Here is a 70,787-nt window from a genome sequence, read left to right on the forward strand (position 1 = left end):
CGTCAATTGGTATCGCGTTTTTAGGTCGAAAGGGGTCTTATAGGCGAAGAGGCGGCGCAGGAGGGGCACCAGGGCGCCCTCCCCATAGGCCGGCGCGGCCAGGGGCCTGCCCGCGCGGCCCTATGGTTTGGGGCCACTGGGCCTCCTCTCCGGGTCTCCTTCGGTGTCCTGGTTCATCTCGGTGAATTATGATGTTTGGTCTTCGTTTCGTCGAATTCCGAGAATATTGCCCGAACAGCTTTTCTGGAACCAAAAACAACAGAAAACAGCAACTGGCCCTTCGGCATCTCGTTAATAGGTTAGTTCCGGAAAATGCATAAAAACATTATAAAGTGCAAGCAAAACATGTAAGTATTGTCATAAAACAAGCATGGAACATCAGAAATTATAGGTACGTTGGAGACGTATCACAGCATCAGTAAGCAAATCATCAATTTAGCCAAAAATCCATCAGCAACCAAGCCACTGACATTTAATTGATCAAATGGATCAATTAAATCAAGTCAAGTAACACAGAGAGTCTAGCCACCAGGATTTACTTATCCAATAGATCATTGGATCTCACAGAAGGCACGGAAGTATTTCATAGGAGTCACAAGTGTCAAGGACACAACACTACATGACTGTAAGCATCATCAACAAGCATAGGCATAGTTGTACACCTAGACAAGCAAGCATAGGGTGCCAGTAAGCATAAGAAGCACCATAATCATGTATAGCATGGCATAGCGAGGCATGGCATGACAAATTGCAGTGAGAGAGCAACACTGGACATGAACAGCAAGCAACACACACCTGGCTAGTAACCAGAGCTTGGTGAATTGGCCAGGGCTTGCAGAGAGGAAGCATAGGAGGCATAAGTAGCAGCAGCAAAGCCCTGTATGATCATTGGATCATCAGGTAGCGTGAGCAGCATAGAAGGAAGAAGCACAGTAGCATGGGAGGCGCACAGACATGGCGTTGAGAAGGAGGAGGAGCAGGAGAACCTTACCAGCGCCTGGAAGCAGAAGCCACGGCATGGCGAGGCAGTGCTCGCGCGGCCGTAGCAGCTGCAAGTCCAGGGAAGACGCCGGTGTTACGCCGACGAGCACCAGCACAACACATCACCCAGGGGAGTGACGGCACAGGCGCTGCGAGCACAGCACCCGCGCCAGGTCAGTCCCAGGCACGCGCTCGCGTCGGCGACAAGGACACCAGCTTGCCGGAGATCGCCAATCGCCGGAGGCGATTCTCCACGAGATCCAGAAGGGTGGCGATCTGCCAGAGGAGGAAGAGATCGACGGAACCACACGGACAGATCGATAGATCGTCGCGCGGCGTTTCAGGTGGTATCGACGGCGAGGTCAGGGAAGCTCGGAGATGGTCGGAGCACGGCGGCAGCCATGGCGGCGACACGGTCGCCACGCGAGTCGCCAGAGAGTTAGGGTTAGGTCACGAGAGAGAGAGGTGAGTGTGCGAGTGAGAGAGGTGGGCCATAACGGTTCCACCGAACCGTTTTGGACGAGCCTTAGTGGGTTGTCCAAACGGGCCAGATTAGTAGGCTGGCCCAATTGGGCCAGGGGTGGTATTTTAGTCCTTTTCTATTATGAAAATAGCCTAGAATTTCACCAAATTTTAGTTAATAAAATATACCTCTAAAAATCCATGAACAATTGGATTAGTAAATGAAAAATTATTCTTAACAAGAATAAAATAAGAAATGAAATTTAAATAACAAATTCAAATTTTGAAATTTGGTAAACTAAATTCAAACTTGGAAATTTTATTTATAATTTTTCCTTGTAATTAAAAAATCAAAGAAAAATCTCAAATGAGTTCAAATATTTGTTTCAAAATGAAATTCTATTATTCCAAGTCATTTCTATTAAAGAAAGATATTTTCCAAAGGAAAATACTCTATTACTCTTATTCCCAAAAATATAGAAAAAACTCTATTATTTCAAAATAATTTTGAAATAAATATTTCCAAAAAGGAAAATTGTATTACTTTTAAAGAAATTTCTTTATGAAGATAAGTGCTTTCATAATTAAAAAAATAATTGCAAATTACTGCCAAAGGCACAAGTCTTAATTCAACCCTAAATTTTAATAAAATACGAGGGTAAGGGATTCAACATAAAATAATACATCCATACATGCATTATTTGGATTTTATAACATTGTCCTTACTGGACAATGATGCTTCTTTACAGAACCCGAGGTCCAGGTTCCATTCAACGCATCGAACTGCATTATCTCGCAGTCCACAGGCAAGTTCACTCTTGCTCATACCAACTTGAGTATTTTCTATCAATTTACTGCAAAGCTATATACTTACCATTCCTGCATTGCAAATAAAATGTTACTTTTCCAATTATGAATATGACTATGTGGCTGGCAATGGGACCATGGTTGTGTTGATATGGTGGAGGTTCCATTGCATGGGTTTTATTTACCTAGGAGTAATTACCAATGCCGTCCAGTGATGCTAGCGCCGTACATTTCGCGTTGACCATAAGATCTATAATGGCTCTGGGAAAGCCAACTTTATCTTTTTCCTCTCGCATGCCAACGGACTAGTGATAAGGGTTGCCTGGATCGGTCTATCTTTGGTAAAGGTGGAGACATGTGGTCCATCACGGTCTACCATTAGATATAGGGGAGGGCAGACTTATTATTGGTCTATGAAGGATTGTAAGGTTGTCCGAATCGGTCTATCTATGGTTTATAGGACAGGGCACATAAGTTGTTCAGATCGGTCTACCTTAATGGTATAGGGGAGAACAAGTGCCTGTGTTGGTCTACCCATAGATATAGGGGAGAACAGATTTACAAAAGGGTGGGTCTGTGAGATTACGAAGAAGATGGTTTGGGCTTGGATCTTCATACCTGGCCTCACACCAAAGGAAGTGTGAACGGGGGCAAGTCCCTGCGGATGGCAAAAAGGGTGGGATCTCTTATGGGAAAAGTAACGCACCTCTGCAGAGTATATTAAATTGTGGCTGTCACTCCTTGTTCGGGAAGGAAGCTGCGAACGCGGCGAGAAAGGAACTCCACGAAGTTCTGGTCAACCTGTGAAGACTGACGAGCATAGTTTTCATAATAAAAGCAACCTTTTGAAGAAATGTTTTCGAAACATGCATAGACCTGAGATTTCCTGATCAATGGTCGTAGCTAGTGCATCAAACACCTTTTACTCTTTTGAACTTGCTGAGTACCCATGTACTCACTTTCTTTCGACACCCTTGCTAGACTGTGATTCGGAAGTGGAGGCCATCGCTAATGGAGCATCGGAAGGAGGCTACGAGCTGGTCTACGAGGAACCTGATCTGACCGGCGGAGTTGAAGGAGTAGACTATGGGATAGTCTACGGACCCGACGAGAATGAGACGGAAGTGTAGTGATATACCCTAGTATCATAGAGCCGAACAACGTAGAACTTACCTAAATAAGTTGTTGAGCTCTCTTCTATATATAGATGTGAGTTGTAATCGTACTTAAGTAGTATCTTAGGGTGTTCTCATCAGACCTGTGAGAATACCAACTTGTTAAGACAATGTTTGTAATAATATTTGGAGTGTTATGACCTGCAATATTTCTGTTGCACCACTCTGAGGGATATGGCAATTGTGAAGAAGTCCCTTCACAAGGATCATATCAACAACTTGTATACTACAACATGCAGTGGTATGCTGGGTCACCGCATTTGGTAGGTTCATTTAGTACTTATTTTCCCTCTAAGTAACTAGTTTTCTTACATTTGAATCACAACATACTTGCAGCTATACCTGTGGTAGTTGGGTTTTTTCAACATCAAAGTTGCCTCTTACTCAACTTAGAATCTCTTAATTCAATCATATTTTTTTCTCTCAGATACGTAAAAAACAAGGTAGTTGCTTTTCTGTAAGAACTTGTTGACTACATTCCATCATAGTTGTTTTTTTTCTGAAGGAACTTGTTGCCTACATTCCATCAATAGTCGATTCAATATTTTTGTATCACTGACGCTTGACACATCTCCAATTATACATATGTTCTACCTTGATTTCCTGGAAGTTGAAGAGCTTATCAGTGACTACGCTTGGAACAGTTCTCTGATTAGCAAGGTGAAGAAGAAGGATAGAATTAGTCCTGGAGTTTTCGGAAAATTGCAAGTAGGCATGCTCCCATTGCCTATTTCATTTATTAACATAATTCCTTCATTTCTCTTTGTAGTAAATGAACTTATTTTATTATTTTTAACACATGATTTTTTGAATTTCAATCTATAAAATTCCAGAAACAACTTAAGGAGAAATAGAGGGATAATCAGCAGGGGCACTTTTTGGAGGGTTGCTAATGGCTGAATAGGTCATTGCCTCTAATATGCACCCAGACTATGACCAATGCGGCAACGCATGAGGACCAAAACATTGTTGTGCGGAATATTTTGTTCCTATTATTTTATAATTATGTTATCTGTTCTTCAAGCTGGAGCATAGTAAAATTATAGATGAACTGCAAGAAAGAACTAACATTATAGAGGCTCAACTTGGTAAAATTGCTGAAAGCCAAACACTAATTGTCGCCCAATTTGCGAGAGAACGAGAGTCTAACCCTGTTGCAGATCTAAAGATAGTAAGAAGCAGTGCAGATGGAAATGAACTCGGAGAGCTGGACTATGGTAACGCCCCCTCACCTGATTACACCATGGAATACCTCATAAAGATGATCACTATGAAAAAAGATGGCAATTAAGGAGCTAAGCTAATGGTGCAATGTACCAAAGTTTTATTAATCAAGTTGTTGAGAAGGTACGTGAGCTCGAATATGAATAGAAAAAACTATCTGAGAAGTTACCTGCTAAGTTGGATGACATATTCGAAGTAACTATTAAAATAAGCCTATGAACTAATTAAATTGTTGTACTACGTGATTTAGGCTTAGTGTTTTTATAATTCCTAAAACACTAGTATTTTATATGCTTAATCTTGGTTCATTTATGACAATGAAACTTAAGTTTCACTTAGCTTGTTCTATCTACAAACAAGCCATGGGAATGAAATAAAGCATATTTTTGTGGAGATTAAAGATTGTCATGCGCTCTTTGATCTCGTAATAGTAGATATGCCAGAAGACAATGTGACAGCCTATCATTCTTGGTAGTTGGTAGGCCATTTTTAAGAACCGTTAAAGCTTTGATAATTCTTCATGAAGGGAATGTAAGGTTTGAATTACCTTCTCGTGTACCATTCATTGTTCATTTCCCTACAAAGACGAACAAGGCTAACAACGACAAAATTATCACCCTTAAAGCAAACTACTTCGCGGTAGGAGTACCCCTTGCAAAGATGATTTAGTCTTCATTTAGGACAAGCTGAATGATCTAAAACAAAGCGCTTCTTGGAATGCAACCCATGATAAATAGTATGGAAGAGCAAGTTTTATTTTATGTTTCTTTATTTTTGTTGTTAATAGTTCAAAGTTTAAACAACATAGAGAAGAAGAATAAGGTAATCATATGCCTAGCAATATACATTGCAAATCATTATTGTATGAGTGTTGCAGATGTTGTCATTTTTCTGTACCCAAACTAACAAAAACAGGTTCACAAAAGAAATTCTTAAGAAAATAACTCACCATATGGTCACAAACGTTTTAATGATCAATGGTACGGTCAGAGCGGACCGTACCAAAATGTTGGGTGGACGCAACATTTTTTTTCCGCGGAACCAGAAGTTTTAACGAGCCCTGACCGTACCACACATTTGTACCACATCGATTGAAAATCATAAAAAGTGTACTAGGTAGATAACGAGCACCCGTAAAGGCATCCCCGCCTATACCAGGTGCGCAGCCACTCTATTTGCTTGGGAAGAGGTGACCCTAAGCAATAAACACTCCATTTTATTTATTCTTCCTCCAAACTCTCCAAAACAACCTTGAGTATCTCTGTACGGATGTGTGGCGAAGATGCTATGGCTGTTGGTGGCCACCGCCACGAAGCACCGACGTGTTACAAAAGAGAAACATCACAACTATAATAAAAATAACTGCAAATGGGGTCGAGCCAGGTCGATATTTGTCGATCGTAACCACCAATGTTTTCTTAAATGCGGTTTTCACACATATACACAAAGATGTAGAAAAAGAAAATAACAAGGAAGTCACCACTCTTCGGATACGAACGTCGACGTACCCATTTTTCTGCTTGTCACTGCTTCTCGCTAGATGCGTGATGCCCGGAAATATTCCACATTCACCGATTTTTTTCGACCCCCGGGTCGACCCCTACACAACAACGTAATTTTATTTTCCGCGTCAGCAGTACGCGGGGCCGAGACCCCCCGACGATGTACCATTGACGTTTATTTTTGCCTGTCAGCGATACAGACCACCACCGGTGGATCTTCAGTTTTGGGTCAGGGATGCATATGCGACTATAAGCCTTTTTCCCAGTAGGGAAAATTTAGTAATCAACCATTGGAAGAAAACAAATACAAAATGAAAATATACCAGAGCCTCATGCTTAGTGCACACATAAATCAAAAAGGTCCTGCAATACCATGTAGCATGCACTAGGAATATGTTCATTTTTGCACGACACTATACATTACATGATCATTCCTCGAACACATGGTGCTAACATTGGACACACAAACTGCAAGGATGGTACTATCGAACCAAGAAGAATGCACAAATTTTGTGTTTGTACAAACCACATGGTTCGACAACACCATCCCCCGAACACATTGTCCAAGGTCAATCACCGGCCAAATCAAGTAACCTAGATTAGTAACAATTTGGGCCCCATAGTAGCATAGCACACACTAGTCACTGAGATAATCCGCCACTCGAAAGTACCATGGACTACCAATGTGGTTGTACACAACACATGCTAAATCGGGATTATCCCAGTGTTACTTATACATTGCCAACTTTTAATCATCGTCCGAAGAATGTATATACAAAGCCTCATATGAACAACCAATGTGGGCCTCATAGAAGAATATCACACAATAATCACCGAGATATTCCATCATTTAGCAAGTACCATGGACAACCAATGTTATACAAAAACACATGCTAAATGACTATCATCCAAGTGTTATTTACATGGAGCCAACTTGTAGTCATCGACCTAATAATGTACACAACAATCATCATATGACCAAAAAATGTGCCAACTTGTAATCATGCTCGATCAAGATCAACCACTAGTCATCGAAAGATGCATGTGCCTCACCGAAAATAGATTAAACACATCAAATAACCGTCTACAGTAACTACAACAGATCAAACATCGCCAATCGATCAGCAGCACATGCAAGTCCTAACAAGTAAATTGAACTAACTCAATAAATGAAATCCCCCAAATAATATAACTTATATGTCAAGAATCTCAACACAGTCCTACTAATCTACAGATAAAACCCTAACAGATCTACAATTCATGTCAGACCCTAACACTAGGTATGCATGTGCAGATATACGAAGCGAAAACATCGGAAACATTAGGAGTAAGGCTTACCGCCATTGATGACGACCAGTCGTGGTGGAGGTCGAGGAAGCCCTTGCTCACGTATGGTCGCGTTTGATGTCGATGAAGCGCTCATGATGTCATCGGATCATCCTCATCGTGGCATCGCAATGAATGTGTCGTCAACAATGGAACCGCAACTACCAACATGTTGGATACTGATGGCGGTGAAAGTAAGAAAGGAGAAAGTGAGGGGAGAAACTAAGCGATGAGAAGATCGATAGGGTGTGTTACCGGAGGAACGCAACCTCCACCACTCTTTTCCACGCGGGCAGCAGCTGTTCCAACGTTTGAGCTGAAGGTGCTTTAAAAATGTGCTAGAGGTCACTCTAGGCGTTCCAGAAATCCCGAAATTTCGGGACGGGAAATTCGGGGAAAAAATATTTCTGGTTCCACAGAACGACGCCTGAAAATATATCATAATATTCGATTCCCGATAATTCAGGTACCAACAATTCAGGTTCTGGATCAGGAATTCCTGAATAGCCCAAAATTACGTACTGACCAAAATAAAAATTGGAAGCTATGTTGGAGCCTTGGTGGAGGTGCAGTCCTTCAATCGATGTGCTCGATGTGTAACTTTCCATCGTGGAGCGAGGAGGATGGAAGGCGTAGGCGTCCTGTCGAGCATCAAGGACGACGAGGAGGCGTTGAAGAGAAGAGGATGATGGGGAGGTGTCAACGAGGAGGCGGCGGCAGATGACAGTGGCGAGCACCGGCGGTCAGCAGGTGAGATTGTTTTGAGCGGCAGGCGGTTGAGGTTGTTTCGAGCAGCGACGGTTGGCAGGTGAGGTTGTGGCAATTAACGGCCGCCGGCAGGTGCGGTTGGGGCGAGTGGCGGCGGGTGAGTGGGGGGTGTGGGCAAATTGGAGGAGATGTTGTACGCTCATGGTACTGGTAGTTTAGGGTTACACCTCTTTGCACTTGGGCTGGGTTCAAGGTGTCTCCACTTCTGGGTTTTCTAAATCCTAATGTTGATGGGCTTCTCGGATATTCGGATGCCAGGCCTACAAACCTGAAATTCCTGAAATAAATTCAAATGTGCCAAACACATTTTTCGAATAGGTGCTCAGGTTTTCAGGTTTAGATATACGGATGGAAAACGACTCACTTCTTCCGGAGGCTGCGTTGATCGCAACCTCCGGCTCACGACAGTGTAGGCGGGCCCGGTCCACTTTCTTATCTTCTCTCCTTTTCCCTTGATTAGTCAAACGGCTCGCGGATGGGATCGGCTGCGGGAAAAATAACTGCGCCGCCATGCTGCATGCAGTGATGCCGCCGCCCGACCTCCTCTTCCACCTTGTTGGGAGCGCCGACCTTCGCCTCCGCCTCCACCTCGACGCCCACCGCCTCGCGCCCCGGGGAACCCTCTAGTGCTGGCAACCTTCCTGCGTGTGCGCCCCCATCTTGGTGTCCTATGGTATTCCCCCACCATGCTCCACCCTAGCCATGCTCTCCCATCGCGGAGCCCTCTCCCCGCCGGCGGCTATGCTCTGGCATGCTCCACCTTTGCTGGAGCCGTGCGTCCCATCGGGAGCGAGGAAGATAACATCGGTGTTGCAAGGTGTGGAGTTGTATACCATGGGTTGCGGTGCTGTGATTCGGCGAACACAACACTATGAAAGGAGGATGGTGGTGCTAGTGTGCTACATCGGTCGATAGTGTTGCTACCATCTTGTGGTGGAGGTGCTAGAAAGGACAACCGGTGATATCTTAAACGGTTAGTGGCGGTGTTTCAGACAATCAACGGTGGTGCTGCAAGAAGAAGCAAGACGGTGCTACCAACTGGAGTTGAGATGCTGCCGCGCTGTCGGCGGTGCTCGACGGGGGAGTAGTTGATGATGCTACAATAGTATAACTCTTCTGCTACAATTGTTCTGAGGTTTACTACTTTAGTGTAAATTTTATGCTATAAGGTTTTCGGCGAGATCTCCGGCGAGGTTGGTTTAGCTACAATACCACAAAGTTTTTACTACAAGGTCTCCAGCGAGATCTCCGGTGAAGTATAGTGCTCCGGCAAAAAAAAAAAAAATTGAGTTGAACCGTTTTTTAGCCTAATGAAGCAAAAGTGAATTTTTTTTGCTGCGACATACACATGTCGTGCTCAGAAGCCGGAGGTTCAATTGATTTTGTGTCTCCTGAGGATTACTAGCGCCTCCCTAGGATCGAAAATTTCAGGTTCGGAATTCGGAATTTGTGCCCGCAGTGAGCTAGAGGGGCGTAGGACTACCGAACAAGCCTTAAGCGGCGATGACGCCTGTCCGATACTCCGCCGCTCTACGAACAGCATCGGCGGCTCGGCTCGCTGCCCGCGCGAGGCGTGAGTGCGTGACCCACGCGAGGCAATTGTTTAGCTTATCCGGGCAGGAAGAAATGACACGTTTCCCGTTGGTGATGACGAGGCTGCGCCTCGCGGTCGCTCTCGCCGTGGTTCCCGGTTCCACTGCCACAGTTCATTCCCCGCGCTATTTCTCCCGCTGCCGCGGCCTCAATCGCGGCGCAATGCCGCTCGTCGCCCCTGCCTGCGCGTCCTCCCGTCCTCCCAGCGCCGCCGCTTCCCCGCGGCAGATGACGACGACTCGACTCGAGGGCCGGTCCCTGCTGGTCGGCGGGCGCGAGCTCCTCGCCCAATCCCCGCCCGAGGTCACCCTACGCGCGGGAGTCGCCGACGCGGCCCCAGCCGCCGCGTTCCTCGGCGCCACGGCGGCGGCGCCGTCCAGCCGCCACGTGTTCTCCCTCGGCACCATCTCCAAGTAGGTCACGCCACATATGGCCGGTGCTTCTGCTGTGCTGTACTGAAGGTTCGTGACTGACTGACTGGCTAATGGGTGCCGTGCAGAGGGTGGAGGTGGCTGTCCCTGTTCCGGTTCAAGATCTGGTGGATGGCCCCCAAGATGGGCCCCGACGCCGCGGGCGTGCCGGCGGAGACGCAGATGCTGCTTCTGGAGACGAGGGACGGGCCGGAGGGTGCGGTGTACGCGCTGGTGCTGCCAGTGCTCGACGGGGATTTCCGGGCCAGCCTCCAGGGAGCCCCCGAAGACGAGCTCCAGTTCTGCTTCGAGAGTGGTAGGCTTCATCTTGACTTGCTGAATTTCATGGAGACTGGATCAGAATGCGCAGTAATAAGGGCGGCTTAAAACTCTTGGTTACAGTATCTCACATCGTAGAATGGTGGACTGTTTGGTAGGTGATCCTGATGTGCAGACGATGGAAGCCGTTGACGCCGTGTTCGTCAACTCAGGGGATAATCCTTTCAAGCTTATCAAGGAATCTATCAAGTAATGCCATGCTCTAGCAGTACAACCAAAACCTCAACGATTTTGTTTTCTTCTCTGTGAAGTGCCTCACTTGCATCTTCTTTAGGTTACTGTCCAAGATCAAAGGAACTTTCAGGCACATAGAGAGCAAGGAGGTAATATGAAACTAGCAGTTTATTAGTAATACTTTTTTCACCAACGTTGTTGATCTTGGGACTGATTATTTTCTACTTCGTCTTTTGTATCAGATCCCTGCTTACTTGGATTGGTTTGGATGGTGTACATGGGACGCATTTTATAGAGCTGTTAACCCAGCGGGGATTGAGGAGGGCCTTCAAAGGTATACATACAAGAATTAAGTTTGCTTGCGATGTACACATGCTTGGTTATGTACTTTCTCACCTCCTTTAGCTGGTAGTTATCACTGACGATGCATTCCCTGTAAATTAGTTTGCGTGAAGGAGGTGCCCCACCAAAGTTTCTGATTATAGATGATGGTTGGCAAGAAATTGTGAACGAATTCAAAGGAGTGGATGAAGCTCCGATTGAACAGACTATGTATGTATTTCAGCCTTTGCTAATACTGTAATCAATATTTCAAAAAAAAAAACATTGTAATAAATATACAATGTGCACTGCATCTCATTTCGTTGTAATATTTCCAGGTTTGCAGAGAGGCTGGTTCATCTGAAGGAGAATGATAAGTTCAGGGGAGAAGCCTGCAAGAATCTTGGGGACCTTGTGAAGAAAATCAAAGAGAAGCACGGAGTCAAGTATTTGATTCTTATTGAACTGTTTGTGCTTTTTCTACAAGTAAATAATGTGTTCGTAGTTTTTTGCTGATCAGAATGCTGCCTATGAAACTTCAGGTACGTCTACGCTTGGCATGCTTTACTGGGATATTGGGGCGGCGTCCATGCAACATCCGACGCGATGAAGAAGTACAATCCAAAACTAGTTTACCCTGTCCAGTCTCCTGGCAATGTTGCAAATTTGAGGGATGTAGCCATCGACAGCTTGCAAAAATTTGGAGTGGGAATCATTGATCCGGTGAAGATATATGAATTCTACAATGATCAACACGGTTACCTTTCTAGTGTGGGTGTGAATGGTGTGAAGGTAGATGTGCAAAATGTGATGGAAACTATCGGGCAGGGCTTCGGTGGCCGTGTTGCATTAACTCGCAAGTATCAACAGGCTCTTGAGGATTCTATAGCTCGGAACTTCAAAGGAAATGACATAATAAGCTGCATGTGTCACAACTCAGACAACATATATAGGTAACAAATCTATAGCTGTGAACAATATGAGCTATGTACATAGGATCTCACATAATTCTGGCTGTTTGTAGTGCCATGAAGAGTGCAGTTGCTAGAGCATCAGAAGATTTCATGCCTCGAGAACCAACACTGCAAACTTTACACATCGCTAATGTAGCTTTCAATAGTCTTTTACTGGGAGAAATTTTCATCCCAGATTGGGATATGTTCCATGTGAGATTATTGCGCCCCCCTTATTTTGATTAACCGCATTTCTATACTTCAGTGCCAGCTAATTTTATCACTTTTTGATGTAAAGAGCAAGCATGAATCAGCAGAATTTCATGGGGCAGCTAGGGCTCTAAGTGGAGGTGGTGTTTATGTCAGGTGTTCTTTTGTAGCACATTTTCTTCAGGTGTGGTGTTTATTTTAAGCAAACCGCAATTGTGATATAAATTTCTTTCTTTTTGATATGCAGTGACAAACCTGGAGTGCACAATTTCAGTGTTCTGAAAAAGCTTGTTCTACCAGATGGCTCGATCCTAAGAGCAAGGCACGCGGGTCGTCCTACTTGTGATTCCCTGTTTGATGACCCAGTCATGGATGGCAAAAGGTATGTGTATGCACACCAGTTCAGGTCATCCAGTTTCTTCACTGTTAATTTATTTCACGAGAATATGCATGAACTCTTGTGCAGTCTGCTGAAAATATGGAATGTGAACAATTTGTCTGCTGTCATCGGAGTATTCAATTGTCAGGGAGCTGGAAACTGGACTTGGCCAGTGAATGATATTCCACATGTTCCGACCACCGTTAATATAACTGGTCGTTTCTCGCCATCAGATGCGGAGTCCCTTGAGGAGATTGCTGGTGATGATTGGAATGGAGAGACTGCAGTATATGCTTTCCATTCATGTAATTTTCTGTAGCTGCTTATTCCTGCTTCGCACGTCCATTTCACCGATAGTCCCTTCAATGTCTTAGTCTTTTGTTTGGCATTTCAGGTAATCTTTCAAGGCTTCAGAAAAACCAAAGTTTGGAGGTTTCATTGTGTACCATGGCATGTGAGATCTATACCATATCACCAATCAAGGTCAAATTCCTCTCCATCCCCTGCTTTCTAGCTTAGCTTATTCTCATTTCTTAAATAAATGTACTCGTTTTTTGCACCAGGTCTTCGGCGAAGCTGTTCGGGTTGCACCTCTTGGACTGCTCAACATGTTCAATTCTGGTGGCGCGCTCGACAGTATTGCAAGTAGTGTTGATTCTTCATACACCGTGATTCAGATCAAATGCCGAGGGCCAGGGCGATTCGGGGTGTATTCATCGGCCAGGCCGGCAATTTGTAGAGTTGATGCACATGAAGTTGAGTTCAGCTATTCAGATGATGGCCTGCTAGCCTTTGATCTCCCCGACGGGCCTTCGCTCAGCCACCTCAGAAACATTGAGATTCTGTACAGGCCCTCCTGAACCTGCTTGTATGTGACCCTGACGCCCTTTTCTTGCAATATCTGATGCGGGCTATATTTCATCAACTATTACACTGCGCAGCAGCACAGACACTGCTGCTTGATCGGCGCAGTTTGTCTACTTTGTCTGACAAATAAATTTATGTTCGTTCTTACCATGTGGTGTCTTGTTTTAGTGTGTACTTTGTCTGACATGACGGCTGTTCTAATCTGCTGGGCACGAGTCAGTTAGCAATTTACTAACTAGATTAATTTTGTGAGATTATTTTCTCGAATCGTAAGACGGATTTCACAAGCTTGGGCCCTCCAGGCTCGAGTGGCCGAACGTTCAGTTATCTGAACTTTGAAGGATGCTACTCTGATTCGAGAGCAGTGTCTCTCATATCCCTGTGCCTTCGCAGCTACTACAACGTACGGTGCCATGTACAATTCTCTCGGGGTTACTGGCTACTGGTGGTGATCAAAGCGAGCGAATCTTGGTGCTCTGGAGCTTGAGGGGCAGCTGCGAGAGCAGCATTTCCCTGGCGGCGACGCTCCTGGTGCTGGTCACCAGCTTGAACCACTGGTTCTCCGGGTCGCAGCTGCTGTCCGCGCTCAGGCACCGGCACGGGTTGGTGACCACGCTCCGGCCGTCCGCGCCGACGTCCAGGCAGAGCATGCTGGTTCCGGAGCCGGACGAAGAGGACACGTTGGCGGCGATGTGCAGCTTGGAGTCCGACACGAGGTGCCAGTGGGACCGGTCATCGGTGCACGGCAGGCCGAGTCGCACGGACCGGCCGGCGCCCTCGGCGTGGAGGCACAGCATCGGGCTGTCCCGCAGCGTCAGCCGCCCGTCCTGCTGCGCGTACGTCCAAGCTTCCGTGTCGCCGCACGGCCCCAGCTCCAGCGGCCGCGTCAGCGACGGCCGCACCACGCACAACCCCGTCGCCGGGTGGAACAGCACCTCGTACGGCGCCGCTTCCGCGTAGCCAGGCCCTCTGAGCGGGCGCTGCAGGGCCTGGACCCTGTGGAGCGCGGTGGCGTTGCGGGGCCCGGACCAGGCCCGGTCGAGCACGCCGTAGACCTCGTCGAGGTCCAGCACGCCCTCCCGGAGGTAGTAGCTCCCCTGCAGCGTCCAGAGCGCCCAGTCCAGGTCGAGGTCGGCGGCGACGGCGGCGGCGCAGCCGTAGTAGCGGTTGTCGTTGACGTTCCCGCCGCGGTTGTCGACGCCGAACTCGCTGAGGATGACCGGCCAGCCCTGGTCGAGCAGGTAGAGCGCGCGGCGGGACACGCTGGCGCCGATGCGGGCGCACACCTCGTTGGGGTTCCCCGCCGCCCACTCCTGGCCGTTGGAGAAGCTGTACCAGTGCACCTCGAACGCCGCCTTCCGCGCGAAGCTGAGGGTCACCTGCCGCGAGGCCAGGAAGGCCAGGTCGTTGTCGAAGCTCAGGCCGGAGAGGATGACCAGCACCCGCGGGTTCGCCGCGTGCACCGCCTCAGCGCCGCGCTGCATGTACCTGCATGCGTTGTCAATGTCAACTCAGCTGCATGCCAAGACAGCCTGACAGTGCTGGTGGCACGTAGAGCTGCCATGTCTGTTTTGCTCGAGGCTTTGAAAGCTCATGTGTCCCAGAGCAGACGAAGGACTAGAGGTGCTGTGGTGGTACACGGAAAGACTGATGCTGTCTAGTGGGCGGCTATCACTGGCAGTGAAGGCCATTACTGTCCCTCACATGCTGTGCAGGTATCAACAGCAGGTTCAGAAATGTAAAGCCTTCAGCGGCCAACTACTACGACTAGGTTTTTCAGGCTCATTTACTGATCCAGGACATGGCAGATGAACAAAATATCAATGCCGTTGGTACCTCAACGCGCATCGCCATAAACTTAACATGGATCATTGATACGAGTATTGTCTGACACATAAAGACCAATTAGGATTTGAGGACAATTCAGTTACTTACTTATACCAGTCGTTGGAGTTCTGCCTGGGGCCTCTGAGCTCGTTCCTGAGGCTCATGCCGACGACGTTGGGGACGCCGGCGAACGTGGTGGCCATCCTGCTGAGGCCGTCCACCCACACGTCCGGCTTGAAGTTGCCGTCGCCGAAGAACCCGTTGCCGTCGCTCGGCGAGCAGCACCACCCCGGCTTGCTCACGTGGTTGTCCAGTATCACCATCAAGTTGTTGTCGCCAAGGCTGCTCACCACGGACTGCATGACATGCCATGCCATGCACACACCACATTAACACCAAGTCCGCACCAAGAAAGATTCATATCAAGAGCTAGCTAAAAGGTTACCTTGAACGCGTCGATGAGCTTCATGTCGACGACGTCGGGGTTGTTCGCCCTGACGCCGGCGAGCGAGTCGGTGAGGTTGAGCCGCTGGAAGGACTGCTCGACGGTGAGGGATGAGTAGGAGGCGTTGGTCACCATGAAGGTCGGCCAGGTGAGCCTGACGCAGTTGAACCCCATGGCGGCGACGTCGGCGGCGATGGCACCGACGGGGCGCTTGTTCAGCCCCTCCGCCAGCATCGGCTCCAGGTGCGACGGCCAGTTCACGCACGTCAGCTTCACCCGGTTCCCGCCCTCGTCCACGATCCACCGCGACGCTGTCGACAGCGTCACGGCCGCCGCCGCCGCGGGCACATGGTGCAGCGCGCAATGGCAGACCAAGCCGAAAGCCAGCCACGCCGTGAGGAGAGAAGAACGACTCATCATCCTCACCCAGCTCACGGCGACGTTGGTTCGCCTGCGCGCGGTGGTTGAGGCGGGGAAGACGAAGGGCGAGAGAATATATGGAGGGGTCGGTAGTCCGCTACCTACGTACGTGGCTACGTGCAAGATTGCTTTGTCATGGGGAAGGTCGAAGCTTCAAGGGATGGCGCGCGCAGCTGACATGTGTGAATGAAGGTGACCAGGTAGCCTTTGCTGATGTTTCAAGAAGAACGCAACAACTATTTTATACGCAAGGTAGGACAGGCTAGGCGCATTGCAACGAGATCGGTGCTGTACTGCTCCTAATTCAGAGCTCCGGTGTATAGAAAGAAGAGGGAAAAAAAAGTGTAGGTCGGTAGAGAGTTGGACGGAAATGGCACCTAACTTCTTGAGTTAAATTTTGTTTTTTCCGTTGGCTGTGTTTCTGCAGTTTACCTGTATCGAATAAATAACGTACTCTAATGCTATTAGGAGTACAAGTAGACCAGACCATCAGTGGGTTCAGCTTCATAATTCACGGTTGTTGGAGACACGGGTTTTTCCTGTATTAGCTTGATGAATTGATTAATAGCATTACCTATTAGTAGTACTCCACATTGAAAAAGAATCAAAATAACTACTACACATTGATTCGGTTCTGTATCAACTTGATGCATCAATAAAATGGCCCATTCTCGCAAAAAATCGAGCAAGTTGGAACTAAACATTGATTTGGTTTTCATTATTTGATTTCCTGAACTATTTGCTAGTATAACTTATGACTCTGCTTAGAATGTAGATTAAGTTGGCGGAATTGCTATTTCTCCGTAGATTGAGAACTAGACCCCTGCAATGTAGGATTTGCATCGCGATTCGTGCATCTGAGTTGCAAGTAATACTCTTTCATCTGGATGAGTAGAGTGCAACTTTTTTTTTTGTTATTTTTGTTTTACTTCAGAAACATGCTATTTGCACAATTCTTAAAGCAACTTGTGTTTTTCTATTTGCCAAAAAATTATACTATTAAATATGTTTTGATAATGTACTTTCTGTTTGATTTTTTTGTTTCTCCGTATCACTTTCACACTATTTGCAACTTTTTAAATGTAAACTAGTGTGTTTGTAACGTGCAAGACAATTATGGTACTGTTAAATATGTTGTGATAATTTATTTTGGAATTAATAATTATATTTGGCTAGTTGCACTTTAAATACAGAGTAGATTTATGTTTTCAAAATGTGCTACTTGTGTGTTTGTAACGTGGAAATGATTTTGTTTTTTACTGAATACATTTACATTTTTTATTTTTTTTATTTTTGGCCCACTGAAACATTGATTCTCTTACTAGGTTAATATTTTTTTTGTCAAATTTGTAGACTCACTTGCGTAAAAGAAATCCACACGGCTGGTTTGCAGACAAATTCGAATGGACTTGCTTTTGTGTTTTGGCCTCTGGGTTGTAAACATACCTTTAATAAATTAGCAATGTTCAAAAATATTACTAATTATTCCTCTTTTTACTAATTACTATAAATTAATTTGGTTTTCATATTTAATCTTGTGACCAATTTGCTAGAACAATTTTGATAAACTAGCCAATGCAACCAAAAGTCCAACACATTTTCTCTTTGCATGTTGTCTACAAATTAATGATAATGTTTCTAGTTTTACATGAAATTCTATGATAATCATTATATGCGGGCTAAAAAATGTGCAAAGTTACACATTTTTCATGTATCAATAATATTTAACTGAAGTTATGTAGGCATATAAATTCTAGCACAAATTGTAATTTAAATGTCAATGTCAAGAAAAATGGTGTTTCACATTTCACTTATGGTTGCACAATTAGTACTCTATATACCAATGTAAATGGACGATTTATGATTTTATTAGAAAAATTTAACCGTGCGTAATGTTTTATGGTCTTTGATCTCCATATCCAAAGGTTGAGATTTTAGTTTTAACCTTACCTAGCAATCTCTCCTCTAATAATGGTTTAATTATTTGATGGTTCTCAATTAAATCTCATAAACAACCCATCTTACCAGTGCTCCTTAGGTTTACAGCTCTTGATTTAGTGTATGTAAATGCTTATCTTGTCTTCCTTTCAGTCATAAGCATCAGAAGAAAATCATTTCAATAGCGAGCACACTGTCCTCTGCCCGTCTCAAGCACCGTTTTCTCGCCTGGCTAGAACAATTTTGATAAACTAGCCTGGCTCGCCCTACGACGTTTTCACGCCTGGCTCGCCCTACGACGGCGCTGCTGCGGCGGATCGCAGGATTAGTCGAGACCTTCCTTCACATGTTCTCTGCCCGCTGTGTGGATTGGCGCCCGAGACGCTGGACCATCTATCCTTGCATTGCTCCTATGCGCAGCAGCTTTGGGCCGGTTTGGTCGCCCGCCTTGGCATGCCAAACATCGTCCCGGCGCGCAATGTTGGCATCAACGATTGGTGGCTGCTCGCCTCCACCCGCGTAGCAAAGCCGCAAAGCAAGCAACTCAACTCCCTTGTCATGCTCGCGCTAGGTGCTTCATGGTTGGAGCCCAACGACCGAGTTTTTTAGGGCAATAGCTTGCAGGTGTCGGCCACGATCAGCAAGGTGCTCGACGAATGGGGCTCCTGGATGTCTTGTAGAGGTGGATCTTTAGGAGGAATAGACTAGAATGTGCTGGTGGGTACAAGGCGAGATGGGTGCATAACCTATTGTTCTTGCCTTGTTTGTATTTGGACATCTTTGGTCCGTTCCTGATGCTTAATATAATGACGCGCAGATCTCCTGCGGATTCTCGAAAAAAATAGCGAGCACACTTACATCAAAGATATGAATTTCCACATATGCTAATACATTTGGACACAATATACATTGCTTACAAAAGGTAGTTTGTTAGTATCCATATGATCTTTTTTTTTTGCAGGGAGGTATCCAGATAATCTTAAATATAGAATCAGATCCGATGACTCGCGAAATAAGTTGGATCCATGCAATTTTAACTAATAATATTACATATTTTATAGTTATTTTGAGAGATCTGTTCTCGGTTAAAAGATATTTAATTAATCATCAGTTCTATGTCACCCGCTTCACACCTTAATTAGTAATGTAGCTCCGTGCAAGTATAACACGCGAATGACGACGCCCTTGGCCTTGAGTGAATATCTGAACAATACATATTTGGCGTAATATACATTTTTTGCAAAACGTGCATTGTACGTGTTGAATTGCTCAGTAAGCCAACATCAGTTCTGAGCAAAACCGTAATGTACCTCGCTTGTAATTAGCGCTAACCGTGCTTTGTACTAGCAAGAATTTAGGATGAAGCAAACAAGAACTGTACCTGGTTGTATTTCGTTGGTCTTTATGACGATCGAGCTCGTCCAAAACGTTCGAGGACATGGCATTTTGGGTTTGCTTTTAATTTAAGAACGTTGCCATTCCACTAGTTGATGAGTACAATACCAGTTAAGAAATTGCCGACCCGAACCTGCGCAGCTTATTAAACGGGGATTGCGTCCTTCAGCTGAAGAAATGCAAAATGGGGCAACCCGGTAGTGTGTAAAACAGAGGAACACCGAACACGGAATGTCTCGTGTAACGAATGGAAAGTTCGGTGGCTTTACGCTTTGCACCTTGCGCGAATTGAGAGAGCAAATTATTCCGACCAATCGTCCTAGACTTTGCTTCTCTTTGCCCTTTTACAATTCTTATTATGCATGGAAACATTTGAAGCAGAAAACTCCGTAGAAGATTTTTTTTCCTAACACGCACACGCCAAAATATGTGTCAATTTATTATTATATTAGAAAATATCAAGAAGGCGCAAAACTCTACAGACCGTAACACCAAAAGAAGAGGTCGAACTCTCTTCAAACCCCGACTAAAAGAAAAACACAACCTAAGAAAAGCAGAAATTCGGTTGACGTCATTGACCCATAAATTATGTGTTCAAGGCATTTTTTGTGTGTGTGACCTTATTTTGACAATATTTCAACTATAATATGAGGAGGTATTCTTTAATAATATAGCCTACAAGGTGTATCACATATTATTGGAGTGCCCGGAGGAAAGGCTACAACTCCGTTTACATGGTTGTTTTTACGCTGCAGTAGGGATATCCGCTCCCCAAAGAAAGCGGACTACTTGCGAACTAACCACCTAATTAGTGTCGGCGCAGGAAACCGAACAGCCCTCCACGGAAAAGCCCCTCCAATGTCCAAGTTTTGAACTCAGAACTATTATTTTGTATTGCCTCATGTGTCGATGCCTTATTGAAGACCATACTATACCGGTGTCGCCAAAGGCACCAAAACAATAGCACAATGGTCGTCCATATATGTCACATGTCCTTCCATGACATTTCCTGCTCTCTCCAACAGTGGGGTATCCGGTCCAGAATCCAATGTGCTAGGGTGCTAGCACACACCTCTCGCGAGAGAACACAACATAACACATATGTTGTATTGTTTCCGCACCTTGATCACAGAAAGGGCATATCACTGGCTGTAGTCAATGCCCGCTCCAACACCTATTCTGCAAAGCCATGTATGTGAAGAAGCGACAGTTGTACGGTCCCCACGATTGCCAAATCTTCTCCACCCTCTCCGCCTTGACATCGCATTGTAGGCTTAACTCACCAAGAATTGGGCATCACACTACCATGTCCATACAAGAGAGTCTTCCATCGGATGGTCAAGCTGGAGTGCCATTGAAAGATCGAGATGTCGCCTAGAGGGGGGGGGGAATATGCAATTAAAAACTCTTGCGGATTTGTCTTGTAAGAATGCGGAATTAAACTAACGTTTAGTTTACAAGCACAAACCCTAAGTATGCTAAGCTCAACTAAGTGTAACAATAGCAACTAGAGCTAAGCAAGATAGGCGCAAGATATATGTAGCACAAGTGATAGCAAGATATATGAACTTCAAGCACGATGGCTATCACAAGGAAAGAGAGCTCGGGTATAGAAATAACCGAGGCACGCGGAGACGAGGATGTATTCCCGTGTTCCCTTGCTTTGCAACAAGGTACATCACGTTTGGAGGGGTGGAGGTCCCACGAAGGATTCCCCACGCCACGAAGGCTCACCCTATTCTCCGAACCACACCCACAAAGGATAATGGCACTTTCCTTATGGTTAGCTTTTCCTCCGCTCCGGAGATGGCAAGCTCCACAACCACTTCACAAGCTCCACGAAGGAGAAGCCCGGGCCTCTTCACAATCTTCTTGAAGAGATCACCGGAGCACCAATCACCAAGCCAACTAGGAGGTCACCCTCCAAGAGTAACAAGCTCACGGTCTCTCACTCGAACTAATCGTGGTAGAGAGCTCAACACTATGCAATGATGCAAAGCAAGAACACTAGAGGTGTTCAAGTCCTTCACACTCAAATCCCACCAAAGCAACGAATGCTAGGATGAGATTGGAGAGGAAGAACAAAGGGGAAAGTCAACCAAAGACTCCAAGATCTAGATCCCAAGAGATTCCCTCACTTAAAGAAGAAATGGATTGGTGGAAGTGTAGATCTAGATCTCCTCTCTTAGATCCCTCAAGAACGAGCAAGAATGGTTGGAGAAATCAAAGGGGAGAGCAGGTTCTTCAAATGCAACAATGGAGGAGAGAGAATAGGAAGAACTAATTGTCTCAAGGTGGAAGAAGGTATATTTATATCTAGGAGAAAATAAAACCGTTGGGGGAAAAAAGACAAGGAAAAGGCAAGAAAAACGGGCTGAAAAAAGTGCCCAGCCGGTTGCCAGGCCGGCCGACCGGCCTGGGCGCTGAGGAGCCCGGTCGGCAGCCTGGTCGGGCCGGCCCAGCAACCGGGCGGCAGCAGCGCGCGCACTAGGCGGCGATTTGCTCACGCCGCGCGGGGGCGCCAGGCCGCGTGGGCCGTTCGGCGGGGAGGCGGCCCGGTGGGGCGCCCGGTCGGGCCGGGGAGGGAGCCGGGCTAGGGAGATGTGGGCCGGCGCCTGGCCCGGTTGGCGCCCATTGGCGGCGCCAGGGGTATTCCCCTGTATTCACGTGAATACCAAAGATTTTGTGCCATTTTTCTTTACTACTACTCATATGGCCCATGGCACATACAACGGCCCGGTAATCCAAACCAATCCTGGTTTGCTCATGCACAGAAGCCACGGAACGCATCGCTTGCACGAAATCCACGAAGCCACAACGCACAGGCGGGCGGCGGCAACCCTAGGCGAGGCGACCCGGCGAAAAGAAGAGCTGTCGAGTGGCGGCGGCGATAGGCAGAAAGCGGCGGAGCAGCGGCGAGCGGCAGGCCGGAAGCCTACAGGGGACCTCTACGGCGCGGCATCAAGGGCCAGGATTGGGGTTACCTCTTATTCACCTGATCCCCTATTCCTTTCAGATTTTGCAATTTGTATGCCTACATCAGATTAGCACTTAGGAGTATTGCAATACCATATTAGCTGTTTGTAAGTTTGTAAGTTGTAAACGTCCAGCCTATTTGTGTGTTATTGACTAATTTAGGTGTAAACATCCAACCTAGACTAGCAATTGCCGCTAGTGCATGCTCGTAATTGACTAATTTTCTTTTAATATAGATGAAAAAAAAGAGTGCTGTTGTCAGTAGCCTATTTGCGTTGTAGGATAAAGCTTCAAAAGCAAAGAAGGTGAAGCTGAGAGCAACGGTACAATCCAGCCTTAAGATGATGAAGCAACTGATGAAGATAATGAACAAACACAAGCAGATTTGGAGGGACTTGAACATGATCTTGGCAAGCAGATTTTCATATTGAGATATGCTGTCAATGACCAAGATAGTAAGGAGTTACTTGAACAATTGTTGTAGTATTGATAATTATTATAGATTTATGGTCTTAAGTATTATGTACTGTTACTTGAACAATTTTGTTATACTGCTACTGAAATTATGGCCACATGTTTTACATATAGCATTTGTTTTTGTTCTCATAGTGCTTTGAGATTTTTTTTTTCAATGAATACACGGTGTCCATTTCCTGGAGCCGCCACTGTTGGCGCCCGGTCCGGTTGGCGACCGGAGCGGACCGGGTGGGCTGGCGTGCGGCCCGGCTGACCGGTCGCCCAGCCGGCTGCCCCTCCCTTTTTTTTCTTTTCTTCTTTTTTCCTTTTCCTTTAATAACTAGAGCTCCCGAACTCCGATTCGAATGAAACCAATTTTGTTTGGAAGATAACAAAAAATGCTATCCTATGGAAAGTGAAAACACAAGAATCTGTAGGAGGAGATTTTATCATGAATATAAGAGGTAGAACCTTATATCATGAATAACCGGTAAAATCACCCAACCTCGAAAACGCAATAGAAGATGCATGCGAACTCCGTTTTCGATGAACTTGGGCTTGTTGTAAAGCTAGCAACAAGCTCAAGAACCTTACACATAGAAACACCAAGAAGCAATAGGGATATGCAAAGTATGCAAAGGATTGAGCTCCCTACGACGATGCGATCAAGTTACCCAACCGAAAGCCCCTCTTGATAGTGCGGCTATCTATCCTATAATCCGGTCTCCCAACAACCACCTTGAGACCGGTAAAAGGAAAACCTAGCAAGGCCATACCTTTGCCTTGCGCATCCCGCTTGATCTTGATGATAGCTCTTCAAGCTCCACTCAAGCCGGAATGCCTCACTTGATCATCGTCGCACCAAATGGACGGCAAGCTTCAAGCATGTGATCCACTTGAGATGCTCATCTTGAACTTGCCCGACTTAACCTTGTACCTTCTCATACTCTCATAAGATAGAGCATGGCTAATATTGAGTTCCACATAAGAACTCCATCTTCATTTCTTCTTCTTGATCATATCACATATATGTCTTCAAATCGATGATCTTGATGCCAACACACAAGATGTATCTTTATTTACATGGCATCCATACTTGAATCCAACACATGGAATACAAGTAGAACCTATGGAATATTCCTACATATAAACTCAATGAAAACATTAGTCCATAGGGGTTGTCATTAATTACCAAAACCACACATAGGGGCAATGTACCCTTACAATCTCCCCCATTTTGGTAATTGATGACAACCACAATAAGAGGGTTTATATAATGAATATTAGAAACAAGTACGCAACTTATCCGAGAATAAGTTGTATACAAGAGGTTGCATTTGATATGGTCAAGTAACACAAAGCTACTAGCCCATATCAAAACCGGCTCTACTCACACAACTACAACAAATGCAAGGGATGTGAGTACAACCAATATATATAGAGAAAACTCCCCCACAATGTATGCACGTGTGATGAACATGAATTCATTGCATATATTGTCAAGATTAACCTTTGGGATAGTTTCCACTATATATATATACAACCATGCAAGACATATAAATATGGAACGCATGAGAGGCAAAACACTTAAGCACAAACCAAACTTAAGTATAAAACCATTCCCTTAAACCCTCTAAACTTCTCCCCCATTGGCATCGATTGTCAAAATGGGTGAAAAATTTAGAAGGCCAATATAATGTGAGTTCCTCCCCAAAGTGTGCACTTCTCATAATTTGAGTGGAATCAAGTGCACATATCCAATGATGAATATTTGAAGGAAGTCAAACTATATTGAGGATCAAAGATTGCATAAAGATAACATGGTGAAGTGAGCTTCAACAAATAAGGCAAGCAATCAAGGATCCAATTGGACAAACAAAGATATCATGGTAAGAGAAATATAGTGCTCTAAATAAAAATAAGAGAGCTCCCCAAGGTTCGTGCACAATTTATAATGTTTGCATTTGAATACAATATGCACAAACATGGAATCCTCACTCCCTATATATCATTTAGAACGCAACTAAGATAAAGAGAATATGCTTATCAAGAACAACTTTAGTCCAATAATTACGAGATATGAGTGCAAGAAGGAAAACAAATAAACCAAGCACTCATAAATCTCCTTTACCAACACCACTAAGAAACAAAGGATAAAAGATGGTCGGCAAAGAACAAAGATATCAAGGTGATGGATTAACGCTCTTATGTATATAAGTTTCTAAAGTGGACAAAATGATCCATAAAGAAACATGCACACACAAGAGGTTAACAAAATAAATAGGACTAGATATCTAAGATGAAGTAATAACATATACCAAAGGATGTTTGCTTAAAAGCATATATAGCCTATGGCTCCACTTTTCACTTATGGTATATGAATGAACTTCAACCAAGTAAAATCTCTAAAACATCACAACTAACAATAAGGGAAGTAAGGCTAGTTGGAATGTTTTGAGAAAGGCAACAAGTATCACAAATACGGATTTATTTCACAAATTTATCAATATTGCACACAAGAGCTCTTTGAGGAATTGATATGCAATAAATTGCTAGAGGGCATATTTGTGATAGGTGAATCATAAAATATGATATATATATATAACCTATCATATGCATCTTCTCAAATTACTCAAATGTTCAATAAGAAGTTTTATTTTAAAAGGGTTTTTCAAGAACCGCAATATTTTCGAAATAAATAATTTCATGCCAAGATACAACCTACAAGAGGTTGGATGCTATATGAGAATGCATGAATAAGATACTTGTTACCGAGATAGCAATGGCTTGATGTAGTAGATAAGAGTTCATTGATCATCCTAGCTTGACTCCAATTCTCATATGGTGACAACACCTTCCTTATAGATGAGACAAGCCTCCATTGCATCTCCAATGTACCTAAAACATCATTCAAGTACATCTTGGTCCCCAAACTTATTGGGTCCAACATGGTTAGACTAACCACAATATATAGGACATACTCCATATAAACATGTGCATATTTAGATGAAATTTGAATTTCATGCACATCTTAGCCATTTAGGATTTGATGGAGTATATCCTACATAATGGATCAAAAGAATGCAAGCATGCTACAAGTATAAACAAATTACATATAAGCATGCATCAAAACTTTTAAAGATCCAAGAAAGATATACCTTCGACAAAACACCAAAAGAATTAAATAAGGCATAGAGGTGCCACAAAACAAATTTGTTGTCCAAATTATATCTAAGAAGCAAATCTCAAAAGATTTGTTCAACAAAGTTCAACAAATGAACTAAGGAGAGACCATTGAGAATAAAGGATGAAGTAAAGCAAACATGCTCAAAGATTTATCTCATTCAACAAATAAAGCATAGAAGAAGGAATGAGATAGCAAAAACTCCCAAAGGAGCAAGGTTCGAACAAATAAACCAAACCCACTACACTTTTCACAATGGCACAATGTACCGTAAGGAAAAGGTATGTATTCCAAAACAAACACTTGATATGAATCAAGGGGATTTATCAAAAGATTTTTCAAAGGAACAAGGAAGACACATGGGAGCAACAACGATTTCTTGGAAATAAAATAAGGCAATAAGAAGCAATCCAAGGTGAAGGTGATCCATAAATTCAACCACATATAAGGTTATCAATTGTCAAAGACAATGAGTATATTGGAAATAATTTCTGGTGGTGGATTGACAAAGATAGTAAGGATCAACTTCACAATAGAAGGCATAGGATAAGTATATAGAATTAAGCACTATGCATGGATGAAGATTCTTGATAGCTTCAACTTAGTCAAACAATCACGCACGGCAATGATTAGAATAACTTTAAGCAAGCGGTGTCCCAAATAAGATATAGAGATATGTATTTGAGGAAAACCATACCAAGAATTTCTTACTCAAACAAGAACCCACAAGATGAGTAATAAAAGATTTTTATTTGGGATGGAGGTTCACATTTTCTAGACTTGTGATATGTACAAAACATATTACTCCCCCATAATGTGATAAAACATTTCTTCTAAACAAGAGGCAACTAAAATTCGACTAGAGATGATTAATGGATATTTAGAATTTGAATTTCTCATGAGTATGACACACCACATAGTGACTAGATAATCTTGCAATATCAATACTAAGTGGTGGTACCCATGTACACACATTTTAAAGAAAGAGAGATGCACAAAGCATATCACTCCCCCAAAATGGGATGTTCCATTAATCACTTCAAAGAGAGCCAAATAAGATATCATCAAGATGCATTAGGCTCAAAACAATACACAAGTATATGATGAGTCAAACAAGCATACTTGAATACACAAGATAGGCAAGTAAGATACAACATATACAAACACATATTTGATACAAAACCAAACATGCAAAGGGGCAAGTAACTTACAATAAATATGATGAGTTGAAGCATAAGTTACCACAAAGAGGAACATTGGATATAAGATATAGATGATAATCCATATGACTTGACTTGGTCAAAATATAATATATGAAGATCCCTTAATTCTTCATGAAGTAGCCAAGTCTCCAATGACCTCCAGTTGTACCTATTGATCAAGTTTGAGATTGTTGGTACCCAACCAAGTTGGGTCCTAAGAGGTTAGTCACAATAGGCTTGGCAACCCAAATGGTTCTTTTCTTGAAACCACTTTGAGTTCCAACAAACTTGGCAAACACATTGCCATTCTTATCCTTCCCTAGAGAATAATCATTATCAACAATTATAGGGTTAGATAAGGTACCACCTAAGCAAGAAGAAGCAAAGTGCCCCTTCTCACGACATAAGTAGCAAGTGTTCCCCTTTTTCTTCTTTATTGATTTCTTCTCTTGGGGAACAATATCTTGATTCTTCTTGGGAAGTGGCCTATCTTCAACTTGAGGTCGAGCATGAGCTTGACCTTGACCTTGTGGCCGTTTCCCTTGTTGTTTCTCATTCAAGTGCTTATTCTTCTTCAATGGGCATGATCTAACATGATGCCCTTCAACCTTGCACTTGAAGCAAACCAACTTGGCCGGATCATCGACTTTATCTTGGCCCTTCTTCTTGTTGCTCTTGCTCTTGGACTTGTTCTTGTTATTGGAGTTGAATCCAAGTCCACTCTTGTCATTGGGAGATTGTTGCACACTTAGCATCTTGTCAAGTGCGGATTTCCCTTCATGACGCTTTTCTAAGTCTTTCTTCAAAGAAAGGACTTGGGCCTCGAGCTCTTTTATTTCCTCTACATGGTTAGTAGAAATACAAGTACTAGAGGAAGTAGAAGTTTCATTGTTGGAGCAACAAGGAAAAGCAAGTAATCCAACACAAGGTGTATCACTAGTTTGACTAGATGGATTACTAGGACTAGCACATGGCAAAATAGCATTTGTAGTAGAGATTGTGCTAACATCCATATGAGGCTCACAAGATGTTACCTTAGTGATACTTGCCTCATGAGCTAACTTTAGCCCATCATAGGAAATTAGAAGATCATCATGAGAGCTTGAGAGCTTTTTATGGCTTTCTTCCAATTACCTATAATTGCTAGTTAGCAACTCAAGTTGAGCCCTCAACTCATCATTCTCCTTTAAGATAGATGCTTCACAAGAAGTAGAGTTAGTAGCACAAGCATCATCAATAGATTTTTCATTTTCAAGCTCATAGGATTCAATTTTTTGTGTAAGCATAAAATTAGTATGCTTCTCATCTTTTAGCTCATGCTTGAGGAGAGTGAATCTCATTTCCCCATTTTCAACATGGGACTCCAACTCCACTATGGTTTCCCTATATTTATTCAAGGTATCCATAGAGTGTTCGAGATTAGCACGAGCTTCTTTGTTACCATGAAGAGAAGCATATATCGTTGCCATATTATGCACCAAGGTATTATATTCTTCATCATTATCATCATCATCACTCTCATCATTAGAGGAAGTGTTAGGAGTCAAAGTAGGAGATACCTTTGATCCATTTGCCATAAGGCACATGTGCATACCGGAGGATGAAGATGAAGATATTCTTGAATCCTCATTTGAAAACATGTCTTGATCCATAGAGTGTTCGGTTTCCTCTACATTGTTAGTCAACAAACAACTAGAGAAAATATAAGTATTTTGATTATGGGAGCAAGACAAGGTAAGCATATCATCATGAGATCTATGTAAGCAATTTACACATGATATGCAAGGACTATCAACACAAGCATGTAGGTTATTTTCAATGCTAGATGTGTTTAAGTCCAAAGAGGAAGCATTACAATGGGATAGAGATGAAGAATCATCACTATTGAGCACAATATCAACATTGCAATTTTCCTCACCACTCACCATATCATTACCTCGTGTCTTGCTACACGTTGGTGAAGTGGAAGAAGATGATAACTCATCACGACCGGAGGTGGAAGCAACTTGGAGCTCTTCATGATGTGAAGGGGAAGAGAGCTCCTCGGAGTCACCACCGACCAATTGAGAAGTGGATCCACCAAACATTTCCTTAAGCTTGATCCACATCTCATGAGACGATTTTCGCTTTATATATATCAAGAACCTACGAAAATCGGGTCTCAAGGAGAATAAAAGCTCATTAGATACTTGAGCTTCAAGATGTAAGTTTTTCTCATCCTCTAAAGATAGATTTTGAGAATCCATCGGAGGAGAAAAACCGACATCTAGAAATTGCTCTATATGTGGACACAAGGTCCGAAGATTACAAAGCAAGCAATTTCGCCACAAAAGATAATTTGTGCCATTAAAGACAATTGTGTCATTGTGCACTATACTAGCCGACATCTTTACTCTCAAGGCGGTGAAGCCTTAAACAAGGAGAGACCTTGCTCGATACCAATTGAAAGATCGAGATGTCGCCTAGAGGGGGGTGAATAGGCAATTAAAAACTCTTACGGATTTGTCTTGTAAGAATGCGGAATTAAACTAATGTTTAGTTTACAAGCACAAACCCTAAGTATGCTAAGCTCAACTAAGTGTAACAATAGCAACTAGAGCTAAGCAAGATAGGCACAAGATATATGTAGCACAAGTGATAGCAAGATATATGAACTTCAAGCACGATGGCTATCACAAGGAAAGAGAGCTCGGGTATAGAAATAACCGAGGCACGCGGAGACGAGGATGTATTCCCGTGTTCCCTTGCTTTGCAACAAGGTACGTCACGTTTGGAGGGGTGGAGGTCCCACGAAGGATTCTCCACGCCACGAAGGCTCACCCTATTCTCCGAACCACACCCACAAAGGATAATGGCCCTTTCCTTATGGTTAGCTTTTCCTCCGCTCCGGAGATGGCAAGCTCCACAACCACTTCACAAGCTCCACGAAGGAGAAGCCCGGGCCTCTTCACAATCTTCTTGAAGAGATCACCGGAGCACCAATCACCAAGCCAACTAGGAGGTCACCCTCCAAGAGTAACAAGCTCACGGTCTCTCACTCGAACTAATCGTGGTAGAGAGCTCAACACTATGCAATGATGCAAAGCAAGAACACTAGAGGTGTTCAAGTCCTTCACACTCAAATCCCACCAAAGCAACGAATGCTAGGATGAGATTGGAGAGGAAGAACAAAGGGGAAAGTCAACCAAAGACTCCAAGATCTAGATCCCAAGAGATTCCCTCACTTAGAGAAGAAATGGATTGGTGGAAGTGTAGATCTAGATCTCCTCTCTTAGATCCCTCAAGAATGAGCAAGAATGGTTGGAGGAATCAAAGGGGAGAGCAAGTTCTTCAAATGCAACAATGGAGGAGAGAGAATAGGAAGAACTAATTGTCTCAAGGTGGAAGAAGGTCTATTTATAGCTAGGAGCAAATGAAACCGTTGGGGGGAAAAAGACAAGGAAAAGGCAAGAAAAACGGGCTGAAAAAAGTGCCCAGCCGGTTGCCAGGCCGGCCACCCGCCTGTGCGCTGAGGAGCCCGGTCGGCAGCCTGGTCGGGCCGGCCCAGCAACCGGGCGGCAGCAGCGCACGCACTAGGCGACGATTTGCTCACGCCGCGCGGGGGCGCCAGGCCGCGTGGGCCGTTCGGCGGGGAGGCGGCCCGGTGGGGCGCCCGGTCGGGCCGGGGAGGGAGCCGGGCTAGGGAGATGTGGGCCGGCGCCTGGCCCGGTTGGCGCCCGGTCCGGTTGGTGACCGGAGCGGACCGGGTGGGCCGGCGTTCGGCCCGGCTGACCGGTCGCCCAGCCGGCTGCCCCTCCCTTTTTTTTCTTTTCTCCTTTTTCCTTTTCCTTTAATAACTAGAGCTCCCGAACTCCGATTCGAATGAAACCAATTTTGTTTGGAAGATAACAACAAATGCTATCCTATGGAAAGTGAAAACACAAGAATCTGTAGGAGGAGATTTTATCATGAATATAAGAGGTAGAACCTTATATCATGAATAACCGGTAAAATCACCCAACCTCGAAAACGCAATAGAAGATGCATGCGAACTCCGTTTTCGATGAACTTGGGCTTGTTGTAAAGCTAGCAACAAGCTCAAGAACCTTACACATAGAAACACCAAGAAGCAATAGGGATATGCAAAGTATGCAAAGGATTGAGCTCCCTACGACGATGCGATCAAGTTACCCAACCGAAAGCCCCTCTTGATAGTGCGGCTATCTATCCTATAATCCGGTCTCCCAACAACCACCTTGAGACCGGTAAAAGGAAAACCTAGCAAGGCCATACCTTTGGCTTGCGCATCCCGCTTGATCTTGATGATAGCTCTTCAAGCTCCACTCAAGCCGGAATGCCTCACTTGATCATCGTCGCACCAAATGGACGGCAAGCTTCAAGCATGTGATCCACTTGAGATGCTCATCTTGAACTTGCCCGACTTAACCTTGTACCTTCTCATACTCTCATAAGATAGAGCATGGCTAATATTGAGTTCCACATAAGAACTCCATCTTCATTTCTTCTTCTTGATCATATCACATATATGTCTTCAAATCGATGATCTTGATGCCAACACACAAGATGTATCTTTATTTACATGGCATCCATACTTGAATCCAACACATGGAATACAAGTAGAACCTATGGAATATTCCTACATATAAACTCAATGAAAACATTAGTCCATAGGGGTTGTCATTAATTACCAAAACCACACATAGGGGCAATGTACCCTTACAGCCATGACACTCCTAAGATTGAAAAGAACTCCTCGAGCGCCATGCTAAGGAAGGGTCCACAATCTATGAACCACGCTCCCTGGAGCCCCTCCTCCTTGATAGTGTGTGTGTGCAGAAATCACATGCTTGGAGGTTGCAATGAGATTATGTGTCATATCCTTGATCCTTTGCATGTTCAGCTATCATCAGTCCAAAAGAGTTAACTCCCTCTCATCATTGAAGATCATTGTGTGCATGAAAGCCTTGAAGATCAACATGGACTGCCTGATGACTTGACTTTTAATTTTGGCTAGGGCTATCCATGACTATTTTTTCTCTAGCATGACCACTAGATAAAATGTGGGGGAAAGCATGAGAAATGGCTGATGCGACTATAAGAATTCTTATTTAGCTTATAGGTAGACCATTATGGCCTTGTCCTATAAAGGGGCTCTTGTGAGCCTCCAAAATATCTTTAAGTCCATGGTCAATACCCTAGTTGGTCCTATACATATGACCTACGATAAGGAAAAGAAGGACCCACCCGTTGAAGCAGCAACTATCGACACCTAAGAGCCATGTTAAGGAGTTTTAGGTGGGAACTGCAATTCCACCATTCTCTTTAGGGAAGCTAATTTGTCCCATGCCACCAAACAATGCCCACCTTTGACATATTTCCTTTTCTTCCAAAGAAAACCTTGCAAGTCAGACGCCTTGATTAGTAAGTCAAGGGATATCATAGCATGAACTTACATTGTTGCAAGGGTATTGTAGGACGCTTTCTCACCTTGGTTCAATAGCTGTGCACACCACCCATATTATTCGCAGCCTTATCCACCATCGGTTGCAGCTATGAGGCCATTTTAGACCTCAATGCACCATCTCGCACTGCTTAACAGAGCATCGGATAAATGGGCATCACACTTAGCCAGGTTGGTACGCAAACATGATGCCTCCCCAAAGTCCAGCACAACGTCCCTCCAGGTCGGTCCCTCCAGGTCGGACGTAAGAAGGTGACCATGTTGTTAGAAGCACTCTCCTGGAGGCGCATGAATGTAGACCACAAAACAATCATAATCCACTTCTCCCAAAGCCTAGCGGCCACAACATCTTGAGGCTTGAGCAGGAAATCCCAATACACCGTGTTCTTTTGTGATATAATGCTTCATTATCATTGTGTCAGCCTTCTGCACCAAGTGAAAGTTTTCATGCAAAACACCTCCTAGGCTCCAAGGATGAAGGCGGTCTAGTGTGATCCCACCAACGTGTGTATCAACGGCACCAGAGTTCAGCTACGATTTTAGAGATCAACTTGACCATACTATGTGTTAGACGGCAGGAAGTCCTTCACCTCCAGGTATCGGGGTGCATCAGAAGAAGTGTGATTAATGGATTGTTATCTTCACCAAACCCACCAAACGCACGCACTGGGAGCACCTATTGCTCATGCGCGAGTAGCACACACGCAACAAACAGATTGGGCCGCTCCCGAAATTGGCCCAGTAACCACTTTTTTTTCAAAATTGAACAGTTTTTAAATTTAAACAATTTTTAAAAATGGACATTTTGTGTGCATTTTTAAAATCTGAACAGTTTCCAAAAAGAATTAAAATCTAAAAAAGCATCGTAACCGAGAAATATCACATATTTAAATGTGTGCATTTTTAACCAGGTAAATGAGAGAACTCAGAAAAAACAAAAGTAAAACTAGGAGAAACAAGGTCTGCTCTCTACTAAGCCGGCCCAACATCACCGCACACTCGTGCGGGGCATATTTCCACACACACAGGCAATGAATAGGGGGCACACAAGCGAAGTCGGCTCCGGCACAAGGTGCTCCCTATTGGGCCAGCCCAGTACTGTGTGTAATATTTTCTATTATTTTTAAAATAAGTTATGTACTTGAAAACTTCCAGATTTGAAAATTATATAGATATTGAAAAAGTTTCAAATTGAAAAAAAATTCAAAGTACAAAAAGTTCAAATTTAAAAATTTGCTCAAATTTGAAAATTATTCAAAATGAATTTAAAAATTATTCAAATTTTACAATGTTCAAACAAGAAAACTAGATAAAAGAAAAATAAAAACAGAAAAATCAAAAAGGAAAAACAGAAAAAGAAAAGGGGAAGGAAAACCAAAGGAAACAAAATAAAAACCAAAGAAAGGCTGACCGGAACCACCCATAACTATAAGGTTCTCAAAACCAAGGGTGGGCATAAAAACCGATAACCGAATAGACCGACACTGAAAAGACCGATCAAACAATTGGGTAGATAACTTTGACCGGATTTAGATTGGTCAATTCGGTCATTAGTTCCTAATAACGTGTGACCGCCCCATACACCAGAATTGTGTGATGTGCATGAATTGTGGTAGTGTTGTATATTGATCAAACATGTATAGCGTCGATTTATTTTCTTTGGTATTTAGGAACGTTTATTTCACTAATTAATAACAACATATGCATACTGCCATTTTTTTTATTAAATATCTTTAAATTTTTGTGTTGACAACATCGACCACACTGTTCGGTCATGACCAAACCCAAACCCGAATTATTGGGTACCCCAATTTGTCAGGTAGTAAAAGTAACAAGTATAATTTGTTCTTCATTTATAGATGACCAAATATAAAATAGATCGAAATACAAAGATTGAATTGTCCACCCCTACTTAAAACCGGCAAAACCGAACAATCACTCGCTCCCTCAGTGTTGATGGGCCACGGCCCAAGTTGCCACCCCGTGCGTGTGGAGCGTATTCCCGCAACGAACGATAAATAGGGATTTGCCAATAAAACCCTACCCACAAGGGTGCAAAAGCTGTCAATCCTATACACTGACCAGGTCGGTGCCTAACAGGCACCACACACCCTGGTCGGGTACTAGGCTTGGCCCATTTAGGTTTTTCTTTTTTTCTTTTTTTCTTTTTCTGTTTTCCTTTTGTTTGTTTTTTTGTTTATCTTTCTTTTTTGTTCAAATTTGAAAAATGTTCAAAATTTGAAAATAGTTCAAATTTAAAATGTTCAAATTTGAAAATTTTTAAATTGGAAAAGCGTTTAAATTTGAAAAATGTTTAAATTAAAAAATTGTTTGTATTCGAAAAATGTTCATATTCGAAAAATATTCAAATACGAAAAATGTTTAAATTTCAAAAAAAATATCAAAAATATGAAAGAAATGTTCAATCTCAAAAAATTCAAGTTCAAAAAATGTTCAAATTTTGAAATATTCAAATTTTGAAAATATTTAGATTAATCAGATTCTTGAAGAATCAGCATTTGGAGAACAAAAAACATAGAACAGAAAAAAAAAAGGTGGGGGAATGGTGGGCTGGCCAACCACCTGCCTGGGGGCTGTGCGGCGCCTTGTCCGTGTCGACGAGGTCGGCATACACCCCCTGTAAAAGAGGACTGTGGAATCATAGGATGGTGAGGTACACACTCAATGACGTAAGAGCAACATTTGTTATCAAATTGCGATACATTATACACAAAGGTGTAAGGGAACTTGCAGATATCTTGCTGCATAATGTCCTAGATCGTAATATTACAGTCGTCCAATGCAATTAGATTGAAAAACTTTGTCCGATCATCCTTGAATAGATCCAAACGTGCTGTTTCCAAATTACTACCATCAATCAACTTGATGCTGCAGGCCAGGGTCCAAGCGACGGCAGCTGCAAAATGGAGGCGGTCTCACCTGGTATACCTCTACTGCTTAATATAACTTTGAACCATTGGCTCTCAGGATTGCAGGATGGATCTTCGGTTAGGCACTTGCACTCATTTGTTGTGATGACACCTTCAGGGCCGGCATCCAAACACACTCTGGTTCCATTTTTTGGGAGTTCAGTCGAAACATGCATTCTTGAATTTGATATTAGCTGCCACTTTGAACATGGTTTGGCGTAACCACTCCCAACCTTTGCAATATCACCCACAGACTTCGCCTCAAGGCATTGTCCAGTGTTCTTCAGTACTAGCTCAGATGTTGAGGTGTAGTTCCAAGCGTTTGATTCATCACATGAACCCAGCTCGAGTGAATTGCCAGATTTCACCAACACACAGAGCCCAGTTAGAAGATGAAATATTACGTTGAACGGTTCTTGACTGTTCGGTAGACCAGGACCTGGAGTATAAATACATTTCCATTATTAGGAGTAACTTAAAGAAATTCAGTACATAAAAACTAGATCAATGGGGGAGGAACCAAATTGTTTTTTATTTCATTTTATTTTAATTAAGAGAGAAGTGTGGCATTTTGGTGCTAGCCAATAAGATCAAGCAAGAGATGGTAAAGTGCAAACCTTGAAATGGTGATTGCAGAGAATTGATCCTTTTAATGAAACTGGGGTTTCTTGCTGTGCACCAATCCCATGATAGCAATCCATATGATTCATCGTAAGCTAGAACACCCTCTCTGATATAGTAACTCCCTTGCAGAGCCCAAACAGCCCAGTCCAAATCCATGTCAGCAGCTATGCTTAAGAAGCACGTAAGATAACGATTGTCAGAAGTATGTGTGCCAGACATGTCAAAACCAATCTCAGAAAAAAATAACGGCCAGCCTTGTTGATCTAGGAACAGTCCTTTGGTCCTTAGGGATTCGAGAGCCACTCCACAAGCATCATTTTGATTCCGGTGTTCCCAATCGGTGCCATCTGAAAAACTATACCAATGCTGCTCGAACACCAACTTTCCCGTAAACGACAGCTGAACTTGCTTTGCGAACAAAAATGAGAGATCGAGGTCATAATCTAGGCCCGACAAAATAACAAGGACATTAGGGTTCGTAGCATGCACAGCTTCAGCACCCTGTTGCATATACCTGAGATGGGAATAAATTCTAACTAGTATAAGTTTCCGACCATCAATTACATAGAAAAGATTTTTGGAAATCATGACTCATGAAAAGAACATCTGCCCGGTAACATACCTATACCACAAGCTAACATTTTGATGGGGGCCACGGAGCTCATTCCGCAAGCTCATGCCCACAACATTCTTTGTGTTCCTAAACATTGTTGCCATTAGAGTGAGGCCCTTCAACCATTCTCCAGGGTCAAAGTATTTGTCTCCAAAGAAGGCATTGCCATCGGATCCGCTGCAGCACCATCCTGGAGTTGTTATTTGGTTATCAAGTATGACCATAATATTGTTGCTGGCCAAAGCTGACACCACTTCCTATTAAATTCAGGACATGTCAGAAGGATAATCATGATTAATATATCCCATGGTAGAAAAATAATTATGTGGTGTTCATGTTTAACCCAATATTGGGTCCATGTCACAAGGTAAACATACAACTCCATTTTTTTTTGTATATCACCAGGTCAACTAACTGATACATCTTCGAGAGGTTGCCCACTGACTAGATCTGATTTTAAAAAAAGGCACCATCTCAACTGATCTACCAGTTGCCATGTATCCCCATCATACAGACGATACAACAAAGCAAGATTTGTGCTTGCTATAGGACTCTGACTTATAAGTTAGAAGGCACCCTCATATTGGACCATCAATTTCGTGACTAGTAGGTATATCTCTGTTCAAGCTAAGCATTGGTGATTTTTTTTAAAAAAAAACATAACAAACTAGAGGTGGCATTTCCTAAGATAAGAAAATCGATCAGATTTTCTTATTAAGACCCATCCTTCAGCTAGGAGTCGATGGTTCTGGTTAATAAAAGAAAGAAGGATACCCTAAAGAAAGCCTCAACTAATATACTAGAATGGATGGAGTATAAAATTGTCAGTTCAATGTGAACAATATTTTAATGCTACTTCTCCATACACTGTTGTCGAGTTCATTAATATGTATGCATTGTCGAGTTCACGACTAACCTGGCACTTTTAGCAACAATTCCTAAAACAAGAAAATAGTTGCACATTTTATGATGGCAGTAAGATGCTCAGCATGCCTTTCAAAGTATTCATAGTTGATAAAACGAACAAAATCTTGGGATTTTCAGGGATAATGTTGGTTATTTAAAGTGTTTGATATTAACCACCTACCCGGAACACATCGATGAGGGGCAGGTCGAGGAGTGCGGGGTTGTTGACCCGTACGCCGGCGGCGGACTCACGCAAGCCGAGGATCTCCAGCGACCATCGCAGCGGCAGCGACGAGAGCGTGGCGTTGGTGGCGAGGTAGGTCGGCCAGGTGAGCCTGACGCAGTTGAACCCCATCGCCACGATACGCGCCGCGATGTCCCCCACGCCGCGCCGGGACAGGCCCTCTGCCGCCACAGGCTCCAGGTGCGACGCCCAGTTCGCGCAAGCCAGCTTCACGCGCCGCCCGTCCGCGCCCACCACCCACCGCGACGAGGTCGAGAGCGGCAGCGCCGGGAGCGACACCGAGACGGCCCGCGCGGACGCTAGGAGGACGACGAGGAGGCCGAGGAGCAGCGGAGTGGGAGAGGAAGAAGCCATACTGTTCTACTGGTGCTGGGACTTGGAGTGGAGACTACAGAGGCCGGAGTTTAAACGGACAGGATGGTAGCATGGCATTTATTTTTTTGAAGCTCAAGTGCTCAACAGTGGGTTTCCCCACTGTATATTTTTTTGATTTTGTTTATATAGTTTAAAAAGGTCTACAAAATATAACAGTTGCTTGAGACGAGCAACAGCAAAACAAAGGCCCTAGGCCGGAGTTTAAACGGACATGATGGTAGCATGACATGTGGGACCACGTGTAACTTGGACAGATCGTTTGCTGCCTCGAGAATGGTTAAGTAAAGTCAAGTAGCTGCGAGTTTCCCTATATCTCTTTGAGAATGCAGTTGTACATAATTTAACATCTAATTTTAAACAAATCTAAAACATCTATTTATGGATATGGACGTAGGTAGTATTTTCTTGTGGAATCCGAGTACATAGGGAGTATTCCATAAGATTACATTTATTATCTGTGGTTTATTCTGTACTCAATGGCGTAAGAGCAGCCTCATGTCATTTTTTAACACGGTAATACAATACACACACTGGAGTAAGTGAGCTTGCAGACATCTTGCGTATAATTTACAGACTGTAAAACTAAAGTCGTCCATTTCCAATTGGCTTGAACAGCTGGTCCTTGGGTATATCCAAACGTGTTGTCTTCAGATTACTACCATGATGAACTTGATGTTGCAGGCCAGGGTCCAACAGACGGCAGCTGCAAAATGGAGGCCTCAGCTGGTATACCTCTACTGCTTAGTATAACTTTGAACCATTGACTCTCAGGATTGCAATATGGATCTTCGCTTAGGCACTTGCAGGGATTTGTCATGATGACACCGTCAGGGCTGGCATCCAAGCATACTCTAGTCCCATTTTTAGTGAGTTCAGTCGAAACATGCATACTTGAGTTCGATATTAGCTGCCACTTTGAACAGGATTTTCCACAACCTGCCCCAAGCTTTGCAGTATCACCCACAGACTTTGCCTCGACACACTGTCCAGTGTGCTTCAGTATTAGCTCAGATGTTGAGGTGTAGTTCCAAGCGTTTGATTCGTCACATGGACCCAACTTAAGTGAATTTGCAGATTTCACCAACACACAGAGACCGGTTAGAAGATGAAATATCACGTTGTACGGTTTTTTACTGTTCGGTAGACCAGGACCTGGAGCATAAATATATTTCCGTTATTATGGAGTAACATGATGAAATTCAGTACAGCTTGCCACTATCAAAGTATAGTAAATTTTAGTCGGCAAAACGAAACGGTGTAGTGCATTTTTACAATGCATGGAGTTCATTTTCCTTACTGTCTAGCATATCAGCTTGCCTATAAGATTTATCAGTGTTTTCCTAGAAGTTACGTGTTGCAACAAAGGGATTAAAACAATGCACACATACTGGTAAATGATCCTAAATTGATATCCATGTCACCATCTTTTGGGAAACAATTCAATAGCTAGAGCATTATTCTGTTTAAGTCTTCAAGACGACATTGCCCAATCCAAAGAATGGAAGGCTTATGTTTTATTTCAGCAAAAGAAGGATTTATAAAAAAATATAAACCAAATATCACTATCCTCTTTGTCGTACCGTGTTGCTAGGTAAGAGTACTGAGATAGATAAAGTGCAAACCTTGAAATGGTGACTGCAGAGGATTGATCCTTTTAATGAAGCTAGGGTTTCTTGCTGTACACCAATCCCATGATAGCAATCCGTATGTTTCATCATAAGCTAGAATACCCTCTCTGATGTAGTAACTCCCTTGCAGAGCCCAAATAGCCCAGTCCAAATCCATTTCAGCTGCCACGCTTAAGAAGCACGTGAGATAACGATTGTCAGAAGTATGTGTGCCAGACATGTCAAACCCAATCTCAGAGAAAAACAGAGGCCAGCCTTGCTGAAGTAGGAACAGTCCTTTAGTTCTTATCGATTCGACAGACACTCCACAAGCATCATTTTGGTTCTGATGATCCCAGTCGGTACCATCTGAGAAACCATACCAATGCTGCTCGAACACTAACTTTCCAGTAAATGACAGCTCAACTTTCTTTGTGAACAAAAAGGAGAGAGTATTGTCAAAATCCAAGCCTGACAAGATAACAAGGACATTAGGGTTTGCTGCATGCACAGTTTCAGCACCCTGTTGCATATACCTATGATGGGAATAAGTTGTAAATATAAGTTTCCAACTATGAATGCCATAGAAAACATTTTAAAAATCGTGACTGTGGGTCATAAAAATGAACTTTTGCCCATTAACATACCTGTACCACAAACTAACATTTTGATAGGGGCCACGGAGTTCATTCCGCAAGCTCATGCCCACAACATTCTTCGTGTTCTTAAACATCGTTGCCATTGCACTAAGGCCCTTTAACCATTCTTCAGGGTCGAAGTATTTGTCTCCAAAGAAGGTATTACCATCAGATCTGCTGCAGCACCATCCTGGAGTCGTCATTTGGTTATCAAGTATGACCATGATACTATGGTTGGCCAAAGCTGACACCACTTCCTATTAAATTTGGCCCATGTCAGAATTCATTTATCCCTTGGTAGCAAAATAATTATTTAGTTCCACTTCATGTTTAGCCAGGTATTGGGTCCATGTCACAAAGTAAACAAACATACAGATTCCGTATGTATATGATGATTTGTTTTCTAGCATACCACCAGGTCAACTACCTAGATATATTTTCGTGAGACTCCCTATTACTAGAACTGATATGGAAAAGGTACCATCTCACCTAATCAACAAGTTGACATGTATCCCCATCAGATAGATGACCCAACAAAGCAAGATTTGTTCTGGCTAGAGCACTGTGACTTGCAAGGCACCCTCATATTGGACCATCAATTTGGTGACTAGTAGGTATACCTCTGTACAATTTGGAACAGGGGTGTATAGAAAGAAAACTTCTGTAACAACTACCAGTGGCGGCATATCCTGAGATAGCAAAATTGACAGGATTTTCTCATTAAGGTTTATCCTTCATTTGCAGTGAATGGTTGTAATTCATAAAAGAAAGAAGGGCTTCTGAAGCAACCTAAAGACTCTTTTCATGACTGATGAGCCTTGGTTCTGATGAATTATTTATTATCTGCATTCAGAATTCCTCTAATTTGCAAATCTGGACTTCTGAAGCAACTAATTTAGTACTCGCAGTATGAATAGCATCATGACATACACTTTCTTGCACGGATATAGTTCTCTTATCCATCAGAGACAGAGTGATTATTTATTCAGAAAATACAAAATTGTCAGTTCAACCTGGATTTTTCTTTTAATTCTACTCCTGTTATTCACATAAAGTATTGTCGAGTTCACAATGAATGTATGCATTCGCGAGCTCACTACTAATCTGGCACCTTAGCAGCATTAATTGTAAGATACTGTAAATGTAAAATTTGGCATCCTCCTGAACCTTCCAATTTCCAACTCTAGCAAAAACCTGCCAAATTTTATGGTGGTAGGAAGATGCTTAAGCATCCATTTCAAAGTATTAATGTTCGATTAATCCTTCTAGCTATTTCAAAATATAAATCAGTGAGGAATTAATAAGGTCTAGGTAATGCTGCCAAATGGAGACCAGTAGAACTCAGCAAGAGTCTGATAAGACAAACGCAACATTGGCCTTTTCAGGGATAATGTCGGTTATTTAAAGTGTTCGGTAACAACGACCTACCCGGAAGACATCGATGAGAGGCAGGTCGAGGAGGTCGGGGTTGTTGACCCGTACACCCGCGGCGGACTCCCGCAAGCCGAGGAGCTCCAGCGACCACCGCAGCGGCAGCGACGAGAGCGTGGCGTTGGTGGCGAGGTAGGTCGGCCAGGTGAGCCTGACGCAGTTGAACCCCATCTCCGCGACGCGCGCCGCGATGTCCCCCACGCCGCGCCGGGACAGGCCCTCCGCCGCCACGGGCTCCAGGTGCGACGCCCAGTTCGCGCAGGCCAGCTTCACGCGCCGCCCGTCCGCGCCCACCACCCACCGCGACGAGGTCGAGAGCGGCAGCGCCGGGAGCGACACCGAGACGGCCCGCGCGGACGCTAGGAGGACGACGAGGAGGCCGAGGAGCTGTGGACTGGGAGCCATGGTAGTTACTGGCTCGGCTTGGAGGCCAGAGAGGGGGATCTGGAATTTAAAAGAACGGAATTTTCTGCATGACATGTGGGGTCAACAGTGGCGGGACCACGTGTCAGCTGGACAGATCGGTTGCTGCTTGGATAAGTACGGAAAGGCAAGTGGCTGCTGGTGCGCTTAAGCGGTTAAGCTCGAGTGAACTCGAATGGCCACCGCCGTCCTCCCGACGGCGGCTCTCCCCGCCTCGGCCGTGCCCACGCATAGTACACCTCACCGGGCGGCGCTTCGCGACGTGCCTCAGCTCCACGCGGCCCTGCTCAAGTCCGGTGCCCTCACCACGTCGCCGGAATCCTTCCACTCCTTCCTCGAGGCCACCGCGCTACCGTCGCCGGTCACCTCCCCGGCCCACCTCTCCTACGCAGTCCGCCTGTTCCGCCTCGGCCCCCGCCCTCCCCTCTCCACGCCGTCCTATAACATCCTTATCCGCGCTTTCTTCCGCGCGGGCAACCCGGAGGATGCCCTCCACCTGTTCGTCGAAATGCTCAACGCGGCCGATGTCTGGCCCGACCAACACACCATCGCCAACACCGTAAAGTCTTGCGCCAGGATGTATGCGCTGGCTACAGGGCGTGGCATCCAGACATATGCTGTCAAGCGTGGGTTCATGGTCGATCGGTTCGTGCTCAACAGCTTGATACATATGCACGCGAGCTGTGGGGATGTTGTGGCGGCACAGGTGCTGTTCGACACGGTGGAAGAGAAGGGTGTTGTAACATGGAATGCGATGATCGCGGGCTACTTCAAGAACAGAGACTGGAAGGAGGTAGTGGGGATGTTTAAGGGTATGCTCGAGGTCCAGGCGCCATTTGATGAAGTCACATTGGTGAGTGCCGCCACAGCATGCGCAAGGATAGGTGATGCCAAGCTTGGTGAGTGGATCAGAGCGTATGCTGAGGAGAGGGGGATGGTGAGGAACAGGAACTTAGCGACTGCACTGGTTGACATGTTTGCAAAGTGCGGAGAACTTGATAAGGCGCGGAGGTTATTTGACAGGATGCGTTCCCGGGATGTGGTTGCTTGGAGTGCGATGATCTCTGGGTACACTCAGGCTGACCTCTGTCAAGAGGCACTTACTATTTTCAGTGAGATGCAGTCTGCCGACGTGAACCCGAATGATGTAACCCTGGTCAGTGTGCTCTCTGCTTGTGCTGTCCTGGGTGCGCTTGAGACAGGTAAGTGGGTGCATTCGTACATAAGGAGGAAGGGGTTGCCCCTTACAGTAATTCTTGGTACTGCATTGGTTGACTTTTATGCTAAGTGCGGATGCATTGAAGATGCAGTCAAGGCATTTGAGTCGATGCCTGTCAGGAACTCCTGGACATGGACAGCATTGATAAAGGGCATGGCAAGCAACGGAAGAGGCAGAGAAGCGCTGGAGGTCTTCTCATCCATGTGTGAGGCCGATATTGAGCCTACAGATGTCACATTCATTGGTGTTCTATTGGCTTGCAGCCACAGCTGCTTAGTTGAGGAGGGTCGCCGGTATTTTGATAGCATGACCCAGGATTATGGCATCCCTCCAAGGATTGAGCACTACGGCTGTATGGTTGATCTATTGGGGCGGGCTGGTTTGATCGATGAGGCATATCAGTTTATCAGGAATATGCCAATTGAGCCAAATGCAGTAGTCTGGAGGGCACTTCTTTCTGCCTGCACAGTTCACAAAAACGTTGAAATCGGGGAAGAAGCACTGAAGCAGATTATCCCAATGGACCCCTGTCACAGTGGTAACTACATACTTCTGTCGAACACCTATGCGTCAGTGGGACAATGGAAGGATGCGGCTATGATACGGAATGAGATGAAGGAGAGAGGGGTTGAGAAAATTCCAGGGTGCAGTCTCATTGAGCTGGATGGGACAGTATTCGAGTTCTTTGCTGAAGACTGTCACCACCCACAGTTGAGGGAGATATATGAGAAAGTTGATGAGGTGATCGAAAATATCAAGATGGCTGGGTACATCCCAAATACAGCTGATGCAAGGCTAGATGTTGATGAATACGAGAAGCAAGTATCCGTCTCGCATCACAGTGAGAAGCTGGCCATTGCGTTTGGCCTGATGAAGTCACGCCCTGGTGCAACAATTCGGTTGTCGAAGAATCTGAGAGTGTGCGTGGACTGCCACTCTGCCACGAAGTTGATCTCGAAGGTGTACAACAGGGAGATCGTTGTTCGAGACAGGAATAGATTTCATCATTTCAAAGATGGTGTCTGCTCCTGTAATGATTACTGGTGAGTACCAACTCTCTGAGTCTCTATGCCTTAAGGGTTTTCCTTGTAGATAAGATCATAAGATCATAAGAATATACACCAGATACATATGAGCCATTTGACGTAACAGTGGACATGTATGCAAGTAATTTGTGACCAATCTGTTAGTACGAGAATGTCATTTACAGTTAGAAGAAACTGTTAGTCTACCAGTGTTCGTCCTGCAGACTGTGTGATCATGTACAGAGCACAGGCTGCACATTGTTGTGCATGAATTTCAAACGGGGAACCATCCCATAAATTTTTCTTTCATTGTCTTTACTATTACAGCAGCACTTTGGGTCAACTTTTGGTTTTGAGTTATGGTGTTACTGAATTGTACTACTCCCTTCGATCCACATTAATTGATTCGACTTTGTGTAGATAGGGATGTATCTAGATGCATTTGTTGACTAGATACATGTGTATCTAGACAATTTGAGTGGAAACTATATGGGAGGCCTCGACAGTAGCTCTTTCTTTTTCCTTCTCTTTTCATGTCATGAAAATGCTGGCAGCTCAGTTGAAGTTAAACTGAAGTATTCGGAGACTATGGTATTTCACTGCCTGGCAAACAGATACTTCAGTTTTTGTAGAAGGTGTTTCGGAAAAAGAGTTCTGTTCCTCTTTCTTCAATACTGTGAAAATAACTCAGTTTTTGGAAAACAATGGTTTCAAAACTGTGGTATTTTAGTGTAGCCAAACACCTCAACGTATTTAAAACCAAAGTTTTTTTTAGAAACCGTGATATTTCAAGAATACTTCAAAAATACTTTGCATCCAAACGGGGCAAAGCCTCCTAGGTTTTAATGTAGAAAGTGACTAACTGGGCTCTACAAATGTACCTTTCTCTGTTAAGTTCTTGCCCCTTTTACTATTTGGCATGTTTTGCCTACTCAGTTAATGATATAACTCTCCCCGTTTCAGAAGTACTCTATGATGATGAGTGAAGCAAAAACTAGTGTGCAATATGAAAAATATATTTGATGATGGATCCAATGACACTAATTCCTATTGAAAAACTAGTGTGCACCCTTTTCTAGAAACATAACCAAACTGAAAATATCTGACTTGAACAAATGCTAAAACTGCTTACATATTGGAGCGGAAGAAAAGTACTCCCTCCGGTCGGATTTAATCTACGGACCGGAGGTAGTACCACAGAACAAGGAGTCAAGGACCAGTCTTTAGTTACACATTTTCTAATGGGAACATGATCTTATTGTTTTTGGTGCTGCCGACTTGCCGTGTTCCTATGCCTAAGCCATAGGACCACGGCAAACCAAGTCAACATTTTTCATCAGAGTCTAGTTTTACTTGGGTGATGCGTACCTGCATGCCACAAAGTCTAACACAACTTCGCTACAAAACAAAAAGTCTAACACAGATTCAGTCTAGACGTTGTGAGAGAGAGAGAGAAAAAGAAGAGACATCGTGATGTAATAGTATGCGAAAGAGACAGTTCATATCCGATTTTCTCTTTCCTATATCTAGTTTGCAATTTTGTGTTATGATAGAACTATATATATCGTGTTAATCCTGACCATTTTTCTCTATAGAATTCTATAGAATTTTATTACTAGCTAACTAAGCTATATCAAATGATGTACTCCCTCTGTTGCATACTATTAGTTGTCGCTGATTTGGACGTATCTAGATACATCCGAATCTGTGCCATTCTTATTTAATTGTTCTAATTGATTGTTCTTAAACTCTGCTCAATCATTCTCTTGGCAAATAAGAGTAGTCATGATAATACGCTCATGAGACTTGACAAATCAAGAATTGTCTATTTCCATCTCAAAAAAAAAAAAGTTAATTGGATAGCTGCCACTTGATGAACGTCATTGCAGTTTTAGCATCTATGAAATGTACATAGAATTGTAGTTGTCTTTCTCAAAAGACTATTGCATGGGCATTTCTCAAGCAAATTGCAGCGACATCTATCCAATTAGCCTAACACAAATCGTCTATCCTACTACAGTATATTTCTAGATTTGTGCTCAATCATTCTCTTGGCAAATAAGAGTAGTCATGATAATACGCTCATGAGACTTGACAAATCAAGAATTGTCTATTTCCATCTCAAAAAAAAAAAGTTAATTGGATAGCTGCCACTTGATGAACGTCATTGCAGTTTTAGCATCTATGAAATGTACATAGAATTGTAGCTGTCTTTCTCAAAAGACTATTGCATGGGCATTTCTCAAGCAAATTGCAGCGACATCTATCCAATTAGCCTAACACAAATCGTCTATCCTACTACAGTATATTTCTAGATTTGTGACTTATTAAGGACGTAGGAGCCGACAAAACAGTGCCGGCCAAATGTTATCCAGCCGGCAACGGCCTGATCTTACTGTTTGTGATGCTGCCAACTTCCCGTGCTGCGGGCTCCTAATAGGCATCCACCGTATAATAAGTCAAAGATTCTTCATAGAAGGGTCCTGCTTATCTACGTAATGTGTACCTATCGTGCTACAAAGTCTAGCACAAATCTAGCGTAGACTGGATGATGAGAGAGAAGAAAGAGAAACCAGAAAGCTATTCCTTCCGCTATCCTAGATGCATAGTCTGAATGTGAGCCTGAAATTCATATCCTAGATGCATTAGTCAGAATATGAACTTGAAATTTTGTGATATGGTGGAATTATGTACTCCTGCGTACTCCGCTATCCGATGAAACAGTGCCTATCAAGTCTGATCCAGCCGGCAAAGTAAGTACGAGTTATCAAATCAGAAAGCTATTCCTTCCTGAGGAAATTCAATCTTTATATATAGCTCGCGAGTTCAGCCGCCTTCAACAAACAACGGAAGTCAAACTTAAACGGCGGTCAAAGACAGCAATTTTGCATCCATGGCGTGGTTCCAAGCTCACGAGCTCTTCGCATGGCTCCTCGTCGTCGTCGCCACCCTTCTGGTCCTCAAGCAGCTGCTCGCCCCGGCCAAGAAACGCGCCGCCTCGCCTTCCCTCCCGCGGCCGAGGGGCCTGCCCCTCATCGGCAACCTCCACCAGCTTGGCGCGCTCCCGCAGGACTCCCTCGCCGTGCTCGCCACCAGGCACGCGGCGCCGCTGATGCTGCTCCGCCTCGGCTCCGTGCCGACGCTCGTCGTCTCCTCCCCGGACGCGGCGCGCGCGTTGTTCCAGCACAACGACCGCGCCCTGTCCGGAAGGCCGGCGCTCTACGCTGCGTCCCGCTTCTCCTACGGCCTGCAGAACATCTCCTTCGCGCCAACCGAAGGCACGTTCTGGCGCGCCGCGCGCCGTGCGTGCCTGTCCGAGCTTCTGGGCGCCCCGCGCGTGCGCGGGTTCCGCAACGCAAGGGAGGGCGCGGCCGCCGCGCTCGTGGCAGCCGTGGAAGACGCGTCCGGAGCTGGCGCACCGGTCGACCTGAGCGGGCTGCTTATCGCCACGAGCAACAGGATCGTGACGCGAGTCGCCTTTGGAGACCGCGACGACGGCGGCTTGGAGACGAGCGCTGTGCTCAAGGAGACGCAGAGCCTGCTGGGTGCCTTCTGGGTGGCCGATTACGTGCCGTGGCTCGGCTGGCTAGACGCGCTCCGCGGCCTGCGGGGGCGCCTGGAGCGGAACTTCCATCAGCTCGACGCGTTCTACGAGCGCGTCATCGACAGCCACCTCAATAAGCGCACCGACGAGGAGGATGAGGAGGAGGACTTGGTCGACGTGCTCCTCCGCCTGCACGCCGACCCGGCGCAGGGGGGCACCTTCGGAAGTCGCGACCGGATCAAAGGCATCCTGACGGACATGTTCATTGCCGGGACGGACACGTCGGCGGCGACGGTGGAATGGACGATGACGGAGCTGGTCAACCACCCGGACGTCCTGGCCAAGGCGCAGCACGAGGTGCGCAGCGTCGTGGGTGACGGCAGCGACATGGTCCGGGAGCCCGACCTCCGGGGCCTGGAATACCTGAAGCTGGTCATCAAGGAGTCCATGCGGCTGCACCCGCCGGTGCCGCTCCTGGTGCCCCGGGAGACCATCGAGCCGTGCACGGTCCAAGGCTGCGAGGTACCGGCCGGGACGCGGGTGCTCGTGAACGCGAAGGCCATCGGCACGCACCCAGGCACGTGGGGTCCCGACGCGGCGCTGTTCGTGCCCGAGCGGCACAGCGAGGTCGACGCCGGCAAGGACTTCAGGCCGTGGGTCGACGACAGCTTCGCGCTCGTGCCGTTCGGGATCGGGCGGAGGAGCTGCCCCGGCGTGCACTTCGCGACGGCCGTGGTGGAGCTGGTGCTGGCCAACTTGCTCTTCTCCTTTGACTGGAGCGCGCCGCTCGGCGAGGCGGTGGATACCGAGGAGGTGAATGGGCTGACGGTGTACAGGAAGAACCCTCTCGTGCTGCTAGCCAAACGGACGAGCCAGTGAGACAATTTGATCGTAGGATAAGGACCGTTCGGAAACTTATACACGCCTCATGCTCATGCACCTAATAAAAGGCTAAAACTAGCTTGCAGTGCTGTAATCTATGCTCACTAACAGGTGATGCATACGTCTGGTCTGAAAATTTGTGTACACGTGCATTCTGTATTTTCGGTACTGCCGGCTCTTAGCTGCTACTAGTAAACATTCTAAACAATTCAGGGTGCATTGGTGTTAATTAGGCAGATCCAATGCTACATCCTGTGTTTGTAAACCGACCAAGTAACTACAACCTCCGTTCCATGTTAAGTGTAGCAGATTTGTCTGGTTATACATGCATCTATACACTAAGGCTGCTCATAGTGAGAGTAACTTAGACTAGTAACATGCATATGTTACTAGTCCATATTACTACCTTTATAGTGGGTAGTAACATCAAGATAGTGTCATAGTTGCACGTATTAATTAGCTTATAGACTCATTGTGCCTTGAAAAGTGTGATGTTACAGTAACTAGCTATGTTACTCTATCCCCCTCTCTCCTCATTAACTCATTGCCACATCAGCATTTTTTCTTGAAAAGTGTGATGTTACTGCTGAAGTTACTCCCACTATGAGCAGTCTAAAACGTCTAGATATATGTATACTTAGACAAATCTACGACAGTTAATATGGAACAAAGAAAATGTTATTTAGGTGAGCTTAGACTAGTCACAATGGAGAGTATCATATAGTAGTATCATGCATATGATACTAGTGTACGATACTATCTTCATAATGCATAATATCATGTAGTAGTATCATGTGTTACATGTATTTAATGATTTGTAGAATCTCAATACAAAAGTGTGTACAAGATTTGTTTAGCATTAATTTTTCTAGTTCTACGTGCTATGATACGGTATCTACCTATGATACCACTATCATCTCTTTCATCATTAATTGATGTGACACATCAGTTTTTTGCATGCATGTAGTGCATGATACTAGCTATGATACTTCCATTGTGAGTAGTCTTAGAGATCGATTCAGTATCCAACATTCCGACTACAGTTGACTATTACCTCCGTTCCATAGTTGAGTGTAGTTGCACGTATCTACAATTAAAATTACGTATAAGTTTTGGAAAATGATTGGAAACACATCAGCAGGGTCAATGAATGTTTCTTCCTTCCCAGATTTTAGAGCATCTCTAGCAGAGACTGTAAAAGTGCAAACCGAAAAACTGAGTTCAGTTTTCCGAAAACGTGTTTACGGATTGTAAAACGCCTAACACGGAACAGTCCTGTAAACTGAAACTGAAAAACGGAATATTCGAAAAATCAACCATACCGCTGGCTAGATCTTCCGGCGCGGCCGCCGCCCAAGCAGCAAAGCACAGCTAAGCACCTAAAGCAGCTAATTAAGCACACGCGCAGCATGCAGGAGAACATATCTAGTGATACCACCCTTTAGGTGATACCATGATACCGTACAAAAAAAGTATTTTTATACGTGCCAAAAAATTATACGAAAAAATGTGAGTGCTCATAAAGCATGTCCCTACATCATCACAAAATTTCATATCCAAAATCGACATGGACACTGAGAAACAAAAAAGAGAAAACCAGCATGAATAGTGCTACCTAGTGTCACAAAAAGACAAAATCAGAAAATGACACTATTCATGCTGATTTTCTCTTTTTTGTTTCTCAGTGTCCATGTCGATTTTGGATATGAAATTTTGTGATGTTGTAGGGACATGCTTCATGAGCACTCACATTTTTTCGTACAATTTTTTGGCACGTATAAAAATACGTTTTTTTGTACGGTATCATGGTATCATCTAAAAGGTAGATATGTTCTCTGCAGCAGCAGCCACGCGTGACCTGCGCGCCATGCGCGCCCGCGCGACCTCCGCTGCTGTCGGCAGCTCGGCTTGACGCGAAACCTGCAATCCCACACCTACGGAATTAATTGATCTTGTAGTTAATCGGAATATTAGCACCAACTAGCTAGTTAGCTAGCTAAGGAATTAATTGATATTTGCGAATCAATCGAAATTTGTCTATATTAAAAATATTCGCGAAAATCGACATGGACATGATTGGAATTAGAGCCGGCTAACAAGATATTTGACCGGCGATGCATAATTTTATCGAAGCAGCCAGAAATCGGCGGCTGGAGACAATTGTACGGACGGCGGCGCTGGAGAAATCCGTTCAGTTTTAGGCCTGTAAACGTCCGTCAGTCTGTATTAGTAGGGGTCGAGTGTAAAAAAATTCGGGCCCCTGAAAAAGTTTTTCGGGCCGAGCAGCGAATTCAGTCTCTGTTCTGCGCCACTTTCGACGTGAACCCGTAAATCGGCCGGAAAAATACAATTCCGACGTGGCCCGTAAATTGGCCGGAAAAATACGGTTCCGACGTGGTTTACGGGCTCTGTTAGAGATGCTCTTATCTACCTCCTCACCAAGCCTCTCCTAGGTTTGAGTTCCATCCCTTTCTCCACCTCTCCACGTAGTTCCTCCCCCGAGCGTCTGCTTCTCCCCGGAGCGTCGCCTTCACCGGTGTTTCTTCCTTCCCCTAAGCACCATGGATGAACTCATAGGGGGATAGATTTCGCACAACCGTGTTTGAGATTGACGGTGGGTCGAGGGAATGGGTCTGGGTCATCCGATCAGGCTCTACCAAGTTGGATTCGTGCTTAGCGAGAACTAATCTTGAATTTTTTTTCTTTTCGAAATGGAGGTTTTACCCCCAGCCGTTGCATCAGTCGTTTTTTATTAGATTATTCAACAAATCCTTACAAGAAGAATACAAATATCAACTCGAAGCCACCATCCTAGCGACAACTCGCTACACCTACAAGACTGATGAAGGCCGAGTGACCATGAACATGACCATGTGCCCTAACATCACACCAACGCACATCATCTAAAAACCGAATGCCTCAACAAGCCGCCCATTGCCGAATAAGGAGCACAACCAGTCTAGCAAACCCGGGTTGCTACCGCCGTCTTCCGCGAACCCATCTTCAAAAGGGATCAACGCAATGACCTTGCCAGGCCTTCCATCGATGCCGCCATGATGCTAGACGGTGCCACCACCCTGCGCATGTTCATCATCCCGCGTTCGTCGCCGAGAGCCCGCTGCACCATGCCGCCGAGACTCGTCATCGTAGATGGTAGATGCCACGCCGCTCCACCTTGGTCCCCACACGAGAAACACGCGGAGTCCGACACCTAGCCACCAAGTTGTCCACATGTCCATCCAGCCGATGAATGTCTCCAAAGATGATACCCCCACGGGGGTGACGTCGCCATCATTCGATCAAGGAGGCCCTCACAACGCCTCCAACGAGGGCTACGATACCCACGGGGGCCGCCGTCAATGGTGGCCTCCCGAATATCTGAGGTTTTCCCTGTAAATAATGGAGTGAGAGACGCCCCCACATCATCTCCAACGAGGAATGCGACACCCACGGGCTCCGATGAGATCCATTCCTCGCCTTGACGGCGTCGTCGTGACATGCCGCGCCGCCCCCGTCTCCGGCGAGATTGGCTTCTTCTCTGGTGGTCTCACCTCAGCGCGTCATCCTAGTTTAGTCGTTTCTCATCATCAACGTTAACAGGCTAGGCTCAGAACTTGCGAGAACAACAAGATAGGTACCCGTTATTGTGCTAACGGACGCAATAAGCGTCAAATAGGACTGACCGCAAAAGCCTCCAGGGGCCTGTCAGGTCCAGAGAGGGTCTAACCATGAATCGAGATGAGGAGGAAGGAGAGCACGACGCTTAGATCTACAATAGCTAGGCAACTAAGGAAAAATAGACATAAGGATAAATTTAGGGTTTTTTCTGCTTGCCTCCCAGCCACCCTCTCCTATCTGGGAGTAGGACCAAGCAGTTTAGTGATTCCAGCGTTAATCCAAGATTACACGAAAGCTACTTAGACGGCAAGATTAGATATTTAAACTACTAAGGACAAACATTGTCGACCGTTGGATCCTTGCTGGACGGCATCACTTGATCCTGATCGTTCTTCTTGTCCACCTTCTTGATGTCTCTGTCAGGTGTAGGAATATCAGTGTCCATACCCTGACAATTCTCCCCCGTTGAGTCAAGGCTTCCAGGCTTGAATGAGGGAAAAGTTTGTGTGATGAACTCAGCGTCCTCCCAGGTTGCTTCTTCCGGGTCCATGTTTTCCCACTGGATGAGCCATTGTGGCACCGCGGCGTCGTAGTCACCTGCAGTTCTGGGAATTTGCCGACGCTGAAGAATTGCACGCGAAAGGGAAGTACTTGATCTTACCCGTAGGAGTGACTAGAGGCAGTGTTGGGTTGGGAACTGCTGATACATCTCCGACGTATCGATAATTTCTTATGTTCCATGCCACATTATTGATGATATCTACATGTTTTATGCATACTTTATGTCATATTTATGCGTTTTCCGGAACTAACCTATTGACGAGATGCCGAAGTGTCGGTTCTGTTTTCTCGCTGTTTTTGGTTTCAGAAATCCTAGTAAGGAAATATTCTCGGAATTGGACGAAATCAACGCCCGAGCATCTTAGAATCCCCGGGAGCTTCCGGAACACCCGAGAGCCGCCGAGAGGGGCCACGGGGGCCCACACATGGTGGCGGCGCGGCCCGGGAGGGGGCGCGCCGCCCTAGTGTCCGGTGGCCCCGGACCCCTTCGACGCCGCCCTTCCACCTACTTAAGGTCTCCATCGCGAAAACCCTATTACGTTCGACGAAACCGGAGAAAACCTTCCCGAGCCGCCGCCATCGCGAAGCCAAGATGCGGGGGATAGGAGTCTCCGTTCCGGCACGCCGTCGGGACGGGGAAGTGCCCCCGGAAGGCTCCTCCATCGACACCACCGCCATCTTCATCAACGCTGCTTGTCTCCCATGAGGAGGGAGTAGTTCTCCATCGAGGCTCGGGGCTGTACCGGTAGCTATGTGGTTCATCTCTCTCCTATGTACTTCAATACAATAATCTCATGAGCTGCCTTACATGATTGAGATTCATATGATGACGCTTGTAATCTAGATGTCATTATGCTAGTCAAGTGGGTTTTACTTATGTGATCTCCGGAGACTCCTTGTCCCACGTGTGTAAAGGTGACAGTGTGTGCACCGTGTGGGTCTCTTAGGCTATATTTCACGAATACTTATTCAACTGTTATGAATGGCATAGTGAAGTGCTTATTTATATCCCTTTACGATTGCAATGTGTTTTGTATCACAATTTATCTGTGTGCTACTCTAGTGATGTTATTAAAGTAGTTTATTCCTCCCGCACGGTGTAATGGTGACGAGTGTGTGCATCGTGTAGTACTTGGCGTAGGCTATGATTGTGATCTCTTGTAGATTATGAAGTTAACTATTGCTATGATGGTATTGATGTGATCTATGCCTCCTTTCGTAGCGTGAAGGTGACAGGTGTGCATGCTATGTTAGTACTTGGTTTGGTTATGTTGATCTGTCGTGCACTCTAAGGTTATTTAAATATGAACATCGAATATTGTGGAGCTTGTTAACTCCGGCATTGAGGGTTTGTGTAATCCTACACAGTTAGTGGTGTTCATCATCCAACAAGAGAGTGTAGAGTCTAGCATCTATCTATTTATTCTGTTATGTGATCAATGTTGAGAGTGTCCACTAGTGAAAGTATGATCCCTAGGCCTTGTTCCTAAATATCGCTACCGCTGCTTGTTTACTTGTTCTCATCGCATCTGTACTTCCTGCAATATTACCACCATCAACCACACGCCAGACAAGCACTTTTACGGCGCCGTTACTACTTGCTCATACTTATTCATACCACCTGTATTTCACTATCTCTTCGCCGAACTAGTGCACCTATTAGGTGTGTTGGGGACACAAGAGACTTCTTGCTTTGTGGTTGCAGGGTTGCATGAGAGGGATATCTTTGACCTCTTCCTCCCTGAGTTCGATAAACCTTGGGTGAACCACTTAAGGAAAACTTGCTGCTGTTCTACAAACATCTGCTCTTGGAGGCCCAACACTGTCTACAAGAATAGAAGCACCCGTAGACATCAACTGCCAATGGTCCCAGATGCTTCTTGAGCTGGTTGACGTGGAAGACGTCATGTATCTTGGAGTTGGTGGGTAATTGGAGCTTCTATGCGCGCTTGCCAATAGCTTGGGTGATCAGGAAAGGACCATACCATTTCGAGGAGAGCTTGCGGGCATTCTTGTGTCCCAATGTTTTTTCCCGACGAGGCTGCATTTTTAAGTATACCATCTCCCCAATTTCAAACGTTCTTGGAGTTATGTTCTTCTCTGCATTCTTTTGCATTGATTTCTGGGCCTGTGCCAGGTTTGTATGCAGTTGCTTGATCATACTGTCCTTTGCCAACAATGTTATTGTTGTTTCTGGAGAGCAATCGGCTAGGGTGACATCTGCTGACAGTTATGGTGGGGAATACTCATATAGTGCCTCGAATGGAGTCATTTTGATTGATGTATGATAGCTACTGTTACACCACCATTATGATGTGGGAAGCCAATCACGCCACTTGGTTGGTTGGGAGAAATCCATGCATCTAAGGTATTGTTCCAAGCACTAATTGATCCTCTCTGTTTGACCATCACTCTCAGGATGATAAGCAGTCGAGAAATGCAGGGATATGTTGAGGGCCGAAAAGAGTTCCTTCCACAGGTTGCTGGTGAAGACTGGATCTCTGCCACTCACTATTACCGTAGGAGGACCATGAAGCTTGATGATGTTGTCCATAATTAAGCTGGCTACTTTAGGGACAGTGTATGGGTGTGAGAGGGGCAAAAAATGGGCATAGTTTGTCAGCCTATCAACCACTACCAGAATAACATCCTTGCCTTTTCTCTTTGGTAGGCCCTCGATGAAGTCCATGCTGATCTCGGACCATTTGGCTTTTGGGATGGGTAAGGGATCCAATAGTCCAGGATACTGTACCTTTTCAGATTTTGAAATTTGACACACAGTACATTCTGCTATTTTCTCTATCAATTATTGCTTGAGCTTGCGCTAGTAGAACAATTGCTTGATCCTGTGTTGTGTTACTCGAATTCCTGAATGGCCACCAAACACAGAGGAATAAAATGAGGAGAAAATCTTGCTTCTCGAGTCAGTAGCAGAACCAATGAATATTCATTCTTTATGCCTCTATATTCCCGACTGTAGGGTGTACTGGGTGTTGTTGTTACTGCTAATTGGTAATTCCTGCAATAGCCTGGTACATTGCTCATCACCAATGTAGGAGTTAGTGATGTCGTCAGTCCATGTAGGAACTACGGTAGATGTAGCCATACAAATTTCCATTTCACTTGATGGAATGTTTCCGAGGGCAGGCTGATCCTTCTTGGAGAGAGCATCTGCTACTCTATTTTCACAGCCTTTCTTATATTCAATATTGAAGTCAAATTCCAGTAATTTCAGCATGAGTTTGTGTTGTATACCTTCTAAGATTTTCTGGCTTGCTAGGTATTTGAGACTACTTTGGTCAGTTTTGATTACCAGTTTGTTGCCCAAGAAATAGTGTCTCCAACTCTGAGAGCCGCCAACATGGCAAGGGCTTCCTTTCATATTCTGACAGGGCACTATTTTTAGGTCCAAGGCTCTTGCTGAAATAAGCCAATAGTCTGCCCTTCTGCATTAGTACTGCCCCAATACATGTTGCACAAGCGTCGGTTTCTAATGTGAACGGACAAGCGAAGTCAGGGAGGGCTAGCACTGGAGGAGAAGACATTTGTGTGCCTTAGCTGCTCGAAAGCTTGCTGTTGTTCTGGACCCCAAACAAAGCTATCCTTCTTCAGTACTTGATGTAGAAGTTTGCAAATGATTGCATAACCCTTGATGAATTTTATATAATACCCAGTAAGGCCAAGGAATCCTCTTAGTTGCTTGATTGTAGTAGGACTGTTCCACTCTATAATGTCACTGATTTTTATTGGATCAATTTGTACCCCTGTACCAGAGATAATATGTCCTAAAGATAATATGTCCTACATACTCCACCCGTGGTTGTGCAAATGTGCATTTGGACAGTTTTGCTCTCAGTTGGTGGTTTCGCAGAATATTGAACACTTCCAGTAAGTGGATCCGGTGATCTTGTAGGGACTTGTTGTACACCAATATGTCATCAAAGAAAACTAGCACACTTTTCCTCGGTAGTTTGGAGAATATGTTGTTCATAAGCTCCTGAAATGTGGCTGGCGCATTGCAGAGACCGGATGGCATGACAAGATATTCGTAGTGTCCCAAGTGAGTGGAAAAAGCAGTTTTGTGCACATCTTGGGTGCTCATTCTGATCTAGTGATAACCTGATCGTAAGTCAAGCTTAGAGAATACAGTTGCCCCATTGAGTTCATCAAGTAAGTCTTCAATGACAGGGATGGGAAACTTGCTTTTGATTGTCATGGCATTGAGCCCTCTGAAATCCATGCAAAGACGCCAAGACTAGTCATTTTTCCTCACTAAAATAACATGGGAGGAGAAAGGGCTTTTACTTGGTCTGATTCAGCACTAGCAAGCATTTATCTAATGAGTAATTCAACAGAGTTCTTCTGTGAATGGGACATTCTGTAAGGTCTCAGATTTGGTGGCTTAGTACCTGGGAGCAGTGGTATGTGGTGATCACATTCTCTTGGTGGTGGTAGACCAGAAGGTGCTTTGAAAATGTCCTGGAATTGGTGGAGGATGTTGTTGATTGCATCTGGCAAGGAAGGGAGAGGTTCAGTGTCCTTGGTTTCAGTCTCCTCTGTTGCATACAACAATATATATCCTATGGCTCCTTGCTCGATGAGTTTGTTGCATTTCTCTTAGGTAATGAGGAATTTATTCTTGGGAAACATATGGTCATGGAATGTGTGTAATGTTCCTTCTATACCCAAGGTTAAGCTACTATCCACAAAGTCAAAAGTCACAGGATTGTGATGTTTGAACCAGTTGACGCCCAATAAGATGTTGGAACCCTCTAGCTAAAGTATTTTGAAATCAGTGGTAAATTTATGACCCTGAATAGAGAAAGGGCAGTTGTAAGCCATGGCTGATGAGAGTAAGGCTCCACCACCTGCAACTTTGGCTGATCTTTGCTTTAATGTTGTCATGGGAATGTGGTGCTTAACTGCAAAGTCATAATCCATAAATGTGGTCGTGCTTCCTGTATCAGTGATGTCTACGCATGCTTCTATTCTTGTAGACAGTGTTGAGCCTCCAAGTCCAGAGTTTTGTAGAACAACAGCAAGTTTCCTTTAAGTGGATCACCCAAGGTTTATCCAACTCAGGGAGGTAGAGGTCAAAGATATCCCTCTCAAGCAACCCTGCAATTACGATACAATAAGTCTCTTGTGTCCCCAACACACCCAATACAATTGTCAGGTGCATAGGTGCACTAGTTAGCCGAAGAGATAGTGAAATACAAGTAATATGGATGATCATGAGTGGTAATTGCAATCTGAAATAAAAATGGCAGCAAGCAAACATGTAGCAGAACTGGTTGTAAACGGTGTTTCAATGCTTAGAAACAAGACATAGGGATCATACTTTCACTAGTGGATACTCTCAACAATGATATCATAATTGAATACATAAATATCATCTCTTCACACATGCTACTCTGAACCACTCTCCGGTTGGATAACGAACACAAATTCACCGTGTAGGGCTATAAAAGCACTTCTTACAGTTTGCATTCCAAATCTAGGGACACCCCGCGCTGTCACTTTGAGCATACAAAGATAGTACTACCAAGACACCACAATTCATAAGTATTTTTGTAAAATTAAGCCTAAGAGACACACACAGTATGCACACTGTCACCTTCACACCGTGGGACAAAATGTCTCCGTAGATCACATAATAAAACCACTTGAGTAGCATAATAGATGAAGAATAACATCTACTTATTCAACTAGATTACAAAGCTCATGATCACATAAAGATCATACCATGGGAGAGAGAGATAGACCACATAGCTACCGGTAAAACCCTCAGCTTCGGGGGAGAAATACTCCCTCCTCATCATGGGAGTCATCAAAAGTGATGGAGATGGCGGTGGAGTAGATGGAGATGGCTCCGGGGGCAATTCCCTGTCCCGGCAGTGTGCCGGAACAGAGACTTCTGTCCCCCGGATCTTGTCTTCGGCGGCGACGGAGCTACGGAACTTTTCGTGGACGGAGGCTTGTGTATTTAGGGTTTTCGCGTCGAGAGGCATTTATAGGCGGAAGGGTGAGGTCGGTGGAGGCCAGGGGGCCCCAGACCACCCCTAGGCGCGGCCAGGGCCTGGGCCACACCTAGGCCTGGTCTGGCCGCCCTGTGGCACCTCCTCGTCTCTCCTCTGGACTTCATCTTTGTTACGAAAAATAAGATCTTCGGCTTTTGTTTCGTCCAATTCTGAGAATATTTCATGTACAACTTTTCTGAAATACAAAACAACAGAAAAAAGGGAACTGGCACTGTGGCATATTTTCAACAGGTTAGTATCGGAAAATGTATAAAAGTGCAATGAAGTGTAAGCAAAACATATATGAATTGGTGTAAAACAAGCATGGAACATCAAAAATTATAGATATGTTTGCAACGTATTAGCATCCTCAAGGTTAACTCATGCTCGTCCTCGAGTAGGTAAGTGATAACAAAAATAATTTTTGAGGTGACATGAAACCAACACTATCTTGATCAAGTTATTGTAAAGAATTGTGAGCTGAGATCAAAATACTCTAAACATAGGCATGATAGATATAATTCTAACAATAGAACTTAGAAACTATATATGTTATAACATGAGAAGTAACTCAAACAAAGGATCGTGAATAAATGTGCATTGAAAGCAACTGTTTGTTTATGAGCATAGCGAAAACATAGCAAAGTGGTACTCAGCTTTTCCTTTATGAAGTAGGAAAACATAAATGCTAGGACACCTTTAAAGTTCAAAGGGTGACTAGATACAACTAATTTAAGAACAAGCAATAGCATAATCATGAATCAATCAATAATAGATTTTATGACTATGCACATTATACTAAGAATGACAACTATGCTCTCTTAATTGGTGCATAAAGTAAGAAGATGAATACTCAACATAAAAGTAAAAGAAAGGCTCTTTGCAGAGGAAGCAAGATTAACAAGTTTTATAAACCTTCCAAAATGTATGGTACTCATTAGTTTTGAGCTCTCATTACCCCCATCATAAGCATCTTGAATGGTTAAAGTTAATGTGAGGGCAAATATGAGTTATATGCTTGACAAATAACAAGTTGAAAATCTCGTGCCCCTTGAATACGAGTACCTAAACCTCATGATACTCAACTTAGGTTCCAAGTAAGATCTTGTCATTCTAAGTATACATGTATCATTGAGAACGCCAACGGGGTACCTCCTGCCCCATGATATAGAAGTACTCCTTTCGATATAGGAGCAATCCCATACCAAAATAACAAGACAAACAGACAATGAGCATCTCAGCAATCCTTTTATTTACTATGGGCATAGCTTTTTATTGAAGATGCATGCATCATAGAATGCTCACTATGGTTCACTGTAAATTTCCACCATGAATGATGCATGGCTTAAATTAGCCCCCATGTATTTCTCTAATATATATACAAACTCCATGGACTTACAAGTTTCCATTTTATTTCACACCGCTAGGCATCCATAAACAAAAGAACATGATATCAAATAAATAGTAATAAGTGCAATGTTGAAAGCGGGCCCCATGAAAGCATGGTTGTGCTAACTCCCAACTCGTAATTTGCAAGCATATAATCTTCATAAGATAGTCACAATGGTTCAAGTTTATTAAGTGCAAGAAAGTAAATGTGCCATCAAGTTCGTGAGAAGTTTACTAACTAATTTTCTCACGACAAAATTTAATTTGGAGATAAATAAAAACATGATGAATATACTTGGAATAACAATGATGCTAGTAGGTAGATATGATGGACACAATTGGCAAACTTTGTTTTTTAGTGTTTGGATGCACGAGTAAAGCTCATACTCAATACAGGTGAAGGCTAGCAAAAGACTGAGAGCGACCAACTAAGAGAGCAATAATGGGCATAATCATGCACAATGACAAAATATTATTAATAAAAGCATAAAGTGATATTACAAGTCAAAAACTAAATGATCATAAAGGCTTAAGGTGACTAGTTTGTAGTCATAACATGGTGTAAACATGTTCCAAGTCAACCCAATGAAACATCAAAGGAGAATACCACAATATTCTGCTTTGTATGATGGAAACAAAACATGATTCTTTCAATGACACATTATGCACTCTCAGCTATTTGAGACAAGTCGTGCTACAACAATAAATATCAATTATATGACAAAAATAACATCCAACATGACATGCCAAAGTGTATGCCACAGTCTAGACAAGCTTTCTTTTGCATCACTATACGCATGAAACATTTTACTCGTCTCCAACACCAATCAACTTATTTGAAACAACTCTCATAGCTAATAATCAATAAAGATCAGAGAGTTAATCATACATAAATAAAGAAAACTAACAAGCTCTGAACAAAATAAGAATGGAAAACCAAGACCTAAACACAGTACTAGCAAAATAGAACACTCACAGAACAATAAGAGTGAAAACTAGATTGTTCTATGCAATGAAAACGGAGTGTGTCTCTCTCCCACACAAGAATGCTAGGATCCAACCATATTCTATAGCAAACAAAACAAAAGAAAACTAAAAACAAAAATAAAGACGCTCCAAGAACAACACATATCATATTAACCAATAAAAATATAGCGTCTTGAAAGATGACCTGATATCTTTGTTGATGAAGAAGGGGATGCCTTGGGCATCCCCAAGCTTTGACGCTTGTATCTCTTGGATATTTCTTGGGGTGACATGGGCATCCCCAATCTTGAGCTTTTGTCCGTCCTCATCTCCTCACACCATTCTTCTCTCCCTACACTTGAAAACTTGCTTCATACAAAACTTCACACAATTTTCATTAGCAGCATTAGTGCAATCAAAATAAAAAAATCCACTTTGGTTCAGTTCTAACATAAGTCAAACATCCATTAAAACAATATCTACTGTACCAACTTCTTTTGAAAGCTCTTTCTCTCAAAAGAACACAAAAAGAAAAAGATTAAGAGGTGAATGCAAATAGTGACAAAAATCTGTTAAAATAAAACAACAGGTAAATATTGATTTTTCGAAAATCTTCTATCACTCAAATAGAAAAGTGTTCAACTAACGAAACTTAGATAATAACCCGGGTCATATGCTCAAAAATTGGCAGCTCAAAATTACGTTCTGGCTGGGAATACGAATTTTTATGGTGACAACACAGAATCTGTTTCTGGATAGCAACTTCCCCAAATCTGACTTTCTTTCTATTAGAGGCTATTCTTGGCACAAAAATAAAATAACGATGATAAGAAAAGATTATTACAGAGGTAACAACTTCCAAGACTCAACATATAAAAAATTACAGAAATAAAACATGGGTTATATCTCAAGAGTGCTTTTTGTAACGCCTTTCAGCTAGGCACAGTAGTTTGAGAAGATGCTCACATAAGAAATATGAATTGAAGTAAAAGAGAGCATCAAGAAGCAAATATAAAACAAATTTAAGTCTAACCCACTTCCTATGAAAAATAATCTTGTAAAGAAACAAGTCATGAAAGCACAATGCAACAAGCATAGGAAGGAAAAACAAGTGCAACTTCAAAATTTCAACATAAAAAAGGTGAAACTTAATATTGTTGAGATACATAAAACCATGTTTCCCTCTCTCATAATAACTTTCAGTAGAATCAAGAATAAAATTAACAATATAACTAGGGATTTCTATTTTCGTGCCCTCGGGTCGTTAGTTGTACTCAGTTTTCCCCAGCCACTTAGTTTTTCCTCAGTTTTCCCCAAACCTATGTCTGAAACCCGCAGAAGGAGCTCAGACGGAAGGAATCCGTTTATTTGGACGTTCTGTGCTGACGTGTTGCGCCGCGTCGTCTGCGGGGCCGCATCGTGTGGGGCAGCGTCGCGTGGGGCTGGTAGAAAGGGACCGCGTGGGACAGGACGAGAAGCGTTTGGTTGCACGTGAGCAGGAGCTGGGTTTTGTCTCTCTCGGTCCAAATTGGCATTTTTAAGAGCACCTTTTCCCCTCTTTCTTTCTCTGTCTTTTTCACCAAATTAGTATCAAATCTAGAGAAGTTTCTATTTCTGTCTTTCTTCAATATGGCAGCAAATCTAGTAGCAAATCTAGTAGCAAATCTGCAGGGTTATTTATGCCTTTTGGCCCTCGTTTTTGCCCAATATGGCAGCAAATCTAGAAGCTAGTATATGATAAATTCACAACGACATAATCGAGAAAACTAAGTATAATACATAAACTGCATACAACAGCCAAAAGCAGCCAATAACGTTGTTAATGCTCACGACAAACTAAACTGAAAAATATACAAGACGCACGCAATGTATGGACAACAAGAAGATTAGGATACCCCAGGATGAATGAATTTGTTCTTCATTCCTCCCCATATATTTCTTCGTCCCTCCATTCGTGCATTACCCCAAGGAAATATTCATTGAACTCCTTCCGTCTGTAGTGTGAGGCCAATACATCCTCCAAACGGTATGGCCTGTGTTTATTTCTCATACCGTAGAGTCCTATTCTATCCACACGTAGTGGCCACTCATCCCAGGCCTTTGTATCATGAGAGTACTCTCTGATATAACCCAAATCCGTGTAGTAGATGCTGTCAGGTCGAAGTGTCGGGTACACTCGGTGTCGACGGAGATACACCGGATATAATTCACGAAGAAGGCATTACTGCCAATGTTACCGACCGGATGGAGAGAGCGGCTCGAGTGTCCACACGGTACACCAATGGTTTGCCCGCCAAAGCCTCGCTGACCAACAACACAAGCAGCAGATCACCATCCGACTTCACAAGGTAGAACTTCTGACGTCCAAGTTCTGGAAATGAAATTAGTGTCTCCATCTTGACAGTGCTCGCGCGCTGCTGCAACTGTACATTGGTGCACACTATTCTTCCGATCTCAAAATTGTCCGCAGCTACTGCATACAGTTCACCATTGAACGGGGTAATGCAACGCAGACAATGGTTCTTGATCGAAAATCTTACTTCTCCCCAATCTTCATTTATATCCTTAGTTGGAGTGCTCTCATCGACCCAACCAATTTCCGGCGGGTAATGTGCGGCAACGAAGACCATAGTCGGGGATTTGATAACAGCGACTGATTTCATAAAAACAGATGGCATCTGCGCCTCAAACATAGTGTTCGATTTCTTTGTGAGTGGGTTCAGAAGCCGTATCTTGTACGGCGGGTTCTTCTGGGCAAGCACGATGATGCCACGGCAAAAGCCGACGAAGTAGTACCTAAAATATATTGATGAAGATAACATTCAGCACTAAGATGTTTAAGATTGAAAATAAAAAGGTAGATATGGAGGAATTTGAACCTTGTATTAACTTCCGATAGATCTATGGTGACGTAGCGTGATGTGCCGAGTTGGAGGAAGGTGAACTCAGCGACGCGTGGAAGGGTGTGGTCTAGCATGATCCATTCGTCCAGGTGCACGTCGGGCTCAGGCAAACCTGAGCGCCAATTTCTACAGACTTGCCTCATAGCAGAGTAGGTGTCGGCGTACTCCTCGTTCGCCAGTAAGCATTCGCCGATCTTGTGAAGTGGTCCATCAGCCGAGAGAGAGGCCCAGTTGACGGAGGCGCCGCGCTTGGATGCGCCGCCCTCGGAGGCGACGGGCTCGGCGGCGACGGGCTCGGAGGCAACTGGCGCGGAGGCGACGGGCTCGGAGGCGACGGCCGCCGGCGCATTCTTCTTCTCCATCGCCGGCACGGTAGCGTGCGTACGGCGGTTGGGGTTTTTTCGATTTGGAGAAGTTGATGGGACGTGAGAGGGGTGGTTTCGTGCGTGAGCGAGAATGAGACGACTGTGTGCAGAGGGAGGGAGGGGCTTACGCGTCCTAAATGCGACCCGCGTCCCTACGCGTCCACTATTTGCACGTCCGCACCGCGACACGCGTCAACAATGGCACGTCTTCCACTTCCGCACCGCAACACGCGTCCTCGGGTCTAACCCTGGAAATTTAGATATACTCAGGTATACCCTCGAGTCATATACTAGCATTTTTTGTGTGCTCAGTTTTCCCCTTGAGTGCTAATACTGACTAGTGCAATATACTCAGTTTTACCCTCAAGTTGCTGGTCAACAGAGAGTCAACAAATGGGATTAACTAGTTAAATGAGTTATTTAATGTGCAAAAATTTCCGAAAAAGAGTGGCACTTACTCATTGAGTCTTTACCACAAATTGCCACTTCTCAAATCATAGATAAATCATAGATAAATCAAGTTTCACCACAAATTGCCACTTCTCAAATCACCTAGTAGCTATGAAGGCTTTCCCCAAAACATACTTTGTCTGAATGAGGCCATAATTTTCACACTCATGTAGATTTGTATTGCAAATAGTTTGAGGTAGGCCAAGATGGGTTTCATTGTACAAAACACGCATTTTCCATTTTTAAATCTCATATTTGAATCCCTTAGTCTGTTTACTACTCACTTGCCCTTGGTTTCTTGATACTACTCAGTTTTGCCCTCTCCCTTCACAAACTCTCACAAACGCCCAACATTGTCCTGATTGGTCTAGCCCATGTCACGCGGATCGTGCCCGCCGACCGTTGATCGTATGATCTAACGGGCAGGATAACCCCTATCTCTCTCTGGTCGGGGCCACCACCCTCTCTCTCTCTGTCGTCGGTTAGCTTCACGCAAAGTTTGGTTTTCTGCATTATTTTTCACGAGCTAAATTATAAAATCCTTTTAGGCATTACTTTTCACGCAAAAAATGATAAACCATCACCCATTTCTTGTAGCCATTACTTTTCACGGAAAAAACGATAAACCATCACCGATTTTGTTGTAGCCATTACTTTTCACGCAAAAAATGATACACCATCACTCATTTCTTGTAGCCATTACTTTTCACGCAAAAAACGATAAACCATCACCGATTTTGTTGTAGCCATTACTTTTCACGCAAAAAGTGATACACCATCACCCATTTCTTGTAGCCATTACTTTTCACGCAAAAAACGATAAACCATCACCGATTTTGTTGTAGCCATTACTTTTCACGCAAAAAATGATACACCATCACCCATTTCTTGTAGCCATTACTTTTCACGCAAAAAACGATAAACCATCACCGATTTTGTTGTAGCCATTAATTTTCACGCAAAAAATTGATACACCATCACCCATTTCTTGTAGCCATTACTTTTCACGCAAAAAACGATAAACCATCACCGATTTTGTTGTAGCCATTACTTTTCACGCAAAAAATGATAAACCATCAACGATTTGTTGTAGCCATTACGGTAAATGATAAACTATCACGAATTACCATTTCTTTTAGGCATTACTTTTCACGGTAAAATGATAAACTATATCACGAAGTTCCATTTTCGTCAAGATAGTCCGCATTACTTTTTTGTTGAGATATATACCCCCACAACGGTCGTCTCCTCCTTAATTTACTGTGTAAACCCCCACAACGGTCATCTCCTCCTTAATTTATTGTGTAAACCCCCACCAACGTTCACCTCCTCCTTATTTTATTGTGTAAACCCCTACAACGGTCATCTCTCCCTTATAAACACCCACACGGCTATCCCCTGTGTCAATAGGTTTTGCCTCTCTCTTCTTCGTTCACATACACTTGATCCATTGCCATGGCTTCCACGTCTCGGACGCGGACCGGAAGGGGAAGGGGAAGGGGGAGGGGAAGGGGAAGGGGAAGGGGAAGTGGATCATCATCATTGCCACCACCACCGTCAATACTGCCATTGATCATAGAGGAGTTCTTCATCGTCGTCTATGAAGACCCTTTGGTCAAGAAGGTACGTACGCGTTCCCACATATATGATGCATGTGATTAATTATGAGCATGTTCTAAAAAACCTTTAATTTCAAACGATCGGCGCTCGATCTCTTTGCAGGAACTCCCCAAAAATTTGCGGACTATCTTGACGGCCAGGAGCCAGCTAAGGTGTATCTGCGAGCAGCTGACTGCGGTCCTCGTCTCTGGACCGTGGAGGTCCTATTTGACGGACAAGGCCGGATGTACCTCGACAAGGGCTGGGAGAAATTCGCCATCGCGCACGGTGTGGATGTCGGCTGCTACGTACACTTCAAATATGAAGGCGATGATGTGCTCACAGTGAAGGTGTTCGACGGAACAATGTGCAGGAGGTACTACTACTCAGACGACGAAGATACTGACGATGAAAGCGACGACGACGTGAAGCCATGCATCCATCCCCTTTAGATAAGGGGATTATGACCAAGAATATATATGTAGCTTCATATGCATCGATTTAGAGATCTAGCTATTTTCTATATATTATGCATGTAAAAAATAATATCGCATTTCCACTATTATTCGAGCACCACATCCTCCAAACGATGCCGATGCCGATGCCGATATCGGCATGGTCAGAACGGCTATGCTCGCCGCCACTGCTAGGTCAACGTCGGGATGCACAATGTTTAGCATAAGAGTCACTTTAGATTAAGCTGCGAAAATAGTCACCTTCCACAGCGGTCATTGGCTGCGGAGGCCCCACAGAGCGGCAATATAATTTTCTATAAATAAATAGACGACCCACTGGTCATTGGCTGCGGCAGCCCCATAGAGCGGCCCCATTTGTCATTGGCAGCACCGCGTATACAATCAGGAAATAAAACGGTCCACGCGTCAGCGGTAGATGGATGGCTACCGTCAGCACGAGACGGTCAGAGAGGAACTGACCTGACGGTAACGGTAAGGCCTCGACTCGACGGCAACCCGCGTCTTCGAGGGGTTTCAAACTAGAGGGAGGGGAAAGCTGAGGAAAAACTAACGAGCTGGGGAAAACTGAGTACAACTAACGAAGCAGGGGCACGAAAATAGAAATCCCATATAACTATCACATGAAACATTCTTATCATGAGCCACATACATAAAATAATTATTACTCCCCACATAAGCATAGTCGTTCTTATTAATTGTAGTGGGAGCAAATTCAATAAAATTGCTATCATTATTATTCTCATCACGATAATCAAGATCAAGAGAATTCCACTCACAAAGAGAGGGATTTGATTGGTAGAAAAGTAGATAAAGATCTCCTCTCTCTTTTCCCTCAAATGGGGGCAAAAATCATAGAGGAATTGAGATATAGAGCAAGCTTCTCAAGGTCAACAATGAAGGATAGAGAGAGTGAGAGAGCAGCCCAAGAAGGAAGAAGGGGACCTTTTATAGGCCCCCCACGAAATATGACCGTTGTTTGCGTGACAGGGTGGTAGTACCGCTCCTGGGAGTGGTACTACTGCTCAGGGTGGTAGTACCTCTCCTACGAGCGGTACTACCGCTTAGACTGACAAAATTGAACCAAAAAACAACACGAAATATAGAGGAGCGGTACTACCGGCCTCGCGAGCGGTAGTATTGCCTATTTGCAATGGACGGTACTACCGAGTCACTACCAGCCTAGTTCCGCTCAGGATACAGAGCTCGGAAGGTGCTAGCATGGTACTGGAGTGGTAGTGCAAGCGGTAGTACTGCTCGAGCGGTACTACCGCTGCAATGGGCGGTACTACCGCCCAACCTGAAAGCTGGAGAAATAGCCAAACGAAAACGATAATAACTTGAGCATACGGATTCCGATTTTGATGATCTTGGGCTTGTTTTGAATCTAGTAACAAGATCTACAAGATCATGAAGAGAACCATCATAGTTCAACATGGGAGGATAGAAACAAATGATAAAAGGTTTGACCTATCTATAAAAGACAAACCGGTAAAACCTCCAACCTTGAAAACGCAATAAGTTTCTCATGCAAAATCCCTATCAAGAGCAAACCTTAATCTTGCGCATTACATTTTCTTGATCTTCACCGCAACAAGATGGAACGCCTTTCTTGGTTGTGCTTGCTTGACGAAATCTTGTGGATTGCTCTCCCATAATCCACCATGGGAGAGCTTCTTCTTCGGCGCATCTTCACATATCCATGATCACCATATGGATGGAAAGCTCTTGAACTTGCACTTCATTTCTTCATTCTTTATCATGTTGATGTCTTGATGTTAACTTTGAGGGCTCACTTCATCTTCAAGATATACTTGACACTTGATATTCTTCATCCATTTCTTATTATTGCAACCTTGAATCCAACATATAGTTTAAGCATTGGGCATGGATAACTTCTACAAATATAACTCAATGCAAACAGTAGTCCATAGAGATTGTCATTAATTACCAAAATCACACATGGGACTCCATGCACTTTCACACGTCAACAAATACGGTGCTCTACGAGCGGCAGTGACAGTCTACTAAACACACGCACGTATTCAATGATCGTAAATCACGTATCTCTAAGTACGGTGACCAAGGTACATAGATACATTGAGTTCAGTGACCGTTGTTGTATTTTTCTTTTACCAAAGAGAACTTAGACAAAGGGTATATGGTGGATGTTGGAGAAGGCAAGAGAGGGAGGATGAATTGGGATTGGCTTGCCGCCTTGATGTGCTCACAGGTCCCACACGCTGGAGGCATGCTAGGTGTTGCTGAAGCACACAAAGGCCGCGATCCATGCATCGTCTCGAGTCAGGCCGCTCATAAAACTTGATAGCTAAACCCGAATTACCCGCACATGAACCTGAATTACCCGTACACGATAGTCCCAATCAACAAAACAAGTTGCAACTCTCAAAACCCGTATTAATTTCGGGGAATTCGGGTTTGTACCACGTGTACCAATCGACCTGAGTAGGCCGCTCATAAAACCTGATAGCTAAACCCGAATTACCCGCACATGAACCTGAATTACCCGTACACGATAGTCCCAATCAACAAAACAAGTTGCAACTCTCAAAACCCGTATTAATTTCGGGGAATTCGGGTTTGTACCACGTGTACCAATCGACATGAGTACCCTGAAGTGAACTGGCAGCCTAGTAAGGGCATCTCCAACCGAGCGACCCAAACGGATGCGATGGGCCGTCCGTTTTGGGCCGTTTGGGTGGCCGCGCGGACACCCGGATAGCGCCCCGCGTCCGTGTGTCCGTTTGGGTCGCACGCTGCACCCAACGCAGCGGCCACCCATTTGGCCATTTGGCATATTTCTTTGGAAAATAAGCCATCTGGCCACACATACTTATAAATAATATCAATATAGAATAATATCTAACAATTATAGAATAATATCAAATAGCATAAAATAATATCAAATAAAAATGTTGCATGATGAAGAAATGAAATGTGCCATAGTTCGAACAAATATAAAAATTACAAATTGAGATTGTCAACTCAATTTGGGCGCTCTAGGATCTCCTTCTGCCTCTTCTCGAACCAACCTCTTTTCGCCTCGCTCATGTTGGTCAAGTCGGCGTTCATGATCAGGTTGTCCTCGGCTTGCCGTTTGAGCTCAACTTCCTTCGCCTTCAACTCCACCTCTTTGGCCCTTGCCATTGCTATGAGCTCAATTTCT

At 44.3% G+C, this 70,787-nt stretch overlaps 6 protein-coding genes across 6 annotated transcripts; 3 read left to right on the forward strand and 3 right to left on the reverse strand.

The window, feature by feature from the left end:
• Positions 1-9,985: 9,985 nt before the first annotated feature.
• Positions 9,986-13,601, forward strand: LOC124675321 (probable galactinol--sucrose galactosyltransferase 2). Its single transcript, XM_047211383.1, has 14 exons — positions 9,986-10,251; positions 10,338-10,564; positions 10,686-10,776; positions 10,862-10,910; positions 11,004-11,095; positions 11,206-11,313; positions 11,421-11,528; positions 11,625-12,035; positions 12,107-12,248; positions 12,334-12,401; positions 12,493-12,627; positions 12,712-12,929; positions 13,019-13,107; positions 13,188-13,601. Exons 1-14 carry the CDS (start codon positions 10,001-10,003, stop codon positions 13,482-13,484), a joined length of 2,286 nt encoding a protein of 761 aa, XP_047067339.1. The 5' UTR covers positions 9,986-10,000; the 3' UTR covers positions 13,485-13,601.
• A 264-nt stretch (positions 13,602-13,865) lies between these two features.
• Positions 13,866-16,012, reverse strand: LOC124669476 (glycosyl hydrolase 5 family protein-like). The gene is made up of 3 exons (XM_047206095.1): positions 15,764-16,012; positions 15,427-15,674; positions 13,866-14,979 (listed from the first exon to the last, which is right to left on the reverse strand). Exons 1-3 carry the CDS (start codon positions 15,995-15,997, stop codon positions 13,944-13,946), a joined length of 1,518 nt encoding a protein of 505 aa, XP_047062051.1. The 5' UTR covers positions 15,998-16,012; the 3' UTR covers positions 13,866-13,943.
• Positions 16,013-35,543: 19,531 nt separating this feature from the next.
• Positions 35,544-38,466, reverse strand: LOC124676926 (glycosyl hydrolase 5 family protein-like). The gene is made up of 4 exons (XM_047212939.1): positions 38,050-38,466; positions 36,972-37,219; positions 36,343-36,863; positions 35,544-36,164 (listed from the first exon to the last, which is right to left on the reverse strand). The coding sequence occupies exons 1-4, from the start codon at positions 38,464-38,466 to the stop codon at positions 35,674-35,676; spliced, it is 1,677 nt and encodes a 558-aa protein (XP_047068895.1). The 3' UTR covers positions 35,544-35,673.
• A 406-nt stretch (positions 38,467-38,872) lies between these two features.
• LOC124676927 (glycosyl hydrolase 5 family protein-like) lies at positions 38,873-42,571 on the reverse strand. The gene is made up of 4 exons (XM_047212940.1): positions 42,161-42,571; positions 40,742-40,989; positions 40,110-40,630; positions 38,873-39,639 (listed from the first exon to the last, which is right to left on the reverse strand). The coding sequence occupies exons 1-4, from the start codon at positions 42,566-42,568 to the stop codon at positions 39,143-39,145; spliced, it is 1,674 nt and encodes a 557-aa protein (XP_047068896.1). The 5' UTR covers positions 42,569-42,571; the 3' UTR covers positions 38,873-39,142.
• A 190-nt stretch (positions 42,572-42,761) lies between these two features.
• LOC124678080 (pentatricopeptide repeat-containing protein At1g08070, chloroplastic-like) lies at positions 42,762-45,036 on the forward strand. The gene has a single exon (XM_047214014.1). It carries the CDS (start codon positions 42,762-42,764, stop codon positions 44,850-44,852), a length of 2,091 nt encoding a protein of 696 aa, XP_047069970.1. The 3' UTR covers positions 44,853-45,036.
• Positions 45,037-47,693: 2,657 nt separating this feature from the next.
• Positions 47,694-49,556, forward strand: LOC124669607 (cytochrome P450 71A9-like). The gene has a single exon (XM_047206194.1). The coding sequence runs from the start codon at positions 47,724-47,726 to the stop codon at positions 49,251-49,253; it is 1,530 nt and encodes a 509-aa protein (XP_047062150.1). The 5' UTR covers positions 47,694-47,723; the 3' UTR covers positions 49,254-49,556.
• The last annotated feature ends 21,231 nt before the right edge of the window (positions 49,557-70,787 follow it).

This window comes from Lolium rigidum, chromosome 7 (genome assembly GCF_022539505.1).
Source record: "Lolium rigidum isolate FL_2022 chromosome 7, APGP_CSIRO_Lrig_0.1, whole genome shotgun sequence".
NCBI lineage: Eukaryota > Viridiplantae > Streptophyta > Magnoliopsida > Poales > Poaceae > Lolium > Lolium rigidum.

What these genes read in the sequence shown, in the direction of transcription:
- LOC124678080 (XM_047214014.1), top strand. Translation starts at nt 42,762, where the DNA reads ATGGCCACCGCCGTCCTCCCGACGGCGGCTCTCCCCGCCTCGGCCGTG.
- LOC124669476 (XM_047206095.1), bottom strand. Translation starts at nt 15,997, where the DNA reads ATGCTGGCGGAGGGGCTGAACAAGCGCCCCGTCGGTGCCATCGCCGCC. An exon ending in AGCTCATCGACGCGTTCAAG is followed by an intron (nt 15,675 to 15,763) that starts GTAACCTTTTAG and finishes CATGTCATGCAG; the next exon opens with TCCGTGGTGAGCAGCCTTGG. An exon ending in AACTCCAACGACTGGTATAA is followed by an intron (nt 14,980 to 15,426) that starts GTAAGTAACTGA and finishes CAACGCATGCAG; the next exon opens with GTACATGCAGCGCGGCGCTG.
- LOC124676926 (XM_047212939.1), bottom strand. Translation starts at nt 38,466, where the DNA reads ATGGCTTCTTCCTCTCCCACTCCGCTGCTCCTCGGCCTCCTCGTCGTC. An exon ending in CCCTCATCGATGTGTTCCGG is followed by an intron (nt 37,220 to 38,049) that starts GTAGGTGGTTAA and finishes TGAATTTAATAG; the next exon opens with GAAGTGGTGTCAGCTTTGGC. An exon ending in TCTGCAATCACCATTTCAAG is followed by an intron (nt 36,165 to 36,342) that starts GTTTGCACTTTA and finishes TTTATACTCCAG; the next exon opens with GTCCTGGTCTACCGAACAGT.
- LOC124676927 (XM_047212940.1), bottom strand. Translation starts at nt 42,568, where the DNA reads ATGGCTCCCAGTCCACAGCTCCTCGGCCTCCTCGTCGTCCTCCTAGCG. An exon ending in CTCTCATCGATGTCTTCCGG is followed by an intron (nt 40,990 to 42,160) that starts GTAGGTCGTTGT and finishes CAAATTTAATAG; the next exon opens with GAAGTGGTGTCAGCTTTGGC. An exon ending in TCTGCAGTCACCATTTCAAG is followed by an intron (nt 39,640 to 40,109) that starts GTTTGCACTTTA and finishes TTTATGCTCCAG; the next exon opens with GTCCTGGTCTACCGAACAGT.
- LOC124675321 (XM_047211383.1), top strand. Translation starts at nt 10,001, where the DNA reads ATGCCGCTCGTCGCCCCTGCCTGCGCGTCCTCCCGTCCTCCCAGCGCC. An exon ending in GCTCCGATTGAACAGACTAT is followed by an intron (nt 11,314 to 11,420) that starts GTATGTATTTCA and finishes TAATATTTCCAG; the next exon opens with GTTTGCAGAGAGGCTGGTTC. An exon ending in CCAGTCATGGATGGCAAAAG is followed by an intron (nt 12,628 to 12,711) that starts GTATGTGTATGC and finishes ACTCTTGTGCAG; the next exon opens with TCTGCTGAAAATATGGAATG.
- LOC124669607 (XM_047206194.1), top strand. Translation starts at nt 47,724, where the DNA reads ATGGCGTGGTTCCAAGCTCACGAGCTCTTCGCATGGCTCCTCGTCGTC.